The 70,264-nt window shown below is 52.7% G+C and overlaps 5 protein-coding genes across 8 annotated transcripts in view; 4 read left to right on the plus strand and 1 right to left on the minus strand.

Moving 5' to 3' along the window:
* Positions 1-22,265: 22,265 nt before the first annotated feature.
* LOC100284778 (uncharacterized) lies at positions 22,266-23,280 on the minus strand. The gene has a single exon (NM_001157673.2). The coding sequence runs from the start codon at positions 22,989-22,991 to the stop codon at positions 22,497-22,499; it is 495 nt and encodes a 164-aa protein (NP_001151145.1). The 5' UTR covers positions 22,992-23,280; the 3' UTR covers positions 22,266-22,496.
* Positions 23,281-28,445: 5,165 nt separating this feature from the next.
* LOC100281912 (uncharacterized) lies at positions 28,446-29,878 on the plus strand. The gene is made up of 3 exons (NM_001370559.1): positions 28,446-28,920; positions 29,014-29,177; positions 29,330-29,878. The coding sequence occupies exons 1-3, from the start codon at positions 28,667-28,669 to the stop codon at positions 29,518-29,520; spliced, it is 609 nt and encodes a 202-aa protein (NP_001357488.1). The 5' UTR covers positions 28,446-28,666; the 3' UTR covers positions 29,521-29,878.
* A 7,656-nt stretch (positions 29,879-37,534) lies between these two features.
* Positions 37,535-38,473, plus strand: LOC100283151 (uncharacterized). The gene has a single exon (NM_001156053.3). The coding sequence runs from the start codon at positions 37,683-37,685 to the stop codon at positions 38,226-38,228; it is 546 nt and encodes a 181-aa protein (NP_001149525.2). The 5' UTR covers positions 37,535-37,682; the 3' UTR covers positions 38,229-38,473.
* A 5,941-nt stretch (positions 38,474-44,414) lies between these two features.
* Positions 44,415-48,457, plus strand: LOC100275356 (uncharacterized). Of its 4 annotated transcripts, XM_008671227.3 has the most exons (4): positions 44,415-46,460; positions 47,208-47,645; positions 47,722-47,825; positions 48,066-48,457. In XM_008671227.3, the coding sequence occupies exon 1, from the start codon at positions 44,647-44,649 to the stop codon at positions 45,991-45,993; it is 1,347 nt and encodes a 448-aa protein (XP_008669449.1). In that variant the 5' UTR covers positions 44,415-44,646; the 3' UTR covers positions 45,994-46,460; positions 47,208-47,645; positions 47,722-47,825; positions 48,066-48,457.
* Positions 48,458-68,089: 19,632 nt separating this feature from the next.
* Positions 68,090-70,264, plus strand: part of LOC100283031 (uncharacterized) — a 3,429-nt gene continuing 1,254 nt past the window's right edge. Inside the window, exons 1-2 of the mRNA NM_001155933.2 lie at positions 68,090-68,588; positions 69,978-70,264. The exon at positions 69,978-70,264 is cut by the window's right edge and continues 1,254 nt beyond it. Of these exons, the coding sequence (NP_001149405.2) occupies positions 68,175-68,588; positions 69,978-70,264 (701 nt within the window). The 5' untranslated portion in view covers positions 68,090-68,174. The remainder of the gene's footprint in view (positions 68,589-69,977) is intronic.

The following is a 70,264-nucleotide window of genomic DNA, read 5'->3' on the forward strand; positions in this document are numbered from 1 at the left end:
TGGTCACCCTGAGTTAAGTAAGCGTGAGCATGTTGCACCGTTTTAAGTCGTTGCCGACTTAAGCCGATTGCTCCGTTAGCAGGGCATAGTGGTCACCCCGAGTTAAGTAAGCGTGAGCATGTTGCACCGTTTTAAGTCGTTGTCGACTTAAATCGATTGCTCCGTTAGCAGGGCATAGTGGTCACCCCGAGCTAAATAAGAATGCCAGTCAATCATGAACAAACTGAGTATTCTTGAAGCCTTTCTTTATTGATGACATATTTCCCACTTTACAGAGTACATTATCGTCCCGATAGCTTTTGAAATACAACTAGGGGTGAAACTTCCTGAGGTGCTCTATATTCCAGGAGTTCCCAATTTCTGTGCCGTCCATTTGAGTGAGGCGATATGGTCCCGGTCGAGTGACTTCTGCTACTATGAATGGTCCTTCCCATGGGGGCGACAACTTGTGTCGTCCCTCCCCCGTTAGAATTCGGCGGAGGACGAGATCTCCAACTGAAAAGGATTGTTGTCGCACGGCTTTGTCGTGATAGTGTCTTAGAGTTTGCTGGTATCGTGCTGATTGAATTACTATGTTCAGCCGTTCTTCTTCGAGTACATCAATGTCCTCCAGCCTAGTAGCTTCGGCTTCTGCTATGCTTTCGAAGATCAACCTCGGCGCCCCAAACTTGAGATCAGCGGGTAGCACCGCCTCTGACCCGTAGACCATGAAGAAAGGGGTGTTTCCATGCAGAGCTCGGCTAGCTTGGGTTCTTAGGCTCCAAACGACGTAGGGCAATTCCCTTATCCATTTTCCTGCGAACTTTTCTTTTTTATCGAAGACCTTTTTTCTCATTGCCTCCAATATCATCATGTTAGCTCGTTCAACCTGCCTGTTGGCTCTTAGGTGCGCTACTGAAGCATACTTGATCTGAATGCCTTTTTGCTCACAGAAATCGAAGAACTCTGAACTTGTGAAGTTGGATCCTAGGTCAGTTATGATGTTGTTCGGTATCCCGAACCTGAATATTATGTCTTGTATGAATTCCACGGCCTTGGCTGAGGTTAAAGAAGCAATGGGTTTGAACTCTATCCATTTAGTGAATTTGTCGATTGCTACCAGTACATGAGTGTATCCTCCTTGAGCTTTCTTGAAGGGTCCAATCATATCCAGTCCCCAGCATGCGAAGGGCCAAGTTATTGGTATGGTCTGCAATTGCTGTGCTGGTAGATGTTGTTGCTTTGACAAGTATTGGCAAGCTTCGCACCTCTGAACTAACTCGGCTGCGTCACTTTTCGCTGTTGGCCAATAGAATCCTGACCTGAAGACCTTCCCGACTAGCGTTTTGGATGCTGCGTGTATTCCACATTGCCCGGCGTGAACCTCCTCTAGAAGTCGCTTCCCAGTGGATGGGACAATGCACTTCATGAGGACGCCTGATGCATCCCTTCTGTATAATGTTTCCCCAATGAGTGTGTAGTGAGCTGACTGTCTAGCGATGCGCTCGGCTGCATTTTTGTCATCTGGTTCCTCTTCATTCTTTATATACCTGGTGATCGGCTTTCTCCAGTCATCAGAGTCTGATTCTGGTTGATTTACGATATTGCACTCTTCTGTCTGGTCCATTGAGATGTTCGGTTGTGGTATTTCTTGCACAAAGACTCCAGGTGGGACCTGAGTTCGACTGGACCCTAGCTTGGACAGTACATCGGCCGCCGTGTTCCGATCTCTTTCTACGTGATGAAATTCCAGACCTTCAAATTTATCTTCTAGTTTTCGGATGGCAGCACAGTACTTTCCCATTGAATCGCTTGAACAATCCCATTCTTTGTTTATCTGGCTTATGACCACCAACGAATCTCCATACACCATTAGTCTCTTGATGCCTAACGATATAGCGATGTTCAGTCCATGGATCAGAGTTTCGTACTCGGCTGCGTTGTTAGAGGCTGGAAATAGCAACTGGAGGGCATATTTGAGGTGCTCGCCTCCAGGTGCGGTGAAGAGAATTCCCGCGCCTGCTCCCTGCAGCCTCAGCGAGCCATCAAAATACATCCGCCATACTTCTGCAGTTTCAGGGTTGTCTGGTACTTGTTGTTCAGTCCATCCTGATACGAAGTCGACCAGCGCTTGAGTTTTGATGGCGGTGCGAGGTCGAAATTCGATGTCATGAGATCCCAGTTCATAGGCCCACTTGGCTATTCGGCCAATGGCTTCCTTATTGTGAAGGATATCCCCTATCGGAAAACCAGTGACTACTATGACTTTGTGGTCGTCAAAGTAGTGACTTAGCTTGCGGGCAGATAGAAGTACTGCATATAATAGCTTCTGAACTTGAGGATACTTTTTCTTTGAGGGACCCAGAACTTCACTGATGAAATAAATAGGATGTTGCACTGGGTAGGCATGTCCTTCTTCAGCTCGCTCGACTACCAACACGGTGCTTACCACGTGAGTCGTGCAAGAGATAAATAGCAACAGATCTTCAGCGGGTTGAGTCGACGTGGCTCGCCGTGGCGGCTTCAATACTGGCGGCGTTGTCAAGAATTTTTTCAGTGCATCTAGGGCTTCCTGTGCTTCTGAAGTCCACTGAAACTTGTCCACTTTCTTGAGTAGCTTGTAAAATGGTAAACCTTTTTCTCCTAGCCTGGATATAAATCTGCTCAGAGCTGCCATGCATCCGGTAAGTCGCTGAACCTTCTTTTGTGATCGCGGTGCCTCCATTTTCATGATAGCTTCAATCTTATCCGGATTAGCTTCAATTCCTCGGTGGCTGACAATAAATCCGAGTAGCTTTCCTGCTGGTACCCCAAAGGCACATTTTTCGGGATTAAGCTTCCATCGATATCGTCGCAGACTGTTGAAAACTAGTTGTAAGTCTTCGATGAAGTTTTCCGAGTTCTCCGTTTTGATTACCACATCATCTACGTAGGCTTCCACACGCTTGCCCCAGTGATCGGCTAAGCATGTTTGAATGGCTCTCTGATAAGTCGCTCCAGCATTTTTGAGGCCAAACGACATGGAGGTATAGCAGAAAGCACCGAATGGAGTGATGAACGCTGTTTTTTCCTCGTCTTCCTTTGCCAAACTAATCTGGTGGTATCCGGAATAGCAGTCTAAGAAAGACAGCACAGAACATCCAGCGGTGGAGTCTACCACTTGATCTATCCTAGGGAGCCCGAAGGGATCCTTTGGACAATGTTTGTTGAGATCTGTATAGTCGACGCACATGCGCCAATCCACTCTATTCTTTTTTAGTACAAGAATAGGGTTGGCTAACCACTCGAGATGTAACACCTCTCTAATGAACCCAGCCGCGACCAAGCGGGCCAGCTCAGCGTGAATGGCCTCTCTCTTGTCGGGCGTGAAACGACGTAGTTTTTGCCGGATTGGCCTTGCCTGGGGATAGACCTTCAGTTTGTGCTCGGCCAGTTCTCTCGGGACTCCCGGCATATCCGCAGGTTGCCACGTGAATACGTCTCGGTTATCTTGCAGAAACTAGACGAGCACGCCTTCCTATTTATCGTCCAGGCTGGAGCTGATGATGGCAGTCTTGTGCTCATCAGCGAACCCAAGGTTGATCTTTTTAGTTTCTTCAATCGGCCGCATAGAGGCCGCAGCTTGAGCTTCACTCGCTAGTGCGGCAAGGTCTTCCTCAGGCTTAGAGTTTGCCTGCGTTGAAGAAGTTGCCGACGGTTTGGTGGTGAGGGCCGCCTGGATGGCTACTCGGAAACACTCCGCGGCGCCTTGGAAGTCAGCGTGCACAGTTATGATTCCTTGCGGTCCCGGCATCTTCAATATCATGTACGTGTAATGCAGAATGGCCATGGATTTTGCTAATCCCGGCCTCCCGATGATGGCGTTGTACCCGCAGTCGAAGTTCGCCACTTCGAACCTCAGGAACTCGGTTCTGTAGTTCTCCGGAGTTCTGAAGGTGACGGGCATGTAGATGTGGCCCAGCGGGTATTCCCCTTCAGTCGACACGATGCCGAAGAAAGGAGTGTCTGACTCGTGGAGCTCTTTGAGGCGAACTCCCAAGCCTTGGAGTGTCCGAGGGAAGGTGACGTTGATGCTGCTCCCCCCGTCCACTAACACCTTCTTCACCCTGCTCTCTCGGATCACCGAATCGACGAGGAGCGAGTATTTGCCTGGGTGGTCGAAGTTGAGCCATTGATCTGCTCGAGTGAAGGTGATCGGGTGCTCCGACCATTGGTACGGAGCGGGAGGACCGGTGGTCGCCATCAATATCTGGCGATCGTTGAGCTTTTGTTGTCTTCTATTCTCCTGCGATCCGTGCCTGCCAAAGATGACGTTGACCTCCCTGTCAACGCGTGGGAAGGCTCCTCCTCCTCCCTCCTCCTGTCGTTGGGGTTGTCGTGGTTCTTCTGGTCCTCCCCGCGTAGTACCGCCAGTCGAGGCCGTCGTTGACTCGGTTCTGGTGGTCTGACTCCGAGCTGGGATGCCGTGATCCCTGTCGTACTCCTCCCGGTGGCGGATCTCGTTCTCATGTCGTCGTTCACGCGAAGCATTGATGGAGCTTCGCGCGTCTCGACGACTGTTGATGGTGTGTCGCAGATCGTTTGGCGGATGAGCGAGAGGTAGAAGATGGTTGGCAGCTTGGGTGAACAATCGTCGATAGCCCTCGGCGTCGGGAGTCCGAGGGAGTCCATCAGCTATCCGAGCTAGTACTCCTCCGACTTCACTCGGCGTGTTCATGGCTCGGGCGAAGTCAGGATTCAGGTTACGCCTGAAAAGTGGATTTTCCCGGCGTTGCCTCACATCCTGTTCGGCTTGTTCCTGAACTCGTTGGCGATCGCGTCGTCTGGAGTTCCTTCGTTCTCTGAAGACGCGTTCCTCCGGAGTTTCTCCTATCTCTGAGACCTCGTCCCACGAGACAGGCTGCTCTGGATCCCGCTCTCCGGCTTGGTGATGTCGCCGGATGTTTCGGCGCCGATTTCTTCGTCGGCGGGATTCTCGCTGAGGTGGTTCTTCTCAGGGCGCGGTCGGCTCGTCATCGGAGACGGGGGGCGACTCCACTCTCCCGATGAAAAGAACGCCGGGGTAGAATGGTGCGGCTGTCGTGGCGATCTTCTTTCCATTCTCCTTTGAGGGCGGAGGCACGGAAAGAACAACTTGCTTCCTCCTGGTCTCTTTCTTCCTTGCGATTCGTGGCCATTCTTTCGTCGGGGAAGTAGACAGTGAAGTTCTCCGGGTCAGCGGGCCCTCGGCCCCTGGCTTACTGAAGACGATCTTTTTTAGGAGCGCTGGAGGTTGCATTTTTTCTTTCCCTACTCCGATATTCTCGGAGTTCGTTGGAGGAGACTTCTTTTTTGGCGGATCCGCAATGCGATGTAGAGTTCCTTCTTCGTCTGCCACGGATGAGATTGTTCCAAAGCAGAACACAGACCCGGGGCGGAGGGTGATCTTGCTGTGGAAGGTGACGGCCATTAAGCTAGCTTAGATCGTCGACACACCCCCTACCTGGCGCGCCAGCTGTCGGTGTTTTGGGTCCGACCGCACACCCGGGGTTGCCCCTCAAGGTGTTTTAGGAGTAGGACGGTGTCGCCGACTGTAGCTAAATGGTTCGTGTCAGATGCACGAGGAACGATGGACAGTGTTTACAGGTTCGGGCCGCTTTGAGATGCGTAACACCCTACGTCCTGGCGTGTATGCGTTACGTAATGGGTTACAAAGGAGTTCCCTAAAACTAGAACGTAGAGAGCTGGGGTGGATGGCTGAGTAGTGAGATCGATCGTCTTGAACGGGTGCCCCCTAGGCCTTATATATTCGACCGTGAGGCAATACAAGCTGATATGATAACAATGTGCACCTAAAAGATAGTGAACTGTTTGAGCCTATCTTCCTATGATTTTGCCGACTTATCCTCGCCTGGTTCTGTTGTACGGGGCTCCAGCGCGGGAAAGTCGGATCTTCTGTTGTGGTCACTTGCTCGACGTTGTGGAGCCATCCGGGCTTGCACCGACCCGGCCTTACGTTGATCTGCTTTACTGAATGTTCCTCCCCAGGCCCATGAAGGAGTGACCTTACGATCTATTGGGCCCTTGGGCTTTTCGTGAGGTCTTTTATCCTTCTAGTGGACCCGAGGGATATCTGTCCCCCACACATGGCCAGGCGGGAGGCAACACCTCGACGGCTGTTGGACCAGGGCGAGTCGACGACCCCGGCACCCCTACAGGGGACATGTCGAGCGTTATCCTCGCACCTGAGACAACGACGGGTGTCGCTTCCCAACAAAACGCCAGCCCTAGGCGGACTGATGACGCCGGCACCCTTGCGAGGGACTTGTCGGGCATTAGTCTCGCACCTGAGATAACGGCACATTCCACCTCCGATGCAACTTCACCGTCGTTTACCAACCAACAGTCAACTTGGGACCGACTGACGGCCGTCTCAACCTCCGGACCCGCGGGTTCCGAGGAAGAGGACGACCCCGACGTCAGTTGGGATTTCTCCGGACTCCGTGATCCCGGCGCCATGCGTGACTTCATGTCCGCATGTGACCACTGCCTCTCCGGCTGCTCTGATGATGGTCACAGCCTTGACGACGAGGGTTGCGACCCAAGTCGCGAGTGCTTCCACATCGATCAGGAGGATCACGACGGAGAAAACCACCTCGGTATGCCAGAAAATGACGTCGCCTTTGCGCCTGCGTCTCGCGTTGAGATCCCGCGGGAGCTAGCTGTGGCCCAGGTCCCCACAGGGGGTTAGGGCTCACAGCTCGAGCAACTCCGCGAGATGCAGGCCAAGCTCGACGAAGAAGTGGGGCGACTTGTGCAGCTCCGGCAAAACCTTGAGCAAGAATGGACAGGTCGGGCGCTCGCCGGAGGAGCACGTCATCGGGCTCGGGACGTCCAGCGCCGCATTATTGACGATGCCAGGGCAATGCTGCCCCCGACCATCAACGGGGCCAGCCAGGACCTGGCTGCGGCAGCAATGTTGCTTCGGATAATGCCGGAGCCATCCACCACCGAAGGGCGACGTATCTAGGACGAACTCAAGAACCTCCTGGAAAACGCCGCAGCCCGACGAGCCGAGAGCTCCGCCTCCCGAAGGCGAGGGTGCCCCTCGGTGCATCACGTAGCATCCTCCCGACACACGCGCGAGGCCTCGGTCCACAACAAGCCTACAAGAGACGATTGGCCTACAGCCAGGGATCGCCTCGGTGACGATCAGCACCGTCGCGACCGTCGAGCCCGCCTCGAGGAAAAGGTGTGTCGAGGCTACCACCCCAAGCGCGGGGGACGCTACGACAGTGAGGAGGATCGAAGCCCCTCACCCGAACCACCAGGCCCGCGGGTCTTGAGCCGAGCCATACGACGAGCGCCGTTCCCGGCCCGGTTCCGGGCCCCGACTACCATCACCAAGTACTCGGGGCAGACGATGCCAGAGTTGTGGCTCGCGGATTACCGGCTAGCGTGCCAGTTGGGAGGGACAGACGACGACAACCTCATCATCCGCAACCTCCCCCTTTTCCTCTCTAACGCTGTCTGGGCCTGGCTGGAGCATCTGCCCCCTGCGCAGATCTTCGGCTGGGACGACCTAGTCAAGGCCTTCGCTGGAAATTTCCAAGGCACTTACGTGTGCCCTAGGAACTCATGGGATCTCCGAAGCTGCCGCCAGCAGCCAGGGAATCCCTGCGAGAGTACATCCGACGGTTTTCAAAGCAGTGCACCTAGTTGCCTAACATCACTGACTCAGACATCATCCGGGCATTCCTCGCCTGCACCACTTGCCGGGACCTGGTGAGCAAACTGGGGTGCAAGACACCCACCAAGGCAAGCGAATTGATGGACATAGCCACCAAGTTTGCCTCTGGTCAGGAGGCGGTCGAAGCCATCTTCCGGAAGGACAAGCAGCCTCAGGGAAGGCAGGAGGAAGACGACCCCGAGGCGTCCGGCCAGCGTGGCACGAAGAAGAAGACTAGGAAGAAGGCGCAAGCGAAGCGCAACACCGTTGACGCGAACCTCATCGCCGCTGCCGAGCACAGGAATCCTCGGAAGCCTCCCGGAGGGGCATACATGTTCGACAAGATGCTCAAGGAGTCGTGCCCCTATCACAGGGGTCCCATCAAGCATACCCTTGAAGAGTGTGATATGCTCCGGCGTTACTTCAATAAGGCTGGACCCTCGGCGGAGGACGGCAAGGACCCAGGCAACAACAAGAAGGGAGGCGACAAAGAAGAGGAGTTTCCGGAGGTCCACAACTGCTTCATGATCTACGGTGGACAGGTGGCGAACGCCTCGGCTCGACACCGCAAGCAGGAGCGCCGGGACGTCTGCTCGGTGAAGGTAGCAGCGCCAGTCTACCTAGATTGGTCCGACAAGCCCATCACCTTCGACCAAGGCGACCACCCTGACTACATGGCGAGCCCAGGAAGGTACCCGCTCGTCGTCGACCCAATCATCGGCAACGTTAGGCTCTCCAAGGTCCTCATGGACGGAGGCAGCAGCCTCAACATCATCTATGCCGAGACCATAGAGCTCTTGGGGGTTGATCGGTCCGAGATCCAGGCTAGTGCAGCACCCTTCCACGGGATTGCACCCGGAAAGCGTATCCTGCCCCTCGGACAGATTGACTTGCCCGTCTGCTTCGAAACTCCCTCCAACTTCCAAAAGGAAACCCTCACCTTTGAGGTAGTCGGGTTCTGAGGGACCTATCACGTGGTGCTGGGAAGACCGTGCTACGCCAAGTTCATGGCCATCCCCAACTACACTTACCTCAAGCTCAAGATGCCTGGCCCCAAGGGAGTCAACACCATCGGACCCACGTACCACCACGCTTACGAGTGCGACGTGGAATGCGTGGAGTACGGTGAAGCTCTCGCCGAGTTCGAAGCCCTCATCGCCGACCTGGATTGCCTCTCCAAAGAGGCGCCCGATGCGAAGCGGCACGCCGGCAACTTCGAGCCGGCCTAGGCAGTCAAGTCTGTCTCTCTCGACCCCAGCAACGACGCCAGCAAGAAAGTCAGGATCGGCTCCGAGCTAAACCCCAAATAGGAAGCAGTGCTCGTCGACTTTCTCCGCGCAAACGCTGAAGTTTTTGCGTGGAGTCCCTCGGACATGCCGGGCATACCGAGGGATGTCGCCTAGCACTCACTGGACATCCGAGCTGGAGCCTGACCCGTGAAACAGCACCTGCGCCGTTTTGATGAAGAAAAGCGCAGAGCCATAGGCAAGGAGGTCCACAAGCTAATGGCTGCAGGGTTCATCAAAGAGGTATTCCATCCCGAATGGTTAGCTAACCCTGTACTTGTAAAGAAAAAAGGTGGGAGGTGGAGGATGTGTGTGGACTACACTGGGCTAAATAAAGCATGCCCCAAGGTTCCCTACCCTCTGCCTCGCATCGATCAAATTGTGGACTCCACCGCTGGGTGCGAAACCCTGTCTTTCCTCGATGCCTACTCAGGCTATCACCAAATTAAGATGAAAGAGTCCGACTAGCTCGTGACTTCTTTCATCACACCTTTTGGCATGTATTGCTACACTACTATGCCATTTGGTTTGAGGAATGCAGGTGCAACCTACCAGAGGTGCATGAACCATGTATTCAGAGAGCACATCGGCAGAACGGTCGAGGCTTACATTGATGACATCGTTGTCTAAACAAGGAAAGCCTCTGACCTCCTCTCTGACCTTGAGGTAACATTCGGGTGCCTAAAAGCGAAGAGCGTAAAACTCAATCCTGAGAAGTGTGTCTTCGGAGTCCCCCGAGGCATGCTCCTAGGGTTCATCGTCTCTGAACGAGGCATCGAAGCCAACCCGGAGAAAATCGCGGCCATCACCAACATGGGGCCAATCAAAGATTTGAAAGAAGTACAAAGGGTCATGGGATGCCTTGCGGCTCTGAGCCGTTTCATCTCGCGCCTCGGCGAGAAAGGATTGCCCTTGTACCGCCTCTTAAGGAAGACCGAGCGCTTCACTTGGACTCCCGAGGCCGAGGAAGCCCTCGGAAACTTAAAGGCGCTCCTTACTAATGCGCCCATCTTGGTGCCCCCCGCTGCGGAAGAAGCCCTCTTGATTTACGTCGCCGCAACCACCCAGATGGTCAGCGCTGTGGTCATAGTCGAGAGACGAAAAGAAGGGCACGCACTGCTCGTCCAGAGGCCAGTCTACTTCATCAGCGAAGTGCTATCTGAGACCAAAACCCGCTACCCGCAAATCCAGAAGCTGTTGTACGCAGTGATTCTGACACGGTGGAAGCTGCGACACTACTTCGAGTCTCATCCGGTTACTGTGGTGTCATCTTTTCCCCTGGGAGAGATCATCCAGAGCCGAGATGCCTCGGGTAGGATAGCAAAATGGGCAGTGGAACTCATGGGCGAAACACTTTCATTCGCCCCTCGGAAGGCCATAAAATCCCAAGTCTTGGCCAACTTCCTGGCTGAATGGACTGACACCCAGTTGCCAACGGCCCCGATCCAGGCTAAACTTTGGACCATGTACTTCGACGGGTCGTTGATGAAAACCGGAGCAGGCGCGGGCTTGCTCTTCATCTCACCCCTCGGAGAACATGTGCGTTACGTACTGCGCCTCCATTTTCTGGCGTCAAACAACGTGGCCGAGTACGAGGCCTTGGTTAATGGACTGCGCATCGCCATCGAGCTAGGGGTTCGGCGCCTCGACGCTCGTGGCGACTCGCAGCTCGTTATTGACCAAGTCATGAAGAACTCTCACTGCCGCAATCGGAAAATGGAGGCCTACTGCGACGAAGTTTGACGCTTGGAAGATAAGTTCTACGGGCTAGAACTCAACCATGTTGCTCGACGGTACAACGAGACCGCGGATGAGCTGGCGAAAATAGCCTCGGGGCGAACAACGGTTCCCCCGAATGTCTTCTCCAGGGATATATATCAGCCATCCGTCAAAATCGACGATGCGCCCGAACCTGAGGAGACCTCGGCCCAGCCCGAGGTACCCCCGGCCGCCGAGGGCGAGGCCCTACGCGTCGAGGTGGAGCAGAATGGGGTCACACCGGTCCCAAACTGGCAGACCCCATACCTGGAATATCTCCTCCGAGGAGAGTTGCCCCTCGACAAGGCCGAAGCTCGGCGACTAGCTCGGCGCGCCAAGTCGTTCCTTTTGCTGGGTGGTGAAAAGGAGTTGTACCACCGCAGCCCCTCAGGCATTCTCTAATGATGCATATTCGTCGCCCAAGGACAGAATCTGTTGCAAGAAATACACTCGGGGGCTTGCGGTCACCATGCGGCGCCTCAGACCCCCGTGGGAAACGCCTTCCGACAAGGTTTTTACTGGCCGACCGCAGTGGCCGACGCCAATAGGATTGTACGCTCTTACCGAGGGTGTCAATTCTACGCAAGACAAACACACCTGCCTGCTCAGGCTCTGCAAACGATACCAATCACTTGGCCTTTTTCTGTGTGGGGTCTGGACCTTGTCGGTCCCTTGTAGAAGGCACCCGGGGGCTTCACGCACCTGCTGGTCGCCATCGACAAATTCTCCAAGTGGATCGAAGTCCGACCCTTAACCAGCATCAGTCTGAGCACGCGGTGGCGTTCTTTACAAATATCATCCACCGCTTTGGGATCCCAAACTCTATCATCACCGACAATGGCACGCAGTTCACCGGGAAAAGTTCCTAGACTTCTGCGAAGACCACCACATCCGTGTGGACTGGGCCGCCGTAGCTCACCCAATGACAAACGTGCAGGTGGAGCGCGCCAATTTCATGATTTTGCAGGGGCTAAAACCAAGGATCTACAACGACCTCAACAAGTTTGGTAAGCGATGGATAAAAGAGCTACCATTGGTGGTTTGGAGTCTGAGGACGACGCCGAGCCGGGCCACAGGTTTCTCGCCGTTTTTCCTAGTCTATGGGGCCGAGGCCATCTTACCCACAGACTTGGAATACGGTTCCCCGAGGGCAAAGGCTTACGACGACCGAAGCAACCAGGCCAGCCGAGAAGATTCATTGGACCAGCTATAAGAGGCTCGGGACGTGGCCTTGCTACACTCGGCACGGTATCAGCAGTCTCTGCGACGCTACCACGCTCGAAGGATTAGGCCCCGAGGTTTCCAGGTGGGAGATCTGGTGCTTCGGCTACGACAAGACGCCCGAGGGCGCCACAAGCTTACTCCTCCCTAGGAAGGGCCGTTCATCATCGCCAAAATTTTGAAGCCCGGGACATACAAGCTGGCCAACGATCAAGGCAAGGTCTACAGCAACGCTTGGAACATCGAACAACTACGTCGCTTTTACCCTTAAAATATTTCAAGTCGTTTATGTACCTCGGTCCCTTTACATGTACAAATGAAAAGTCTAGCTGTCAAGGGAGGATCGGCCTTGCCTCGGCAAAAACCGACCCTCCTTCGGGAGCTAGAAGGGGGGAACCCTCTTTGCGTCAAAATTTTCCTCGGAAAAGTCTTCTACCAAAATGTCTTTCGTGCCTTTCGACTATGTCGATAGCGGAATCCCAAAAACGAGCGACTAAGGCCTTGAACGGCAAGGCCGACCGAAGTGAGGGACTCCTACGCCTCCATGATACGGATACCTCACTCGTCACCTTCCATGAAAGGCGGCTCACGCTCGGATAAGTGATTCTGCTAACGAACAAGTCCTAACGCTCGGGTAGAAAGCGACTTTCGTACCATTTCGACTATATCGATAACAGAACCCTTAAAACGAGCGAGAGAAACCTTGAACAGAAAGGCCGACCGAGCCGAGGGACTCCTACGCCTCCGGGATACGGATACCTCACTCGTCACCTTCCACGAAGGGTAGCTCATGCTCGGATAAGTGACTCTGCTACTGAACAAGTCCTAATGCTCGAAACAAGAGGAAAGGAAACACAACTTTATAACCCGACAATGAAAATGTTTAGGCCTCAGCAGCCGCAAGAAACATACGCATACTTAAAACAAACTATCCCTGCAGGCTCAGACATCGGCAGGGGGAGGAGCAACACCCTCGGCGTCGTTTCCACCCTCGGCAGAATCTGGCCCGGCCTCAGACGGCGACACAGGCGGAAGGACCTCCACCTCAAAGGAGGAAGCCAGCACCGTGCTTGGGCCCTCGACAGCCGTGTCAAGCCTCTGGACCTCGGCTAAGGCAGCCTCCTTTTCGTCGGGTAAGCAGTACCCCTCGCTGACCCGCTCCAGATCCACGTCGTAGTGGGAAGCGAGCATGGCGAAGGCCCGCCTAACACCGTGGTGCAGCGCCCGCGGAGTCTGCTGCGCACATGGCCGCCCAAGGCCCGCAGGTGACTCTGGGGGGAGCTACCCGATGGGACGTTGACGAGGTCAAAGGCCCGGCAAAAGGCCGAGATAGCCTCGGACATGGCCACGCGGTCGGCCTCCTTTCGCTCAGCCGCCTGGGCAAGCGCCTTGTAGTTCTTGACGGACTGGTAAAGAGCCATCTCGAACCCTGCAAACAGCCGGACAATGTTCTTCAAACACGAGGAGAAGGACGAAGCTAAACCAAAGTCACAAAGCGGGCAAAACATACCTTCGGCCCGAACATGCTGCTGCGAGGCCTTAGCTTGGGCGGACCAAGCAGACCCGACGGCCATGGCCAGACCTTCCGCAAGGGTCCCGGCCCGAGCGGCCGCCTCAGGGTCTAGAAAAGGGGAACCCCCTCTACGCCAAAACTTTCCTCGGAAAAGGTTTTCTACCAAAACGACTTTCGTGCCTTTCGACTGCATCAATGGCGGAATCCTAAAAACGACAAGAGAGACCTTGAACGGTAAGGCCGACCGAGCCAAGCAACTCCTACGCCTCCGGGATACTGATACCTTACTCGTCACCTTCCGCGAAAGGTAACTCACGCTCGGATAAGTGATTCTGCTACCGACGAACAAGTCTTAATGCTCGAAATAAGAGGAAAGAAACACGGCTTTACACACAAATACCCAAATGTTCAAGCCTCGGCAGCCACGGAGAACAAACACACGTACTTGAGATAACTATGCTACGTAGATGTCGGCAGCACCCTCGACGGCTTTCCCGACCTACAGCAGATATCTCAGTACTTGGAGCAATTACATTTTGCTCTTACATTCCCTTACAAACGGGACCCAGCTCCATTCCCGCAGGAATGAACTACCTCCGCACCGGAAGGGCTACAAGATAACGAGCTCCAAGCGGCTCACCGGCGACCACTGCACCAGCAGCGACAACGACCTCCGCCTCAAGCGACTAGACAGCAGCAGTGATTGCCTCAGGGCAAACGCTACTGTGAAAAGGCCCTCGTACCAGTCCCCCATCCGAGGGGCGAGGACAAACCATTAAAGCCAAAGAGCCGGAGGTCCGACCGTAGGTAGCACTGACGGTTTCGTCGGTGGAGGCAACCACCTCGACGGTGGGAAGCCTCACCTATGGCAGCCACCACCTCAGCACCGACGATAGCGGCCACCTGCGCCCCAACGCCGCACCGGCGAATGGCGGCTGCCCCAGCATGCACAAGGAGGTCCTCGCTCCTGTCGTCGCCACGGGAGTGAGGACAGGACCGTCCAGGGATGCGGACATCGCCCCCGCGGCGTACGACGTCTTGTACGCTCCCCCCGGTGTGGCCGGCGGCGTAGGACGAACTGTGGACATGGGGGACCTACGCACGATGCGACTGTCGCCCGTGCGATGGATGGACTGCCGCACCCTGACCGGGCAGCAGGTGGCAGTTTGCCTCCTCCGCCAGGCTGGTGAACACCCTTCTCCCCTGAATGCTGAAGGAAGAAGCGGGTCGCCAGCCCCTACGGAAGACAAGGCCCCAGCTCGGCTTGCCCTTGCCCCCAGCATGGATGATGAACATCCTTGAAGCTGAGGGCGGTAGGGAGGCCACAGCCCGGCTCGCCCTTCCCCACCACGAGGCTGGTGGTCATCCTTCTGGATGACCATTGGTGGGGAAATGCAGTCGGGCTGCATGATGAAAATCCTTGAAGCCGAGCGATGACTAACGAGCGCCAACCCCCATGAGGTCGTGCTCCTCCAACAGCAGCAAGAAGAAGGCAAGACCACTGGCATTGCCACGGGCACGAGCTCTCTGGCGGTGAGGTCGCCAGAAAACACTGGCACACCTCATCTGGAGGCCCAGAAGGCGGAGGGGCGCGATGAAAACAAAAAGAGCAAGGCATGGTTAGTGCCTGGGAAATTGATCCCTTTTTATAGGCAGATCTCCCCACTTACGCCCTGAAACGTCGCGGGCAAAGTCTCCCTCGACATGCTCCAGGATTCTCGCCCTGCGACACGAGGGCTAGGTCCCACATGTCAAACAAACTGACCCTCAACGCGAAGATGGTGAACCGCTGCACACGAGGCATGCAACCGCCCCGCGGGTAAGCACTCCCTCATTCTCGCCAAATCCAGCGGTCGAAAGGGTGGGCCGCCGCGCCAGAAGCATGCAACCGCACCACGGTTGTACGCCCTTCCAGCTTCGTCGCAACTGGCGGTCCAACATGGAGGCCCAGGCCCACATGTCATGTGACCAACGCGCCGGTTACCGCGTGCAAAGAAATCGCACCGCCATTCGCGCCAATGTCGCATCTTCTCGGGTCTACAGAACCCATGCAGTGACTCGAGGAAGCCCCACGCGTGACCCAACAGTGCCCATTAAGTGCGACGATCACGGGTCAGTTAGCGACGGAGATAGGCGCGACAGTTGATATGACCAAAGGAGGACCGACAGTAATTGCAGCAATAGGCGTGTGGAAGCGGCGGTCCAATCACCTACAGGCTCGCATCCTCTTCTGAAGCGACAGGGGAGCCCTCTCCCACGGCATAAAGACGACACACCCATATTCCGTTCCTTGAACAACTCGCGCACACGCTACAGATGCCCCGCGAATCGCTCGTCCCATTGCATTGATTCCCTGGCAGGGCAAGCGACACCTCTGGCAAGCGAAGCGGGCACCGTTTCACCTCCGTCATGATGACCGCGTCAAAAAAGGTGCACCGCGTTATTTAAATCCATATCCTTTTCCTCTCTCTCTCTCTCATGCCACAGGGATCGGGAAGGGGAATATTTCGGAAAAGGATCCTTTTCAGCGAAGGAAACGGGCCCCGAGCTCTCCTACTGATCAGGGGTTCGAAGGATGCGCCCTGCGGGGTTCGGCAACCGCTCCAGAGCACTCGGGCTCCGAGCCCTTTACTGATCAGGGGTTTGAAGGCTGGCCCCTCGGAAGGGTTCGACAGCCGCCCTAGAGCACGCAGAGTCAGGGATGACCCTGGGTACGTCCGTTACATGGCCGAGGCTCGGGCTGCACTCTCGAGGTACCCTAGGACATTTCCGAGACCAGCGGGAACGATTTTGTAATGGAATCCCACCAGAGAGAGGCACCGAGACCTCAGACCCTATCAAATGGGCCCGGGTCCAGCAAATCACCTGCAGGTACTTTTGGAGCGCGCCTCTGGGCCACTAGCCGACCCTTATCAAACGGGGCTCGGGCGTCCACTCGGATTACCCGTTAGCAACTCACTAGAAACACCATGTTAGGTGCCCTCCGAGGGTAACATGGCGCTTTCCCCCCTTTCCTCCTTGCGGAAAGGCGACGAAGGGGCGTACAATAAAAGTCGAGACGGTCCTTGATCGTCCTCTCGCTCCGTGCAGAGGCTCGGGGGCTGCTCTCGCACCAGGCTACGGCCTAATTGTCGACCACGTCGACAAAACAGCTTAAAAACTCAGAGCCTGACCATGCACCTGGGCTGCGGCCGGGCCGCGTGAGGGAACAACAAGGCCGACCGAGGAATCGCAAAAAGAATTAAGACCTCGGAGGAGTCAAACCACTCCTCCGAGGCCTCGGGGGCTACACCCGATGGGTGCGCTCGCGCGCACTCATCGGAACAAAATATAACCGAGAAAGGCTGGTCCCCTTGCAAAAAATCCGGCATAACCTCCAAGCGAGTGCCTACACTCCCTTCGAGGCTCGGGGGCTACTGTCGGGTTCCGTAATTAAGGGTACCCCCAACACTCCTAAACGCGGCTGGAAAATGTCTTCAGAACAAACCGTAAAGACTGATAAGCACGGTTTAAGTCAAGGCCTCATCTGCCAAGGGACGCGATCTCACCCCGCCCGAGCCTGACCTTGGGCAGGAACAGTAGTCCCGGGCGGATTCACGCCTCGCCCAAGGGCCTCCACAGACGGTGGGCGCACCCTCGGCTCGCCCGATGCCAAGTTTGGGCAAACTTTGTCATGCAGCGACCTCGACCGAATCGCCTTACCCACCGACCGTATCGCATGCACATTTAATGCGGGGATCACCTGACACCTTATCCTAAAACGCGCGCCTCAGTCGGCAAGGTCGAAGTGATCGCAGTCACTTTGCCCCATCACTGACCGTTCTGACAGGAAAACAGCACTGTTCGCCTTGCTCCGGCAACTGTGCCAGCCACCAGGGAAAGACTAACAACAGTCACAGCCTTTCCCAAGTTCGGCCTCTGGCGCAACAGGGAGCTCCGCCTCGGCCTCAGCTTCGGTCTCGGGAGGTCTCCGCCTCGACCGACCCCAACCTCGGCCTCAGCCTCGGCCTCGGGAGAAGGACTCCGCCTCGCTCGACCTCGGCCTCAGGAGAAGGACTCCGCCTCGCCCGACCTCGGCCTCGGACCGACTACGCTACAGGGGATACATCATTACCCTACCTCTAGCTAGCCGCCTCAGGCTACGAAGGAACAAGACCGGAGTCACATCTAGATTACTCCTGCCACAGGTAATGATGGTTCCCCGCATGCGTCCATGACGTCAACAATCCACAAGCTCTCTACGGAAGCAAGGAAACGTCTGCAGGATCCATGCCGCACCGCCAGCTGCGCTTCTACAGGACTTAAACACTTCTCCGCCGGCCACGTTAGCACATAGCTACACCCCCATTGTACAGCTGGACCATCTCCTTGTATCTATAAAAGGGGATGTCTAGGGCCTTCCGGAGGAGGCGGGAGACGGAAAAGAGGGAGAGAGAGAAGGGAAGAACGCGGGCAGCAAGAGCAACGGAGACGGACTCACCGAAACGTTGAGCTCCACTCCGCAACGCTAGACCCCCCTAGGAGGCCTAGGGCCCGTTCCCTCTCTCGCTCAACTTGTAACCCCTACTGCAAGCACCCCCGGTGCAAGATAACATAAGCCTCATTCCCCCTCTTGTGTTCCATCTTGCATCAACCCATCTGGACAGGGGCACGCGGCACAAAATTCACTAGTCGGTCCGGTTGAGGGTCCCCCGGGTCCGAAACACCGACAAGGGTATTTTTATATTATGTTAAGGAGAAACATTTTTAGGTGTAGTTAGAAAACTTTTTTTACTTCAATCCACAACACTTGTTTGAACATGGAATGTTTTTTCTTCATGAATCTATAGCACTTCTCACCAAAATTAGAAAAATATACACATGGATAGAAGTAAAAAAATTACCTAAGGATGGAACAATTGTTCTTGGAACCATGGATATTGTTTCGCTCCATAACAAATATAGAATCAGTAGAAAATATTCTAGATAAGCTATGGATGACTAGTGAAAATTACTAGTATTTTAAATCACATGAAACGAATTGAGTGTTTCTAATTGTTAGCGTCCAAGAAAAGACATACTTCCGAATGCTGACAAAACGCCTCCATGACTTTGTTAGCAGAAAACGAATCCACAGGGAACCTCGCCTCAACGCTAGGCAGGCATTTTCAGGTTCCTCTACTCAGGGGAAGCCTCGTGCTGTCTAGGACTCGATGCTCTATGAGCTGAGGGTTGCATCGGAACCTCCGACACTCCTCGAAATGTCCCCGAAGCATGACATCCTCGGGAGGCATGGACTGGTGAGGACGTGGCACATTTAGTATATGATTCAAATACCTTAAAATTCTCTTTGTTGTTTCCAAATTAATTTCTCTTGGTGATGGTTAAAATTTTGCACACATGGATACACTAAACACCATATCCGACCTTGATGTGGTTACATAGAGTATGCTTCAAATCATTGAGCATTATAACTTGTGATCTACCATATCACCACTTGTATCTAAGTTCAAATAATCATAGTGCTCATAAGTGTGTATTCGTTTTGCTTCATCCGTTCTAAACTTTTTCAACGCATCCTTCATATACTTTTCCTGACTTACAAACGTGTCATTCTTCACTTGTTTGATTTGTAGCTAGAGAAAGTAGCTTAGCTCACCAATCATTGACTTTTCAAACTTACGAGCCATCACCTCTCCAAATTATTCACAAATTTATTGATATGTTGATCCAAAAAAATGATACCATGAACATATATTTGGTATAGAAACAAACCATTCCTAATTCTTTTTGGGTAAGGGTGTTGTGTAAACCTTGTCCATCTTGAATCCCTTTAAGAGTACAAAGTCCATTAGTCTCTCATATCATGCTCTATATGTTTACTTTAATCTAGAGATTGTCTTCTCGAGCTTGTACACATATTTGATCTTCTTACAATCTTCAAAACCAAAGGATTGCTCAATACTGGAGTTGGTACGTGAACGATATTATGATTCAAATGCGGTAATACCTTAGTGTCGTAGCTCACGATGCCGAGATCGGTGCCATTGATTTTGGTACCAATCTCACCGTCCAGCTCTAATTTAATGTGCGCCGAGCTCAAGTGCGGTTTTAGTCGAGTGTAAACGTAAAATGTTGATAGGCTAAAAAAACGGAACTCGGTGTTGGTTTGTTTCATACCTCGTGACGGTACTACGTTCGATGAGGAGCGAGGGGCGAGACCTGCTGGCTGGCCTGGGTTCGTTCATCACACGGAGCAGGGCACCTATTTTATGGCTTTATTTGGATCACAAGTAGCTCGCCGTCTTATGTGTTCCTTTCCTTCTCGATGCGCACTGGATCGGAGGTGATACGTCGCTGTTCTTTTCTAACAAACAGACTATGTTCGGCCTATCTGTTGCCACTTGAAATTTGTAAGTACGTTGCACGTACTTATAGGTGGGAAAACGTAAGGCCTTGTTCGGTTAATCCCGTTACCTATGGATTGGATGGGATTGGAAAAAATCGTGAAGAAATTTGACTTGCTTGGGATTTAAATTCACTCAATCCCACTCAATCCATATGGATTGAGAGCTAACCGAACAAGCCCTAATGTGGCCAGAGGCCAGAAGCTCAGACTCAAGTTGACACCTGTAAAATAAGGATGGGTAGGTATTGAGGGGGTGTTTGGTTACACCCCCGCTAAAATTTAGCCCCTGTCCAATCGAATGTTTGAACCTCCGTTCCGGGTATTAAATGTAGTCGGATTATAAAACTAATTTGTCAGCCGAAGATTAAAAGACGAGACGAATCTAGTCCAGTTGGTTGGGTCTATATTTCATACTCCTATTTAAAAGTCAAACGCTTGATGTGACCCAGGCTAAACTTTAGCGGGAGCAACCAAACACCCCCTGAACCATAATCTACTGCTACCAGTCTACTCCCACGTTCTGTTGGTAATATGAAACGACAAGTGCTGGAGTAGCCTGTCCGACCAGCGACAGCTATACTGGCATACTGCTACAGTACGTATACAGTAGCCCTGTCCGCTGCCGGCTGCCCCCAAGTTGCAAGACGCACGACGATCCCCCAGCTGCCGCGTGCGCCTTCTCCCTCGGTGCCGCCGGGGCTCACACGAAGCTCGCCTGGCAACTAACCCCCCAGCAACCAGCATTAGGGTGCACACGCTTTCCTTTCTCCTCCGAGGAGGCAACAGGCAAGGCAAAGGCATGCAGTGAGCCTGAGGCGAACCAAAAGCAGTGGAGAGGGCACCACTTTACTCGTGTCACGTTCGCTCGCTCGCTCGCTCGCTCGCGCCGGCGCCTCCCATTGGCTAGTTCCTCCGCCCGGCCATCCCCGTGCCGCGTCGCGAGCGAGATCCGACGAGGCGACGACGATGGGCGGGCAGCGGGCTCACGCGGAACGCGCCGCGCGGCTTAACAAAACAATCTTTTTCGCCTTTGCCGTTCTCGTTCGTCGTTGTGCGTGGTGCCCACCCCCGGAACCGATCCAAAATTTATTAGCCGTGCTGCGGGGCTGTAGTGTACGCGCGCCGTGCCGCGTGAGGGCATGGTGAGATAGATGCGACGGCCGACGAGACGCGCCGTGCCGTGCGTCGTGGCACGCGCCGGCCTGGGTTTTCTTGCTGGCCCGGATGGAGCGGATGGCTCCCTGCGCTGCGTCACGCGTTGCGTGCGCGTCCAACGCCTAACAGTTAGGCAGGCGTCATGGGATCTGAGTATGTGCGGGGTGCCGACTGCCGAGCGATCAGGCGGGCTGGCTGGCTGGCTGGCTCTCTTTGGCTTCCGTCCCATGGACGACGCACGTTTAACACGTTGTGATGTTACGAGTATCATCAGTTATAGTTAGTTAGACGTATTGTCCCGATTGATTTGGCCCATCTCGTTCTCGTCGAGTTAGCTCATGGAACGGCTCACTACACTAACGAACAGGGGCACTAGTATTTTCCGGTTCAAAGAACAAAATGCAAACCATGATTTTTAGGATTCCACGGAGTATTTGTTTGTGTTATTTTTGGACCACACAGAGGGCAATTGCCTAGAGCTTATTTCCCCTTTTCAGCCATGTCCTATCTCCCACTTTTGTAAGACTTTTATAAAATTTATGTAGATTATATAGAATATACATATATGTCATAAAAAGCATTTATTATAATAAATATAAAACATATATCTTATGTTGCTAACCTTTATACCTATTTTGACACTAATGGTAAAAGATAGAAATATTTGATTTAGAAGAAAAAGAACTAATACAGTAATGTGAAAAAAAAAACAAAGGGAATATCTCTTTATTGAGTATTATCAATGTCAGGATGAGCAAATTGCTATCCACAGAAAGGTTGAACAAGTTATCTAGAAATGTATGTAACGTGAGCTCCGCGACGCCGCCGTACGCCAGCGGAACAACGACGACGACGAGCATCATCGAAATCGTAATATCGCGGTACCGACGACACACACAAAATGTCCGGTTTCTGTCTCATCCAGTCATGTACGATCCACTGGTCACCACAGTACACAACACAACAAAATTTCCTTAAATCAAATCCATACCTCACACCACGTGTTTAACAGTAGAATTCGATAAAAAAAAAAAGAAACAGATAGCGGAACAGCTCTCACACCTACAGTAGTGTATAGATAGATATATGTGTGAAACAAGCATAGCAATGAATACAACTAAATAAGTGATAACAAAAATTTTAGAGTTTAATGGCTTTTCATTCCCCAAGCAACAAGGACAACAAACCTGACGCCAAAAATAAATGATAAATAAAGCATATGAACAACACACACCGCTGAACATCTCCTGTCGCTGAGGTTCACATGTCTGGTTAGATTAGAATAGATAGATGATACACCACCACCACCACCACCAACGAAGGATACGAACGAATAGTACGTGCTGTCGCTCTCCGACGGAGCACGCATATGATAGTAGGTAGGGGTAATTACGTAGGTAGCACAAGCATAAGTAAATTGCTGCTACAGTACAAGCCTACAACGCCTCCAATGGCCGGGTCGACAGACACGAACCACGTCCGGCGATCTCAGCGGCCGTGCATGGAGCACAGGCTGCCGAGCGCGAGCCAAGAAGAGGAATGCTCCTCGCTCGCCGCCGCCATCTTGCCCTTCTTGGGCTCGGGCGTCTCGTCGTCCTCGTAGAAGGAGGACCTGTCCTTGCGCTTGGCGAGGAAGCGCCGCAGCGAGGCCTTCCTGGCGATGGGCATGTCCACAAGCGCCTGCTCCGGCGGCGGCTGCGGCCCCTGCTGCGCGGCCGCGGCGGCGAGGCGGATCAGCTCGGCCGCCTTCTCGGGCGGGCAGGCGTCCAGCAGCACCACCACCCTCCCGCCGTAGAGGATGGTCAGCTGCTGCGGCGAGCCGGCGATCATCTCCTGGGCTGCGGCGGGTCCGGCTCCGGCTCCGGCTCCGGCCTGCGCATGCTTCGTCAGGAACGGCGCGCCGCCGTTCCTGACGTGCTGGCTGAGCACGCCGCACGCGACGGCGAAACGGCGGGTGATGCTGTCCGTGGGCATGGCAGCCATCGGCAACGTGCTCACGGCAGGCCGCCGGTCGGCGTGGGGGGGCTCGATGTTCCTGGGCTGCGCACGCACGAGACGTGACTCGACGATGGAATGATGGATGGACCCCCTGGAGGTTGTGGAGATGTGGAGACGGTTCTATATACTTACTACTCCAGTGAGTAGTGCGACACGAGGTGGAGGAGCAGTGCTAGCCTGCTAGGCGACTAGGCGAGAGTGCGAGACGCGACGCGAGCAGAGGGAGAGAGGCCCCGGGCCTCTGGTCCTGACTGCTGAGCGAGAGGGAAAACGTGTCCACCGAAGGTAAGGTGGGGGCGGGCGAGGAGGGAAACGGGCGCGTCTGAAAAAAAGGCACTTTACGGTTGCGGGAGCAACTGCCTTCCCCTTCACGGAAAGAACCTCGCTCGCGCACGCAGTAGGCCACCAGTGCGTCCGTTTCTTTTCTTTTTGTTCTTTCTATTTCTGTTTCTGTTCTCTACCTGGGCGCGCGGCGAGCTGGACTGCTGGAGGAACGGAGGTACAGGTACGAGTACGGGTACGGTGGGGCGGACGATCGAGACGCGGTTCGTTCATACCGCGGTCGCGTCGTGCCGGGTAACTGTCCATTCGCAACGCCGTACCGGGAGTCAAGTGGAAAGCATGCACTCTCTCTCTCTCTACATCTCTTGTTGTCCTCTCTCTCCATGATCTGCCAATTGCCTGCCTCCTCCTGTCCTCCATCCCATCGTCCCGTGATGTGTGACGTGCAACTGCAAGTTCAGGTTTGCCAGAAACGTGCGCTCTCCCCATAGCAGGAGCTCGTGGAGGCCCCCCGCCTAATCCCCAGCGCAGCACGGCCTAACCGTCCTACCTACTCATGGCAATCCGTTTCTGGTTTTCTGGTTTCAGGTGCGGACAAGAAGCAGGAAGCGTGGCGCAACTAGCTGCTGCGCTGCATGCCTCGAGGGCGTGAACCGAACTCATGCCATGCGTGTACCCCCCCCCCCCCCCCCCCCCCCCCGGCGGTAGCCTGTGCTTGTAGCCCGTTGCCGAACCGGAGCCGGCCGGAAGATATACGGCACCACACGTACGGCCGGGGAGCACCAAAAGCCAGGCGGCAAAGCGAGACACGGCCGGGCGACAGCGACACGCGACGCAATTACGCAACCGTGACCTCGGCGGGACCACGGCCGGCCGCGTCGGTTCCGTTGGGTGGGGCGGTGGGCGATCCGCCGCGCGCGCACGATTTCCCCGGCCGCCGCCGTATATTTGTTTTGTTTTGTTTTGTTTTACACAAAACAGGCTGATGGACGCGGCAGCGGCAAAAGGCGAACAACGACGACAAGCCGCAAGCGGCTCCGGCACCGGAGGTAGGAGATCGTGTAGTAGCATCCTTTATACGATGCGAGTAATAATCTAATCTAATAGTACTAGTCTACTACTGACCGAGTTGTTGCTGCATACGTATCCAAATAATGCATTATACACTACAGTGCAAGGCGTGCACGCACGCGGGCGGGCGGGCGGGCGATTGACGTACTAATCAAACCAGGACCATTTGATTTTCTCGTCCACGGGTCTAGCTAGCGTTTCTTCCTTCCAACTACCGAGAGCAGAACGTCTCGTCTCCCGGTCCCGGGGAACTTTCTCCCGCAAGTTCATGGTTACCTGGTGACATGTAGTACTATTCAGGCTCCGTGACAGGAAGCAGGGGGTCCACAGACTCCAGCCACTTAGGGCCTGTTTGTTTACCCCCATGGATTATATAATCTGGATTATTTTTGGAGGATTATATAATCTGGATTATATAATCTGATTAGTCCTGTTTGTTTACCCAGATTATTTGAGTTGTTAATAGGATTCTTTTGTATGAGGAAGACAAGAATGCCCTCTATATTTGTACTAGGTTGAAACTCATATATATATAAAAAATAATTTAATTGACATTGGCAAATATTGCATTAGCAATATTATCACAGAAGGCATTCATGTCACCTTCTTCATCCCCAAATTGACTAGTCTAGGCGCAAAAACGATTCGGTGAATTATAATGGCAATGATGGATAATTTCTAGGAAACTTGAAAGGGTAGTGGGGAAGTGGGAAAAAATAATCTGAAATAAGCACCTCCTCACTTGCTTATGGATTATCATAATCCAAGGGGTTAGATTATATAATCTGGGCAAATAAGCTGGACTGTTTGTTTGCCTCTTAGGATTATTTAATCCAGATTATATAATCTGGGGAACAGACCCTTAAGCGTCGTGCTCTCTGTTCGACTGCAGTTTGCATTGTAGATAGAGTTTTTTTTTTCTACAAATACTTGTCACGCAGCGCCTCTGAAACGAGGGTAGAAATCATGCAAGAACCAACGTGTCGGAAAAAACGAGAGGGAACAAATATTTGTCCAAGGAGGAACAGAACAAAAAAACAACAACAATGAATAACTCGGTAGACAGTAACTACATATATTTTTCTGGGACTGGGCATGGTTGTTATTCATTGGGCTTTTTCGTGGTAACTTCCCACGCGCCGACTGCCATTGCCAGCGTGCAGTTGCTTCGCCAAAACCCAAAAGTACATACAGTGGCAGTAGTCAGTAGTGGTTGTACTATTGTAGGCCCACCGCCTTTTGCAGTAAGGTTCTATCTTGCTGTCATCGATGAAATGTGGTTTCAAAAGCCGCCGGTGTGGGAAGCAAAGCGTGATTAGCTTTTCCAACAAGCGACTAACAAGCACGCTCTGTACGATAATCACCACAAAAATATGACTTGTACTGGTTACGTTCACTAGAAACTTCAGTTCCATTCGATCACCTGTCCAATGTCACTTTCTACCCAAATCAGAAATCACGGCAGTCGCCTAATAAGAAAAGCATCGCATAGTGGGCGCTTCGACGCGCGCTGTTAGGCCATGTTTGGTAATTCAGACACTAGACTAAAAAACTAAAGTTTAATCACACCACTTTAGTCGCCATGTTCGCTTCATTAGACTACAAGGTGACTAAACTTTAGTCACCCCAAAAACCAAACGAGACCTTAGTAAAGTATTGATGTTTCCTTACTCTCTAATACCTATTAAGACGATAGTGAGGAGGTTTCGTGTGGCACGTCTATCGGGCCGGACTGGCACACGCCCCAATTTAATTGTGTCGGACCGGTCACGACATTATTAGGCCTTGTTCGGTTAATCCCGTTACTCATGGATTGTATGGATTAGAAAAAAAATTAAGAAGTTTGATTTACTTGGGATTTAGACCCACCCAATCCCACTCAATCCACATAGATTGAGAGCTAACCGAACAAGCCCTTACTTGGGCGTGCCTTGAGCTGGTCCGCTAGACACGATCTATTTGACCATCTATAATTTTTATATCGACGCCCCCTCCACGCCATCGTCGGCTGCAAGCCCCGCACATCTCGCGCCCGCGCTAAACGCCCACCATCCTTGCTTCCACCACTCCAGCCATCGCCTACGCCTACCCCGCCTGTTGTCCCTGCCTCCCTGGCCCCCTGTCCTGCCACGACAGACCCCCATTGGTCCCCTCCCTCACCTTCGTCACTTGCCTCCTCCTCGAAGCTCGCGCCTCTGACAAGGATCTCGAGGGGCTCGTGGGCGTCGTCGAGGTGCTCAAGACTCCATCTAGGGTCACGCCGCTTATCCGCACACGCGCTACTTCCACGAGGTGGACATGGAGATGATGCACGACCTGATCTAGGTCAATGTCGAGGGCATCATGCGGGGTCACACACGTTGTGGTCCTAGGCATTGTCGAGGTTCAAGAGCAAGTGCGACACCATTGCCAATATCGACTCAAGTGCCACCTTAGACATGCCTTCCTATTTGCTCTATTCTATCTACGCCGCCACCAAAGCCATAATACTAATAAGAGTTTTCCTGGCATCTCTCTAGCTAAATTGATAAGGGCTTGCTCGTTTGAGACGGAATTCATCCCAGAATTGTTCCAGTTGATCAAACCCTATCTAAATTAGACAAATAATCTAGCTAGAAATGGTTATGCGTGACCATTCCTTATGAACCGAACAAGCGCTAATGGTATAGGTAGGTATACCGTAAAATCAGAAAAAGCTACATGTATTCGACCACGGCTATGCATTTTAAGGACATGAAACCCAGGTGCCCTGACAGTATAGAATGGCAGTGCACAATTTCATTACTATGGATCCACTTCACAAGTAAATTAGAAAAATCCACGTATCAAACTTCCTTGAGTTTGTCCTTCTTGTATGTATGATCCAAATTTGCAATAAAGATAGTAAAGCAAGATGGTACATCGATTGAAGACTTGTCTCGTCTATCCTACACCAAACATGTCACGCTATCAAACTTTACACATATCGGCCAAGCATTAAAAAAGAAACATCAGCTCATTGTTCTTTTAGAATTTTAACATATATCTTATCATAATATGTTTATTAACTTCATAGCAACGCACACACATTTACCTAGTAAGCGTATATAATGTTATAAATAGGCTAGACCACGTGAAGTCCCGAACTAGCTAAATGCTAGTAGGCTGCCAGAAATGCTCGTGCATTTGTATAGTGGGCGTTCGATATGCACGCACGAGCGTATTGTTGCTTCCTTAATAAGCGTAATATAATAATCCGAACTAAATATTTGGCCGCCAGAAAATTCACGCAAAGAGAGAGATAGGAAAAGGATTAGGCCGGACTACTAGAAGGAACAGTTTGCGTCAGCCAGTAGCAACGGAGACTTGCTATTTCCAACCCCCACCTAATAAACTTTGGAGTTTGGAATGTAGTACTACTACGTAGTTTCGCATGTGTTGTTGAACACATGCATATGCCTCGTACCCGCACAGGCACAGCCACGAATCGGTCTGTGCTACGACAAGGATTGGACTAGGACTAGTAGCGGACACACGGGCTAGCGGCCAAGTAGCCCAGCATGTGCGCCGTGCGCGACGGAATTAGCCGGAAACCGAGCAGAAACCCCCACGCGCACGCTTCTTTCCCGCACCCCTCGGCAGCCCCCCACTACTGGCTCGGTCCACGCCACGCGCACGGCGCGCACCGCCCACGCCCAGCAGGCCAGCAGTCCGCTCCACCGCTCCCGATCGAGACCTAGCACCGCCGCCAGTTCGCCAACCAACGCCCACTCCCACACGCGCCTGCCTGCCTCCATGCATGATCCCAGAAATGAAGAGGAAGCCAGCCCCGCCCAGCCAAGACCACCGCGCGCGCCCGGGTGCAGAGCAGAGACGTGCCGGCATCTCTCCGCGCCCCGTCGCGTCACCCGCTCGCCTTTCACGTGCCGCAATGCTTTCCCCTCACCGCCCGGTGCCCGCGCAAGCCACGAAATTAGCAAGGGCTGCCCTATCTATCTATCCGGCCATCTACCTTGTCTCTCGACGCTCGAGTGTCAATCACCACCGCTCCAGCTACGCACAGCTATAAAACCAGGGGCAGCCAAACATGGTACTGCTATACCGCATGACCGCACCTCGTATCGTCGTCTAGCTCCGTTTCGTTTCCGGGAAGCAACCAACCTTCGTTCCCGGGCAGCCGACGACCCTTGCGCCGTCTTCGTCTGTCAAGAGTACAGTTTGACGCGAGCAGCTGCCGGTTCCTTCTCTCGTGCGCCTTTGCTAGCTTGGGATCGATCAAAGCCGGTGAGCGACCGAGCGAGCGAGTGAGGATCGGAACATCTGCCATCATGGCCTCCGAGCATGCGCAGCTGTCTGCCAAGGCCGCCGCCGGCAGCAGGTTCGCGGTGACGTACGGCCTGCTGAGGCAGTACATGAAGGAGCAGGGCGGCAGCGGCGCCACCAGGAGCCTCGCGCCGGCCGTGGGCGTGGGCCTCATGCCGGAAGCCGACGCTGCTGCGGCGGCGGAGGCGACCGAGGAGAGGACCACCGTGCTGGAGCTCTTCCCGCAGCAGGCTGGCACGCTCAAAGACGAGCAGCAAAGGTGTGTTAACTCGCCGTTGCCTTCAGTCAGTGCCTCACCGTGCGCGTGTGAACTTCTGATCGCGGATCTCTCCGTCGTCCGTCGTCCCCTTAGGAAGAGGAAGGAGCGTGCTGACGGGAGAGCGCCGCTGACCATCTTCTACGGCGGCAAGATGGTGGTCTTCGACGACTTCCCCGCCGAGAAGGCCGAGGAGCTGATGCAGCTCGCCGGCTCCGGCAACGCCGCCCAGGACGCGCTGGGACAGCCCAGCCTCACAGGTACGAACACGAACGACTCAACGCATATACGTACGCTGTCCAGAGCTCACACGGGCAGCCTGCAGAGGCCCATGTAGTAGCGTCCAGCAGCCGTTCATACAGCGGAGATGATAACGACAGCATTCATTTGTCCCTTGCACGCGTTTCTTCAGACATGCCCCTCGCGAGGAAGGTGTCGCTAAAGAGGTTCCTGGAGAAGAGGAAGAACCGGCTCACCGCGGCAGATCCATACCCAGCAGCGGCGGCGACGGCGGCGGCAAGCGAGTCGTCGACTAAGCCTCCGGCAGTGAAAGACGAGGGCGCGCCGTGGGTCGGCGTGAACTCGGCGCTCAGCCTCAGCTGAACAATCTCATCGACGGCAGCCTGCCTACCTATCGCTATAGGGAAAAACTAGCTATTTCCCGGCCGTAAAAATATGTACGTGTTTGGCCCCCCTTGACATTTACACCAGTAAAATGGCTGCTTCAGTTCAGGGGAATTATTAGCTGGGTAGCTAATTACCATGATCGGTTTATTTAGTTGTCTGTTTGAGAATTCTTTGGCCAGAACGAAGAAGAATTCTTTTTTTCTTCCTTGCTGGTATTCATCATATCTGCGAGGATACGAACTGATTAATTAGACCTAGTCGAACTCATATATATACATAGTGTGTAAATTCAAATAAGATGATGGAACAGGTTATATGCAATTCTTTCGCTTCATTGATTCAGTCTCGTGTCAGATGAATTCATGGATTGTTTATTTCCACTCTCCTTTTGTTTTCTGTCACCGGGCGGTGAAACTGAAATATATCGCTAGCACTCCTCCGTGTATCATGTATGTCCCTGACAAAAAAAACTTGGTGTGTACGAAACCAAACTGTGTGAACAATTTTCCAGACAAAACAAAGAAACAACTGATGAACCATATAGCAACGGCCGGCCGTACGTCATTATTGCTAAAGACGCGCGCGAGCTCGATCAGACGTGTTAGACTTTCGGTGAGAAGGAGATTTGGTTCGCACCAGAAGATAAACCTTTCATGTGCTGCGGTGGTAGGAGCAACAGGCAGGAAGCGGAGGGAGTAGGAAAGGAAGCCGCGGCCCGCGGGGGGGAGCACACGGAGGAAGGAAAGAAGAAACGTGCATGCATGGGTGTGTAGTGCAGTCGTTACACGTCGTCGTCATGGAGACCTTTTAGTAGTAGGGGTTGGGACGACGCCTATGCTTACCGTTTCAAACCTCGCTCCGACAAAACTTGGAGACACGGCGAATTACGTGGTGGACTGGTGGTACGCATCGGTCGTCGGCGTCGTGGCACGTTTCAGAAACTCGTCGGTGGGACCGGACGGAAAGGTAGTAGCGGCAGCAAGTACGTAGTAGTAGTTACTACTCTATGGCCCTGTTTGGCACAGCTTATTTTCAGCTTCTTCACAAATTTAAGCTAAAGTTCTGCCAAACAGGCAGCTTCTGCAGCAGCTTATCAGTTCAGCTGCTTCTCAAAATGAACTAAAAGCAGCCAACAAGCAGAAGCTGCTTTTTACCAGCTTATCAGATAAGCTGCTTTTTCAACAAGCAGCAGCTGTCCCAAACAGGGCCTATAAAGCGTGACGCAAACGGGCGTCGGCATTCATCCACGTCTGCTGAAAAAATATCGTGCGCAAGATGATCCATCAACGGACGACGTTGCCTCTCAGTTTGCCCATGAATCGTATTCATCCGATGCAATTTGAACGGCCTCCCTTTCTCGAAGCGTTGGTCTCTGCGTCTAGAGCCTTCCAGTTACAAAGCGGCCATAGGATCAATTTTTAACGGATACAAAGTAGCTGGCCTTTCAGCGACTCGACATGTCTCGATTTTTCTAGAAGCCGAAGCGACTCGACATGCTTTCCAAGAATCCAAAGGAGCCATGACCTGCTTGAGTCCAGAGTCCAGACTCCAGAGTCCCCCGCGTAGGCAGAGAGCCACGGCGGCGGTAGCGGTGGCTCGGCTGCTTATCCCACGCACCCCGGGGCAACGAAGGTTGGTGACTGCTCGCATGGAATAAGGCAGCCCACTTGACGCGCTTCGGGATGGTTAGCCATCAAGCTGCCGGTGGCTGAATCGCCTCCGACGAGGACCAGTACATTCGCACCAAGCGCAGTGCAGAGGAGGCTAAGGCCAAGGCACGCGTGGAATCGGAAGCGGGTGCTGCTGCATCAACAACCTCCTCGACCACCGTACTGTCGATCAATTCACACTGATCTTCATCACCGTCTACGATGAAACCAGCTATTAACTGACGATCAATGGCCCTGTTTGTTTCGGCTTCTGGCAGCTTTTGGCCACCAAAAGCTGCTGCAGACTGCCAAACGCTCAGCTTTTCAGCTAGCTTCTATAAAATTCGTTGGGGGCAAAAACCATCCAAAATCAACATAAACACATAATCGGTTGAGTCGTTGTAATAGTAGGAATCCGTCACTTTCTAGATCCTGAGCCCTATAAACAACTTTATCTTACTCCACACGTAATCGTAATAATACTCAGATTCTCCCCACAGCCAGATTCTCCTCATAGCCGGATTTTCAGAAAAGCTGGTCAGAAAAAAGCTGAACCAAACATACCCTGTCAGGTTCAATGATGTGTCCTCCTCTATTTTTTTTTCTTTTACAACAGAATATACCACAACCTGTGTGTAAGGGTTGCCTTACTTTTAGTTTTACCGGATCAGTATTTCGTCTACAATTTCTCCGAGGACCCAAGTACACCCACTCGCAAATGTCCTGCATAGAGACCTTAGGCCGAGCAATATGCTGCCGAGGCCCGAGTGCTGAATGCCAAATGCGATTTGAAAATCGAGGACTTTGGGTTGGCAAGGACCACGACTGAAACTGACTTCATGATGGACTAAGTCGTGTGGTACAGAGTACTTTAATTCAAGCTCAACTGCTTCTTCGGTAGGCTGCATCTTCGGTGAAATGGTCATAAGAGAGCCCTCCTTTTCTGGGAAGAATTATGTTAATCAGCTGAGGCTGATAACCGAGGTATAGATGATAGAGTTGACAGTCCAAGGTTTTGCTTTCATTGTCCCCGACACCTCTTGGAACAACATCTGAAGGACAACCTAATTACATATACATAGATTGTACATATGCTAGCATATGTAATTAAATATATGCACACTGATCCTATATTATGAATACACATACATGTTCACTATATATACACACAAAGAAAAACACATGGTCAACGTGCCATCTTCATCACTCGGTAAATCAGGGAACCGTAACATAAGATCAATATTGTTCCTTGACGAACGTGATGGTCCAGAGAGAAAGACACATTACCTAATTATATTTTTGTTTCCAGTAGTTAGTCACTAACACTATTTACTATCGACACAACACATAGCGGCCAGGTATGGCTATTTTTGGCGTATGTGCGGATGTAGATAAATGGCCTTAGAATGATTTATTTTGTATTCACTCATGCAGCCACCGTTTCTTGTATACAAGCAACTAAACAGATGCTTAGTAAAAGTCGCGATGATTCAGGATGAAATGATACGGATAACCAATCAAGTGGATACAGACTGAAAAAAAGAACACTACTCATCGAAAGATAGGACAATGAACTCCATGAATATTAAACATGATTGTAAAAAACACATGTTTCTTTAGTGCCAATCTATATTTTGTGGCCTTACACCGATATTTTTTTGTCTCAATAAATTTCTCGGTGTGTACCTTGAGAAACTCATTGTAAACTTTTTTTTGAGCACATAATTATTTTGTGGCAACTAAGATCAATATTTTTGAACGTTCGATACATGTATATATATCTACTTGATTATCTGTAAATAGCGTCATGGTAATATAAGATTTAGATTGCTCATAATGCTACATTTGTATACTAAACTGTTATACTTCTAATAATTGTCTATTTAGATAATTTTGTGTATCACATATAATTTGTTGTTTCTATATGCCTAAATTAATACTCTTTCAACCATGTAAATGCAACGGTCAAAGACTCGCGCATGGCGCGAGCGAGTTACTAGTAGAAGACAAAAGACACGGGGGAGCAAGTTGTGTTGGATCGTTTTTTAATAGTACATTAAAAAAAGGAATTAACAAAGACATGGGGTTCCAACTAACTATACACGCAGGACGGCAGGACCAAATTAAATTAACAAACCAAACGAGCCCACGTCAAGCTAGCTGTAGCTAGCGGGTGGCGCAAGAAAGGCGAGATTTTTTTTTTTTTTTGCTTAATATGTCTGGTCGTGCGGTGCCTCTGATTCTTTATACTGTTCCCCCCCGTTTCACAAGTCGCCCGATTATTATGCGGTCGCCGTCGCGATGCATATCTTTATCCCAGCACGTTGCTGCGCACATGTGACGGAAATTAATGTAGTCTCTGGCGCGTACGTGTCGCCAGCCCCGCGCGGCATCTTTCTTCACGCCACGCGACGGGTTGGGCAGGTGGGCGGTGCGGCGCGGTGCGGCACGGCACGTCGCTGTCCTGCTCCCCGTCTCCGCGAAACGTGTTTGCGCACATGACGCATCTCGACTGACACCGGCAGTCCGGCACCACCACACACACACACACCACAGGAGTCTCGTTTCAAAGATGGCAGGCCGGCAGCAGTACAGGTTTGGGCACGGGCGGACTAATCGGAATCATCGTTCCGCCGCCTCAACCGCAATTAGCCGGATTATATGATACGATACGATGCGCGTAGGTAGACATAATACGCGGACCAGAAAATCGGGCAGCGAACGAGAGCGGGAATAAAGGCCTGTGCGGTATGGGCGTGACGCCCCCGATATCTTTCTCGTGAACCATCAGAAGGCCACAGGGGAAAGGCGTGCACGCAGTTGCCGCAGGTCCCCCACAGTCCACACATGTGGGTGGAGCTCGTACGGGTCCCCTTTTCAGTTTTTTGTTGTTGATGTGAATATGTGATCTTGTTGCGTCGGCTGTTTGGTTTAGATTTTTTTCTTTTCAACTTCTTTGATAAGAATCGGACTATGAATAGAATCTAGTTGAAGAACATACGGAGTACGATAAACTTGTACATGGAGTTCTGGATCTAGAAAACGATTTCTGCTATCGACTTTATCAATTATATATTCATGTTGATATTTGGATGGTTTTTACCGAAACGACTTTTATATAAACAAGCTGAAAAGTTAAGAATTTGATAGTCCACAACAGCTTTTAACGTCAGAAGATCAAAAAAAACCTGAAACAAACGGGGTCGACCTAACGGGCATGCAGCTAGCGTATTGAGCGCTTGTTTTCGTGTTGTTTTTTATTGAGGAAGGAAACATGGTTCTGGTTCCATGGATGGAGCAGCACTAGTAGGACGGCGAGGGTGGTTCTGGACCATCTTGTCTTCTGGATGTGGGCAGTGGGCTGGCTACCGGAAAGAATACATGCTGGGTTGTGCATGTTCAACTCTGTCGTATTAAGATGATGTTCATCCTCTGCTGGGCCGATCGAGAGCGGAAGGAGCTGCAGAACATGACTCGATCAAGACACGTCGAATGGATCATGTTGCGAACGCATTGCCAAACATGGCCTTGGTCGTCGACGGTGCAGCCTCCGATCCCTGGACATCAATTCTCGGGTTATTGGTTATGGACTAACGTATCTATCATAATAATCGGTTACCAGTACGTTACGACGGCTCACGATAATACCCACATAAATTATCTAAAAAAAAGATCTCAAGATTTTTTATTAGTTGTTTTCATTCTTCGTATAATATTTTTTTATGAACGCACGAGTATCATAGGCAGCAAATCAAAGACCCACATCCCTCATCTTCCTTACTTCTAAGGTTTCGTATAGCATAAGGGGAAGAGAAGAAGCGGACATACATGTTCTTTGCCGAAGAAGGACACGACGAAGACCTGGACATCTGTAGGCGAAATATATAGTATATCGCTAGATATATAGGGAGAGAGCACGCAAGCGGATAAAGAAGCTCAGCCGGAGCAGCTCCAAACCAAGAGACACCCGCACCAGGCGTCAGTCCGAGAAGGGCGAGAGAATGCGCGCGTCTTCCCAGCCTTGGACCCGCCGAAGCGACACAACACCACCACTATCTCTGTAGCATATGCCGACTGCTGTCACGCTACATGCCTTAATTGTCCAATATCTCAGACTTGGACTCATCGCTAAGATAACCTAAGCGTGGCAGGCGCCACCATGTCCTCCTCGACGGCACACACGGAGAAAGGCCAGGAGCATGACCGACTCGCCCTGTACCCGCGTCGACGACAATATATAATGACGGAGGCCAACTTTGGTTGGTTAATCCGATCGGTTCATCGATGGTCAGCAAGTATGATGGTTCTAATGATGATCCTGCACGTATTTCGTGTGTGCATCGGTCGGCTCGCGACTCAAACCGTGGGCGAGGTAGCAGGTTGGGGTGGAAGAACCGGACGAAGGCAGGGAAGACGAACAGGACGTCCGACGACGACAAAAACGATGTTGCGCGCATGATGTGAAATGTCCTCATGGATGTACAATAGCCACTGCGCGAGTCGGTGTCGGGGCTGGTGTCTGACGAATACGGGGAGGAGGCGCTTGCTCCTACGCCCTCTGTCAAGAATGAGGTGGCACGGAGGTGAAGGCATGAGAGGAGAGAGAAAAGAAATAGAATGGCGAACAAGGTGGTGGCAACTAAGGCGAGGACCATCATTATCGTACAGAGATATGGATGGTTAAATGGGTCGTGTCTGGCGAGCCGACTTGAGACACGACCCTTTTAATAGTGCCTGGGCAAACCTGGCACGAGCGCCATGCGGTGCTTGGGCCATAGCCTCGGGCCATAGTGCTGGTTCGGCCCGGCACGATTATTTTTTATTTCACAAAAAAATCATGTATACATATGTACAATTTATATTCAATATTATAAGCATTTGAGCATGATGTTCTACTGGTTAGATAGTTTTGCCTAGTGTCTTCTACCCTCCTTCCATCATGGTGTAGGTTCAATTCCCACGTCCTGCACCGCTTTTTAATATTTCACGTTGAGTTGATTTGAAGGAAATGTAATGTATGGATTTTTTTGTAAAAAGATGACGCAGGACGACCGTTGAAATAGGTGCTTTAAGTATATTAGAGATTAGAGATTTAGGAGGTGTTTGAATGCACTAAAGTTAATAGTTAGTTGTTTAAAAATTAGTAGTAAAATTAGCTAGATAACAAATAGCTATCTAACTATTAACTAATTTATAAAAAATAACTAATATCTGAAGTATTAGTTAAGGTGTTTGGATGTCTCAACTAATTTTAGACACTAAATATTAGCTCCAGTGCATCCAAACACTTACTTAACCTAGATAATATGCAGGTAGAGAATTATGATTAGGTGCGTAAAATAGGCAACAATCGAAATGTGTAGGAGAAATAGTCAAACGTTCCCGCATACCAACAACATTAGTAATACGCTCACTCGTTCTCAAGGTTTTTAGGTCGACTCTAGTCATGAACAATGATAAAAAGTGACTAATTATGATAAGTTATGGAGTTTGAAAATTGAATAGTTCCATTGATTCCATAGAAGAATACTAGGAAGAGAACACAGGATAATAAACCAACACAGTTCACTCTCCTTATATTTTGAATCTGATCCTCGATATACCGTGCCATTATAACTGGTAGTAGGCTGGTACTTTAGCATAGTACTACACTCGTTCTCGAATATTTGTCAGTCGCTAGTTTATTTTTAAACTAAAACACGATAAATAAAAAAGAATGGAGAAAATAACATACATTCAAAGTAAGAAGAACTAAATCCAAAAATGACATATAAATTATCGCAAATCTGTGATATGCCTTCCACATTATCATAGCATTATCAAAGATAGATCTTGATTTTAGAAAATAATAAAATTATTTTTATATTTTTCTGAGCTAAGATAAAATTATTATGAATTTATAAAGATAAGTTTAGATTTAATATATTTTTTTTGAAAATACCAAATTTATTAAAGACGGTAAAATTACGAATAAAAACAGTAATTTTCAAAAATAGTCAAAAGAAATTCAAACTATTTTCGATTCCGATTTTTCTTACCGATTCAATTTAAACCTAAATTCCTATTTAAAGCTATTTTTCATAAATTTTTTTAAAACAATACCTGATGTCCAAAAAATACCGTTTCCGTTTTCACCCGCTGACCCCACCCACCCAACCTGCTCTCTTCCGTCGCCGTCGCCCACAAGAATCACGTGTTTTTCGTGCCCAGCACCACGCCACCACCGCGTCTCACGTCTCCCCCACCCGCCGGTGGGAAAAAAAAAAACCGATGCCGCCCTCTCCGCTCCATCAAATCAATTGCCTTGCCCAGGTTGCCCATTGCCCTTGCCCCGCCCCCATCCCGCTATAAAAGACAAGGCTCCCCGCGACGCCCCCATCCATTCCCACAGCACCAAGCAAGAGCAAAGAGCAACACAAGCCAAGGCAGCAAACGACCCGCGGCGACGCAAGAAGAGAAGCCAGCAGTCGTCTGGATCCATCGATTGACATGGCCATGGCGGCGGCAGCGGAGGGCAAGAGCCGGAGGTTCGCGCTGGCCTGCGGGGTGCTGAGCCAGTACGTGAAGGCCGAGCAGCAGATGGCGGCCGCCGGGGCCCCTGCCCCGCGCGCCCCGGCCACGACGCTGAGCCTCATGCCCGGCGCGGACGTCGGCGCCGAGCAGGAGCAGGCCGCCGCGAGGGGGCAGGAGACGGCCGGGTCCGCCTCCACGGCGGCGCCGCTCACCATCTTCTACGGCGGCAGGGTGGTCGTGTTCGACGACTTCCCGGCGGAGAAGGCGGCCGAGGTCATGCGCCTCGCAGCTGGCGCCGAGCGCCCGGCGGCCCCGGCCCCGGCGCCGGCGCCGCGCGACGACCTGCCCATCGCCCGGAAGGCGTCGCTGCAGCGGTTCCTGGCCAAGCGCAAGGACCGCCTCGTGGAGCGCGCCCCCTACGCCCGCCCGTCCCCATCCGAGGAGGCGGAGAAGGCGAAGCCGGCCTCCTCGTGGCTCGGGCTCGGCGGCACGGACGCCGAGCGCCTCAACATCGCGCTGTGATTTGGATCTCGCTTGCTACCCACCTGGATCGACCGGGGGCGATTTGATTGGCTGGGTTCCTGGCTTCCTTTGGGTCTGCTGGATTGGGGTTGGTGTGGAGATCGGAGACGGAGGATTGTAGAAACGTATTCTTGTTTTTTTTCTCTCTCCCTTACGAGAGAGTTTGGCTGTTAATTGATTCGATAATAGAAAGATGGAGGATGTACAATTCGTGTCTTTCCTTCGTTCTGAATGTCTATTTTCCCTGCAAAAATCGTGGCTGAATTCATACAAAACTCGATGCCAGCAGCAACTTCTCCACGCTTGACCATGAGAGAGGAGAGAGAGAAATATTGACGACTTCCAGAAAAGATAGAAAACTGAAAATCCGAAACGGAGCTCCAATCACAGCCTCAAAATCGCATCGGTATAGTCCTCCAACAAGCAAAGCTAGGAATAGTCTATTGCCCAAGAATTCAAAAAAGTGGTCCAAACGGCCACCACGAAAACGTGCCTACAAAACCGCGTAGTACTATAAACCCCACCCCCACTACGCGGCAACACCTTTTGGTGGAGCGGCACCAGCCACCGCAGTCCGCACCGCACCGCCCCGTCTCTCTCGCGCGCGTGTGGAATGGATTATGATAATACTCAACCGTCGCTTGCGCTGGTGATTATCGCCGGGCAAGCGCAAGTGGGGCCGGCACCCACGGAAAGAATCCACAGGCCGACCGAGCTAGCTAGTAGGCGACGGGAACCTTCGCGCTCCCAGGTGGCCAGGTCCCAACCGCTGCCGGCCAGGCCTGCCGCTGCAACTTGCACGCCCCCTGCTAATATTCAAACCGAACCGTGCTCGTCGTGTCCGTCCGTCCGTCGCGTCGCGTCGCGTCGCTTTCTCCGGCCACGCGCGTGCGTTCCCGTGTGGCAGCCCCCGCGACGTGCCCAACACGCCCGCCTTTGAAACGGGAGCGGTCAGGGTGCCCCCGGTCCGGTACAGTTGTACGCCTCCGACTCGAAAGGCTCTAGTACCCGGGGCGGGGATCGGATGCGCACGATTCTGTCACGTTCCCGACAGCAACTCGCACGCGGCATGTTGGGTTTAGGGTGCCGAAATATCTCCGTGTTTATCCGGGCTACCATTGTCTTACAGGTTGTCGCTCGCCGCTTGATGGCGATCTCTCGTGATCCTTACGCTAACAGCTTGTTTACCATAGTTCTACTTTCTCAGGCTCAGCCAAACACTTTCAGACCCATTATCAATGGAGCTAATTTGATAGAGTAAACGATCCATCAAATATACAATTAGAGAAGTTTTTAATAAAACTATACGCCATGACATCAGTTGCGCATAAAAAATAAACTGTTCTCCTTTTCTCTGTCCATCTCCTCATCGATTCATTCGTATCGGTTCACCCACACTGCCATTCACCGGTGGCCATGTCCACCCGCAGTCGTCGCACGCCAATTAGAACGAAGCAAAGAACGATAAAATGCATCAGCGACTCTCGAATTTGACCTCTCTTTCAGTTGCATCACCAAACACTGGTAGAAAAAAAGTTACCGCCAGTAGAAATGATTTGAAACGATTTTTTGAGGTTTTTGAATGAACTCATACGAAAAAACGTCGAAATAAAAGTCATAGATCTCTAAAATTATTTTTCTTCGTAGTTGATAACGTTTTCATTTGAAATCATTTTAAAATTGATTGATGTTTTTTTTTGTAAATGATTAAGAATGGCAATATGCTAATTTGTGTGTAACTGTGTAGCTAGATCCAAGGGCCACTTTAAAAAGCACAACCTTAAAACTAAAATATGACATTCAAGTCTTACAATTTTCACGAAATGAATCAAGATTTGCTGGAAAGAACTTAGTTTGGCAATCATTTAGACTATATGGAATATTATAAGAAGATTTACACATGGACCATGCTTAAAAGTTGGACCCACTTACATGTGTAGTGCGGGGTGGGGTGTTCCTAGGAACTCATTCCAACCCACTCGCGCAAAACCCGTCCAATTTAGTTCTAAGACCCATTCCTACCCGCTAAACAATACCATATCAATACCCACCTATAAACTCGTTACAATCCAACCCATTAGCAGGTCTATCTGTGACTTAAGTGATATATCATGCCAAAGACAGATACTACGTTTACCCTTCTTTTTTTCCCGTGGTGGATATGAATTACTAGTAGGTACCTGCACGATCACAAGTCATGATTGGACGGACGTTGGCGACCAGGCAAAGGTATCATCGCCCATCATCAGGGTACAAAAACACAGAGAAGTACTGGCAGCTACGTTTTAGAGGTCAAACGGGACAAATGATGATGCAGATCTCGTGTAGCAAATCCGCACAACCAGACACTGACGAAGCGGAAAGCGCCTTCAATTACGCAGCGCGGCGGCGTGCGACACAAGCAGAGTCAAAAGCGGCGCCGTGGTTTTGATTTTATTTATCATGTGTTACTAGGATCGTAGCGTGCGTAGACTAGCCTTAGCCACCTGCGTTATGTTATGTCTGTCGGCACTCAACTCGTACAGTGCGTAGATCACCGCAAAGTCAAAAGGTTGTCTGAAACTCTGAACACTAACCATAACAAAAGCCATCTGACCTGCCCTGCCCTGCCGAAGCAAGTCAACTTGGGAGAGTAGGAATGGGAGGGGACTTGCTAGGGCCTAGGGCGGTTTTGGCAGTTTCGGCCAGGTGAGAGAGACTCGGAGGAAACCAAACATGTGCTCGTGCTCGGCTCGGCCTCTTATCTCTTCCTGGTGGGTTCCGTAGCGTAGTGTTTCAGCATACACGGGTTTGTCAGGAGAACACGCTCGCCGAACAGTCCAGACTAGTCGTTCGTTGTGTTGTTCTTGTTCCAACAAAGATTGCGTCCACTCCACTGGCATGCAGTGCAGGTATGCGCACACATTTGTCTTCCCTGCCTCTGGCTGCAACTGCCACGATCCTAAGCTGTTCGCTTTAAATTAAAATCAATTATTTAAACTATTGTAGCGGTAGTTTATGGAGACAAATGTCATCTCTGGAACACGGCAATTTTAGAAGAGTTATATAGTAATTTTATAGGAATCAGTTCATTTTCGCAGAAAAAAACACAGAAACCCAGAAAATTTTCCGCATTCCAAAATAAACAGTAGAAACCATTTCGCATTAAGCCTTTGCCTGCAACTACGACGATCCTATGTTGTTCTCTTTGAATTAAAGCTAATTGTTTGGACTACTACAACTGTAATTTATGAGGACAAAGACCTCCTTTAAAATACGAGAATTTCAGAAGAATTATATAGGAATTTATAGAAATCAATTTATTTTCACATAAAACACAGAAAACGAGAAAATTTCCCGCATTCTAAAACAAACAGTAGAAACGTTTGAGATTAAAGCCAACGAACACCACTACTAAGTGCGTAGAATACCAACCAGCACTAGCCATATTAGGGACGTAGTTACTATATAATAAAGCGGGACACAAAAGTGCTCTCCCATACGTCCACGCGGGCAGAAAAAAGCCCATGCACACGATGCTTCTTCAATGAACGCGAATGCTTCTCAGTTTGCCAGTGTTGTACACGCGCCTGGAGAGTTCCAGCTAGATGTAATATGTACACTATACGGCGAGCGAGGAAGACACCGCATATTTCTTTTCTAGAGCCAACGTTCGATCTTTTTCTTAGGATGAGGATTTCGCTTGGATTCTTTTTTACCGATATGCAACGTACTCATCAGCGCTTTCTGGAACCAGCAGTACAAAAATATATTGGACGAGATGTTCGCCCGCGCGGGTGAGGTATCCACCGAGCTCGCGGTCGACCTGCGCGTTGTCGGAACCCGTCGTCAACGTCGGTGTCTCTACAGGCGCATTCCTCTTCTTCGTCGATATATATTAGGCAGCATCGACGCATTGCGTGCTGCTCGCAATAGCACAGACAGGGCTCGACATGGGCGATGCATTCTCTTCATTCACTTGCACACAACAGGTATTGAATATTGATGGATATGAAGATCTATTTTCTTATTGGAGCCTCGAGATAGCACATGTCTGGACGTATGGTATAGGATTTGGTTTCTGCACAGATTTGATGTTCTCGGCAGTTCCTTCTCTCGTGTTGTTGCAGCTGGATGTGACTATGTGAACGACTCTACAAAAGTTGCATACCATGTGCTCGATAGAATGTCGATGAGGTATCCCGTACAGGAAGCCAGTCCTAATTCCTATGCAGCAGGACAATCCGATGAAATTGCTTTTAAGAAAAGGTATGCGATGTAATATACTGACTGCCATATGTACAGTAAGTGTAAACATGTTCAACTCCTATCAACTAGCATTCTATTCCCAGACCTTTGGCAACATTAAAGGTGAACAACCCTATATAATTGATTTCCATTTTAATAACTATAATTTAGATAAAACTAATTAAGTTTATATATTTATATATATAATACATTTGTATATTATCTTAAATCACATGAGAGAGATAGTTATATACTACATTCATGTTATAACGAACCAAATAGAATAAACTATATACTTGCACAATTATATACTACATAGAATAAACTATATACTTGCACAATTATACAACTGAATAATTTTTTATTTCAACATGACCTTGACATGTGATGATTTTTCTAAGCGTTGCAACTTTTTTTTTGCTACGCCAGCTAAATAAAATTAATTTTTAAGTTGTCTTAAGTCAACTGAATAAAGAAAGAGCCCCAAGATTTATAATACTAAATTAGTATCATTAGATAATTATAATATATTAATTTGGTATCATATTTTTTTCATAAAAAACAATTAAATCTAATAATAGTTTAATTAATTCTAAAAATTTATTTATTGAGCAACGGAGAAAATGTCTATAACGGTATAACCTTGATACAATATCAAAAGGAGAAAAATATTCTTCTAAATTTTGATTTTGTACTCTCTTCCCGGTCTGTCACTCTCTTCACTTCTCTAAGCATAATGGTTTTAGGAGGAGTATGTATGTGGTAAATTATCAATAAGATAAAAAATTGTTATTGATCTATTGTCAAATTCATGACTTGATCTTGCGAATGGTGCCCCATACAAGTTTATTTACTTGGCTTTAATCCGTACCGGCTTCAACTACTTCTATAATATTTTTGTCTCTATAGATTCCAGTTGCAGCACTCCAAACATTCAAACTTTAATCCGAAGCGAATAGCCCAAAGCTAGCAATGATACGAGTGATTTCAAAATGTATTAAATTATGTAGTATAAATTTTACGTTCTCTTACAACATACAAACATATTTTACTATTTTAAATCAAAGCTTCAACATGTTATTAACAACTTTGTTGATGAACCCCAAATCCCAACTAGTTTGGCTCCTAAGTACTCCCTCCGTCCTAAAATAGTTCTCGTTTTAGCTATTGGTTTTTATGTCTATAATCAAATGGACGATTGTGAATCTAGACACATATATAAAACACATAGATCAAGAAATGTACGAATCCACTAATCATTATCTTTACTATATTAAAGCACCAGTTTCTCTGGTTTCACGGTGTCCACTGTCATCATGCTCTCCCATGTTTAAAAATTGTAAAAATTCTAAAATTATACACAAAAGAGGATTTGAACCATGGTTATTTAAACCTTATATTCACACCCACCTAACCAACATGACATACAAGTCTTTGTGTTTTATATTTTATAGTTCGCTCCCACCGAACAGTCCGTATGAACAAGGTGGATACTTTGAGTGTGTTTGGTTTGGCTTTTGACTTTAGCTTTTGCCTCCTAAAAGCTAAAAGCCAACCAAAGGGCTGGATCCAGGAAGCAATTTTTTTGCTAAAAGCCGACTTTCTCACAGTGCAAAACTGAAAGCACCCCTGGACCTGTTTTAAGTGGCTTTCGGATGAAACTGTGAAAACATATATCGAAGAATTTTTAACGACTATTAGTGGTTTACACTAAACGTTTTTTAGCTTTTTAATAGCTCACAGCCTACAACAGCTTCTTCCACATTTCACAATCTATAACATTTTTTTTCACAACCACAACGCAACCGAACAGACTTCGTAGACTCGTAGTTCCCTAAAACTGACTACTAGAATCAATTCGATCGAAACAGGGCCTTATCGTGGGCTTCACAGTCCTGACGGCAAATATCAAGATGAGCCCATCAAATACAGTAGAGATTATGGGCTCTAATTTATACCTGACCACAGCGTCTTCCTCTGTGGTCAAGCACGGCCCTTTTACATTTCTCTTTCCTCCTCCTCCCGCCCGGCGGCCCCGCGCCGCCGCTTTGTTCTCCTCTTCTCGCCGCCGTTCAGCGGCGCGACTAGCCTCGTGCTCTTTGCCCCTCTAGGTTGTTCGTGTTACAATAGCTTTGTTACTGCTCCTGTTTCGGCCCTCCTGTTTTAGAAGTTCCTGGCCGCCTCACACGCCATGCACGCAGCATGTTCGCGCAATTGCTTGAGCGACCTGCTTCACTGCCAGAGGCATTGGCGATGCCGATGCCCGTACCAGCTCTCTCCGGCACGAGGCATGACGCGTGGCCGCAGTGTGAAGGACCGGAGCAAGAAGAAGCGCGTCCACGCGCTCGAGGTAGCCACCGAGCGCTGGAAGGTTCTCTCCAAAGTGCTCGCCGTCGTCGACGCGCTCAAGAAGGAGGATGAGCACGTCACCCCGCTCAAGCGCCTCGAGATCCTGCGGCCGCAGCTCGGCCTCGTCAAGCCGCACAAGGTGGCCCACTTCGTGCGTCGCTCGCCGCACCTGTTCGAGGTCTGCCGCGACAGCCGCGGCGTCATGTGGGCAGGCCTCTCGCCGCAGGCAGAGGCGCTCGTCGAGGAGGAAGCGCGCCTGCTAGAGGATCACTCCCCTGTGGCCGTGCAGTACGTCACCAGGATGCTCATGATGTCCGTGGACCGGCGGCTGCCGGTCGACAAGATCGCCCACTTCCGGCGCGACATGGGACTTCCTCATGACTTTCGAACACGGTGGGTGCACATGTTTCCGGAGCATTTCAGGCTGGTCAGATTGGAGGATGGTGAGTATTTGGAGCTCATCTCTTGGGACCCAACCTGGGCAGTCACTGAGCTTGAGAAGAAGGCGTCTGTGTCGACTGGCGATGCCATTGCCAGTTCGCCAGGAGAGCTGTCGCTTCCGTTTCCAATGAAATTCCCACCAAATTTCACTACTTACTACAGATTTCGAGGAAAAGCTCATCATTATGTGAAAATGGGCAATACCGATCAGTTTCAGAAGGTCACCTACCTGTCCCCTTATGCAGAGGCAAAGGGATTGACTCCTGGATCGCCAGAGTTTGATAAGAGGGCTGTTGCAGTGATGCATGAGATACTGAGCTTCATGCTGGAAAAGAGGCTGGTGACTGATCACCTTACACATTTCCGTCGTGAGTTTGTAATGCCACAGAAGCTTATGAGGTTACTATTGAAGCATTATGGCATCTTTTATGTTTCTGAGAGGGGAAAGAGGTTGAGTGTGTTCTTAACTGAGGCATATGATGGGAACGAACTGATAGAGAAGTGTCCGTTGGTGCGGTGGAGGGAAAAACTCCTTCAACTTACTGGTTACAGAGGGAGATTGAAGAATCTTGGTAAAGTCGACGTGTGTTCTGATTCAGATGAGTACTTATTAGGCCATGATGATGATGATGATGTATTGGATGTTGAAAGTGAAAATCCAGATGACATCTTAGATGACTGTTCTATTTCAGATGATTCTGAGATGGATTTAGGGGATGCAGATGCAGATGAATTTTGCAGAGACTGAGTTGGTGGCATGTGTGTAGCAGAAAAGAACAAAAAAAAAAGTTGTGTTAAGTTTGTTATGAAAACAAAGTTCAGCAATAACTGTTTGTGACTTTAAGCTCAGGATATAATTGTGTACTATACTCTAGCTGCTGTCATCTATGGAGTTCCAAGTAACACTTGAGGCGGACTGTATTCTTCTCTCGTCAGTTGTATTTGGACTTTCAAATATTAGTCAAAGCTCAAACAGATCACAATGATTTGAAATGGCACGCTTGAATATTGCTTATACCAGATCAGTGTCCTGTGATGTGTTCTTTAGAAAAAATGATGGGACAAAACATGCAACTGCTATACTCAAGTTATGATTTATCGAAGATATCTTCATTTAAACAGTCATAGGTTTCCTTTAAGAACTCATAAGGCAGGAGCCAGGAGGTGATGAATTAGAAGTTCAGATGTGTACATGTCTACCTCAGTGTGCCAATGGTAATCTTTGTATACAAGCAATTTTGCAGTATGGATGAAGAAATCGTTTGCAACAATTTGTCAATTGGAGTTCTTCTGCACTCTCCTTTTGTTTTAACTTTGCTGTGCAAAATAAGATACACTGACCTTGATAATTACCCGAATAACTAAGAAATGTACTGCTGGTGACATATCGTAAAAAAAACTAAAAGTCTATATAGGATATGACAACATTCTCTTTGTACATCGATATGCCAAGGTTGTGTTGTATCTTGATGATTAGATTTGTCGCTCTCGTTGTAGAGCTCTTCCAACAATTGTTTTTAAAATGCAACAATTGTTTTTAAAATGCTTCATTTAACTTATGGTCTGCACGTTCTGGACTTCTGGTTATTGACTCCGCTATACCTTTTTAGCCCCTCTCTGTTTATTCTGCTCTTGTTATGTATAGACATCCTAGACTGCTGCTAGGTCTAATGTCCTAGCTGTTTTGTGTGGTGAAAGTGGGAGCTGTTATTTTGTGGTAGACTGCTGCTAGGTCTAATGTCCTGGTGAGATAACTATTCAACACAATCCTTTGCTGCATCTTAAATTACTGCGCTATTGCTTACTATGTATCATGTATGTCATGTTAGGTTGAAAGCAACGAACTAGGCGTAGCATGTGTTGTGTTTATTTATACCAATACTTTGCAATATTCTTCGCCAAAATTTCTTCTTCGTACTCTTTCTTTTTGTCTTTTAATAACAGGACATTATCTCGCTTCAGCATTCACTGGCCGCTCCGTCGAGAAGATCGGCCACCTTCGCTGCAAACATGCTCACATGGCGATCAGAGGCGCGGCTTAATGCAACCACATGGGAGCGAGACACGCCCCCATTTACTTCATCCTGGGTCGTTGCCACCATGAATGTTGTTCCTGCTCTACAGATCTCCCAGCCCACCCATCCATCCATCCTCTACTCCCCGTTTCCTGTTTATGCTTATTCGGACGGGTGCCACCACCATGTTCCTCATTTAAGGCTCCACACGGCAACGCGTCCTGATTCTCTCGAAGGACCTAACAATGGCGGTGCTGCTGGAAGTTCGCCGGACTGACAAAATTGCATTCCCATTGGCATGCTTCCGGATATTCTCTCGCCGTCCAGACTTCCGGAATTTATGGGTTATGGGCGATGGAACGGAGGATCCTCCTCTCCTCATCCTGTAGATCTATATTCCCGATCTGAATTCATTGTACGTTTGGTTTTTTTTCTTTCTAAAAGATGATTTTGATGTGCAGAGAAAAGGGGTTATCCATGCCGGTTGTCTGGATCAATCCGACGCCTGGACCATCGGACCGGAATACCTCTCCAGCTGAAACCGTTGCGACAGTGCCATTAAGAGGTAGGGTGGAATCGCGATGTGTCAATTTAGGGGAGGAGGCTGGAAGTAGTTGCTGGAATCCAATTGGCATTAATCCCATCTCTATCACTGTACTTGTTTACATGGAAAAAGTATATTTGCATCTCACTGGAGGGAAACGAAGGCATTCACTTATTCAGCAGTTTCTTATGCTGGTGTCATGAAGCCAGTGTTATCCTCCTCTCGTGATCGTGACCTATATCTTCTTCTTTTTCCCGTCAGATACGACTACGAGAACGGAACGCTACTGGGATGGAAGCCAAAGATTGCGAGTGATGCCGCGGACTGACGAACCCTCAACCAACTGGTTGTATCGTATGGATGTCCGAGACTCCGAGTGCGAGAGGATGAACGTCACTAGCAGAGTGGTTAACCCTCGCGGACTGTGGTCAAGCTGTCGCTTTTGCTGCCGCTGTCCACTCTGCCTGTCAGGCGCGCTATGAGCCTGAGTGAGGTCTTCGCTGGCTGGCTCGCGGTTCACATGTGGCCAGCAGATCGTTCGTGTCACTGTGTAAAACACTGTTATATCCTTGTTTTCATACGCTACAATCATTGTTTATTTTTCTAATAATGTAATTTACTTCTTATATAAAATACATGATTTAGGACTTTAACCGATAGAGCGCAATTTGTTTTTAATGTCTTCAAAATTTCTAAATGATGTATTATTTTAAATTTTTAGCACTATTTTGAGTTATTTTGTTTGGAGACCATCGAATTTTTCCGTTCATACCTTTTTGGGATACCTGTCAAGAGATTTCGGGCGATGCATGCATCTGGATGTCACCGCACAATTTCAATGTGTTGGGCACCAAAATGAGCGGACGGTCCGGCCCTTGGGCCCGGACGGTCCGCGTGTCCCGAGATTAGATCAACTCGGATATTTATCCTTATCTCGTGCGTGGTTATCCATCTAATCACGTGGGAGTTTGTTGCTATCTCTTAGGAAAAGGTCCAGACCTCCTCCCCTATAAATATAAAGGGGTACGGCCGATTGAGAACTCCCGAACACATTCCAATCGAACCAATTACCTTATTTACTTTTCCTGCCCTAAGAGTAGATGTAGCATAGTTCTAGTTGTAGCCTTCCGCATATCCACCTCCACCCCTATTCGACTCTACGTCGTCTAGATCCGTCTTGGGTGGCCTGCCGATCCCAAGACGACACTAGGATCTCACCCCTCCCGGGGGGCAAGATCTAGCTATCCATCCAAGACCTCTTCCTCGATTTGATCTCTTAATTCCTAGGCGACTCCACGTCGTCTGGGGACGCCCCGGGTGACCTGTCGACCCGGAGCACCTTAAGATCTTTTCCCCCAGGGGACGAGATCTAGATTCCAGCAAGGAGGAGGAAGACGACCCTGTCGCCAGGTCGCGGACCGTCCGGCCCAGAGCTGCGGACCGTCCGGTGTGACGCAGGGAAGACACCGCTCCTGCGCCCAGGTCGCGGACCGTCCGGCCCAAGGCCGCGGACCGTCCGCGCCTGACCAGAGGGCACCGCCACGGTTCTTGTTGAGTGTTTGGCGCTCCAAAAAGGCGTCAACATACTTTTGGCGACTCCGCTGGGGATTAGGTGTCTAGACCTGCTAAAAATCGGCCCATAGATGGCCGGTTCTAAGGATCACACCAAGATCTCCACCACCAACATCATCAAGCCGGCCATGGAGGCGCTCCCGGCTGATGACCAAATGCCCTTTGAAGACCTCGTAATGCGCGATAAGAAGGAGGTGATGCGGCAATGGAACGAACAACGCGACAAGGAAGAGGCGGAACTGCTGCATAAACTCTCCGAACGGCGCAAGGAGGCGGCGGACAAGTACTTGTCACACTTCACGATAGATCGCCACCAGAAGATCATCCGTCAAGGGGAGATCGATATGGAATCTCTCCTACCTCCACTTCATGGTCCCGCTGTAAGTACTCCAGATCTATCTCTTACGACTTTCATGGATCAACGAGGAGATCAGTTAAAGCAATATGTAGATGAATCTATTAAAATGCATTTACGTGCATACGAGAAATCAGCTGCTCCTAACTTTCCATCGCGAGAGTCTAATACAGTGCCACCCGCGTCAAACACATCGGCTATAAATGGGTCACCCTTGACCTAGCCATCATATGGTATGCCGATGCACGCTTTCGTGCCACCATCACAGCCACAACCACTAGGCACGCGGCAAGTACTGGACACGGCCGGACCGTCCGAACATCATCTCAGACAGTCCGGGTATACCGCGGACCGTCCGGCGTATTTCGCCGGACCGTCCGACCAGATGCAGGCCCGCACACAAAACACTCAGGTCGCACCGTACATGGCCGGACCATCAGGATACAACCCTGAACACTTCGGCCCCATCACGGACCGTCCGGTGCATCACGCCGGACCGTCCGGATATGTTGCGGACCGTCCGCCATCTTACGCAAAAGTATGTTGACGCCTTTTTGGAGCGCCAAACACTCAACAAGAACCGTGGCGGTGCCCTCTGGTCAGGCGCGGACGGTCCGCGGCCTTGGGCCGGACGGTCCGCGACCTGGGCGCAGGAGCGGTGTCTTCCCTGCGTCACACCGGACGGTCCGCAGCTCTGGGCCGGACGGTCCACGACCTGGCGACAGGGTCGTCTTCCTCCTCCTTGCTGGAATCTAGATCTCGTCCCCTGGGGGAAAAGATCTTAAGGTGCTCCGGGTCGACAGGTCACCCGGGGCGTCCCCAGACGACGTGGAGTCGCCTAGGAATTAAGAGATCAAATCGAGGAAGAGGTCTTGGATGGACAGCTAGATCTTGCCCCCCGGGAGGGGTGAGATCCTAGGGTCGTCTTGGGATCGGCAGGCCACCCAAGACGGATCTAGACGACGTAGAGTCGAATAGGGGTGGAGGTGGATATGCGGAAGGCTACAACTAGAACTATGCTACATCTACTCCTAGGGCAGGAAAAGTAAATAAGGTAATTGGTTCGATTGGAATGTGTTCGGGGGTTCTCAATCGGCCGTACCCCTTTATATTTATAGGGGAGGAGGTCTGGACCTTTTCCTAAGAGATAGCAACAAACTCCCACGTGATTAGATGGATAACCACGCACGGGATAAGGATAAATATCCGAGTTGATCTAATCTCGGGACACGCGGACCGTCCGGGCCCAAGGGCCGGACCGTCCGCTCATTTTGGTGCCCAACATATGCCCCCCTGCCTTTTGGTGGAGCTTGGCGAACCAAAAGCATCAATGAAAACTTCGGAAATAATTGACCTCATGAGCTTTTGTTCCCGACGTAAGGACTTAGCTCGATGCAAGTCATCGGCTCTTGCGATCAGATAATATAAATAATTGATGGAACTTTAATGCACAGAGGCTGTTTCGGATCGCATCCTCTTCGGCCATGTCTACCTGATCAATCTGTCAATAGGCAAAAACTTGTGGTGCCCCCCAGCCCAAATAAGCAAACGGATTGGACCAGTAATACGAATTCATCGCCGTACCACCCCACACATGAGCAGGACAACACATCGGCGATGGATAGAACGGGACGCACCATGCTATCCCTGGAGGAGGATGACAAGGCGATCTTGGTTGTGCTACCTTTTGGATCCGTTTAGTCGGCTTTTGCTTTCGCACAGACCGCCCTTTTGACTTCGTCTGCTTTATTGGCCGGTTGTGTGGAACGGCCTTCTTCGTATATTTGGCAAGCAACTGACCAAAAGTAGGGCCGACTCTACTGAGTCGTCCAGACGTCTTAATAGTCTTTTGTTTCCTAACACTTGTTTTGGAACCTTGTGGTCCGGTGGTCTGAGGTTGCTGCTTCTGACTGTCTGCGGACTGTCCGACCATTATAGCCGGACCGTCTGCTACTGTCTCGGACTGTTCGGCCTTAGTACCCGGATCGTCTGGCGTACACAGGACAGGTGACCGTGATCGGGTGTCCGATCGTGCTTGCCCCCCGGTGCCTCCGGTCTTTCTTTTGTCCGGAGTCTTCCGAGTAACCATTATGCGTGACATATTTGGTGTACGGGAATCACCAATGACGATATTTTTATCTTTGCTTTTATCGGCCGCACAGGGCCGAACTATGACTCTTTTGCTTGTCGGCTCTAATGTGGTGGCAGGGACAGGTGGCCTGTCAATCCTCACCTCCTTTTGAAACCTCAACCGGCCTTCGTTTATAGCCGATTGTATTTGCCGACGAAAGACAGCACAATCATTGGTGTTATGAAGAAAGGAGCCATGCCATTTACAATATATACGCCCTTTTAATTCTTCAACCGGAGGAATTATATGTGATAGTTTAATATTACCATGTTTAAGCAACTCATCAAATATTTTATCACACTTAGTAATATTAAATGTGAACTTAACCTTTTCCTTTTGTGTCGAGTGCGGGTGAGAGCAAACAGAAGGTTTGGCCTTAGTGGGCCAAAGAAGCTCAGGGACATGTGACTTTTTTGGTTTTTGGAGCTTGGGTGGCCGGTTATATTTATGTCGGCCTTCCACACTAGGCGGATCATAGGCGACTTCTGGTGCTCCGGACGGTCCGACCTGCACAGTCGGACGGTCTGCGGGTGGATCGGACGGTCCGGTACTATCCTCGGACAGTCCGGTCACGTCAGGCAACACCTGTGACCCTTGTGGTGGGCTCTGTGTAACTCCGGACTGTCCGGCGTAGGGTGCCGGACGGTCCGACAGAGGGCCGGACGGTCCGCAATTGTGTGCGGACGGTCCGGCCGTGCCCAGGGTTGACTCACCATTTAGCAAAGATGGTGATGACGGTCGTCCTAGATATGAGTCCATCGGCATACCAGAATATGGCTGGGGAAACCCATTTGCCGCCGATGTGTTTGGCGCAATTGTTTCATCGCCTAATTTATGTGATAAAAAATTAGGCATGTGAGTTTTTCCTAATGCATGTGTCATCCTCTCTATATCCTCCGTGATACTTTTAATCCGATTATCAAAAGAAATTTTAATAGATGGAATATCATCGGCTGACCTGGCATCACCTATTGTGGGGAGCTGTTGCAGCACGGCTAACATATACTCGGCGTTTATCTCCCTCTCTTGGACGGTCTTCTGGTGGCAGTCTACCTTGAAGTGCGAGAGGTACCACTTGTCCGCCACCTTGAGCACCTGATCCTTTTGTCGGTGGGCCTCCTCGTCTATTTTCTTCATGTCATCTGTCGGCGTTTCGAGACAGGGGGGTCCCTAAGCCGACGAGTGAGTGTGCTGCGTGCCCCAGCCCAGATGGGTCGAGCGCGTGGGCGAGCGCGGAGGGGGGAGAGGCGAGGCGGCCGGAGCCGAGCGTGAGAGAGGTGGAAGTCCCGCGGCCTTCGTGTTCGTCCCGCGCCCAGGTCGGGTGCGCTTGCAGTAGGGGGGTTACAAGCGTCCACGCGGGTGAGGGAAGCGAGCGGCCCCAAGAGAGCGCCTGTCCCGTCCTCGGTCCCGCGCGGCCAACCTTCTCTGAGAAGGCCCTGGTCCTTCCTTTTATAGTTGTAAGGAGAGGATCCAGGTGTACAATGGGGATGTAGCAGAGTGCTACGTGTCTAGCGGGGGGAGAGCTAGCGCCCTAGGTACATGCCGATGTGGCAGCCGGAGAGATCTGGGCATCCTGCTGGCGTGATGTCGTGGCTATTGGAGGTGCGGCGGAGCCTGATGGAGGGACAGCTGTTGGAGCGGTCGAGTCCCTGCTGACGTTGTTCTGCTGCCGTAAGAGAGCTGGGGGCCACCGTCGTCATAGAGCTCGTGGAGCGCCATCATTGCCCCTCTGGCGGAGCTGGCCGGACGAGACGCCGGTCTTGTTCTCCGTGACCCGAGTCGATTCGGGGTAGGATGATGATGACGTTTCCTGTCGACGTGGCGGTCTGTGCTCTAGGCAGGGCGACGTGGGGTTTCCTCCGAAGCCGAGGTTGAGTCTTGCCTTCAGTTGCCGTGGCCGAGCCCGAGCCAGGGGGTCGGGCGAGGCGGAAGTCGTCCGGCCGAGGCCAGGGCGGAGTCCGAGCCCTGAGGTCGGGCGAGGCGGAGTTTCGTCGTCTTCCGGGTCTTAGCCCGAGTCCGAGCCCTGGGGTCGGGCGGAGTGGAGTTCGCCGTCTTCCGGATCTTAGCCCGAGTCCGAGCCCTGGGGTCGGGCGGAGCGGAGTTCGCCGTCTTCCGGGTCTTAGCCCGAGTCCGAGCCCTGGGGTCGGGCGGAGCGGAGTTCGCCGTCTTCCGGGTCTTAGCCCGAGTCCGAGCCTTGGGGTCGGGCGGAGCGGAGTTCGTCGTCTTCCGGGTCTTAGCCCGAGTCCGAGCCCTGGGGTCGGGCGGAGCGGAGTTCGCCGTGGCGCCTTTGGCGAGGCCTAATTGCCTGTCAGACTCACTCTGTCGAGTGGCACTGCAGTCGGAGTGGCGCAGGCGGCGCTGTCCTTCTGTCAGACTGGCCAGTGGAGCGGTGGAGTGACGGCGGTCACCTCGGCTCTGCCGGGGGCGCGTGTCAGGATAGAGGTGTCAGGCCACCTTTGCGTTAAATGCCCCTGCAATTTGGTCAGTCGGTGCGGTGATTTAGTCAAGGTTGCTTCTGAGCGAAGCCAAGGCCTTGGGCGAGCCGGTGATGTGTCCGCCATAAAAAGGGGGCCTCGGGCGAGACGGAAGTCTCTCGAGGTCGGCTGCCTTCGGCCGAGGCTAGGCTCGGGTGAAGCGTGATCGAGTCACTCGTGCGGACTGATCCCTGACTTAATCGCGCCCATCAGGCCTTTGCAGCTTTATGCTGATGGGGGTTACCAGCTGAGAATTAGGCGTCTTGAGGGTACCCCTAATTATGGTCCCCGACAGTAGCCCCCGAGCCTCGAAGGGAGTGTTAGCACTCGCTTGGAGGCTTTCGTCGCACTTTTTTGCAAGGGGACCAGCCTTTCTCGGTTGCATTTTGTTCCGGTGGGTGCGCGCGAGCGCACCCGCCGGGTGTAGCCCCCGAGGCCTCGGAGGAGTGGTTACACTCCTTCGAGGTCTTAATGCTTCGCTTAACGCTTCGGCTGGTCTGGTCGTTCCCTCATGCGAACTGGCCGTAGCCCGGGTGCACGGTCGGGGCCCAAGCTCTCGGGCTGGTATGTTGACGCTGTCAACGATTTGGCCGGAGCCGGTTTTTGCGAGAGCAGCCCCCGAGCCTCTGCACAGGGCGAGAGGACGATCAGGGACAGACTCGGCTTTTTACATACGCCCCTACGTCGCCTTTCCGCAAGGAGGAGGGGGGGAGTGCGCCATGTTACCCTCGATGGGCACCGAACATGGTGCCTCCGGTGAGCTGCAAGCGGGTAATCCGAGTGGACGTCCGTGCCCCGTTCGTTGGGGGTCAGCTAGGGGCCCAGAGGCACGCCCAAAAGTACCTGCGGGTGACTTGCCGGACCCGGTCCCCTGGCGACGGGGTCCGAGGGCTCGATGCCTCCCTCCGATGGGATTCCGTTACAAGATCGTTCCCGCTGGTCTCGGATATGTCCTAGGGTACCTCGGGAGCGCAGCCCGAGCCTCGGTTATGTATCGAACGTACCCCTGGTCATCCCTCGCTCGGTGTCTGAGGCGACTGTGAACCCTTCGGGGGCCAGCCTTCGAACCCCTGATCAGTAATGGGCGCGGAGCCCGAGTAGCCTGAGGCGGCCATGGAGCCCTTCGGAGGGCTGGCCTTCGAACCCCTGACCAGTAGTGGGTGTCGGGCCCACGCGATCTGAGGCGGCTGTTGAACCTTCGGGGGGCCAGCCTTCGAACCCCTGATCAGTAATGGGGGGCACGGAGCCCGGTTCCTTCGCGGAGAAGGACCCCTCTCGGGGTATCCCCCTTCCCCGGTCCCTATTGCAAGAGATAGAGAAAGAGGAAAACGGAAAAGGATACGAAATCAGACGACGTGGCGTACCTTTTCTGACGCGGTTATTAAGGCGAGGGTGAAGCGTCGCGCGCTCCTCCTGCCAGAAGCGCCGCGTGTCCCGCCGCGGAGTTAATGCGACGGGGCGAGTGGTTGGCGGGGCGGCCGCTACGCGTGTGCGATCCGTTCGAGGAACGGGTCACGGGTGCACCGTCTTCACGCCGTGAGAGGAAGCTCTCTTGCTGTCTCAGGATGGGACGTGAGCCTGGCTGACGACGCGACCGCTGCGCCCGCCCGCCTGCCACCGCCATTACTGCCGGCCCACTTTCGGTCGCTTTGACCGACGCGCCAGTCTGGCGCTGTTGGGTCGCCTCGAGTCGTGGCATAGGCTTCGCAACCGAAGAGGCGCGATGGTGGCACAAGTGGCGGTGCGGTTGCTTGCATGCAGCAACTGGCGTGCCGGTTGCTCGACGCGTGGGCCTGGGTTTCAGGCTGGCGTGTCAGAAGTTGGAGAAGCGCGTCCATCTAGCGCGGTTGCATGCCGCCTGCATGGCTGCTCGCCCCTTCTGCCCGTTGGTCTGGGCGAAAATGGGGGTCGCCTGTAACCGCTGGACGGTCGTGCGCACCATGCGCGGCGGTTTGGCTTCTTCTGCCCTGAGCCGGCTTGTATGACATGCGGGACCCAGCCCCCGAGTCGCAGGGGAGGGCCTTGGAGCGTGTCGGAGAAGACTCGGCCCGCGGCGCTTGGGGGCGCACGTAGGGGGAGTTGCCTTTAAAAGGAGGGAGGCTCCCTTCGTAAGGCAACCATGTCTTCTTCCTCCCTTAAGCGCCGGGTCTTCCCGTCTTCCAAGCCCCCGGATGGGGGATATCCGCCGCCTTTCCGCCTCCTCGTTGGAGGAACGCGACTCCATGGGAGTTGGTACCTCTCAGCCATCGTTTGGCTTCAAGGATTTTCATCACGCAGCCCGGTCGCACCCCCTCACCGGCGGTCACCCGAGATGGCGACCTCCAGCTTGATGGTGGGGGAAAGCGAGCCGGGCTGCGGCCTCTGCCCCTTCCTCAGCCTCAAGGATTTTCATCACCAAGGCTGGGGAGGGGAGAGTGCCGAGTTGGGGTCGGCCCCTGCGTGGGCGGTGGCCCGCTCCTTCACTCAGTGATGGGGGGAGAAGCGGGCATTGCCCGTGGCGTCCGGCAGCTGCAGCGTGCCTGGTCTCCAGCCGCGAGTGGCTTCGGGGCCCCTTGCGGCGTCGGCGTCTGCCACGGCAGCCGGAAGAGGTTCTTCCGCCGGCGCGGCGGCCGGGACCGGCCACGGGCTGACCTCCAACTTCTACGGCCTTCTGCCCGTCCTTGCCTCACGAGTTTTGGCACGGGCGGGGGCCTCCTGACAGCGGCATCCACCCTGAGGTCAGCGTTGCCGCTGTTCGGCCCCCCGGAGCAGAAGTCGCCGTCGTCGCCACTGCTGGAGCAGGTGACGGCGCGCCGTCCGTCGGTCTTCTGTGGCTCCGCAGGCCTTCCCCATGGAGTGGGGTCGTTCGTACCTGCGGAGGGGGGAACCGGAGTTCCGTTGGTAGTGGCATCTCGTATGCCAGTGAGTTCGTTCATTGTGGCTGTCGAGGCCTGAACGTGTATGTAATTTTGGCACGGAGCCGTGTTTTTTCCTCATTTCCGAGCACTAAGTCTCGCCTGCTTTATTATCTGAACCGCTTTACCAAGCATGAGTTGCCCCGTGTCAAGGTGACGGGTGAGGTATCCGTACCCCGGAGGCGTAGGAATCCCTCGGCCCGTTCGGCCTTGACACGTGAGGCTCCTCTAGCTTAGTTGAAGGGACCCCTCAGCCGCCCTTTGGTGGATCGAGGCCGGGGGTAGCGATATCAGTATGAACAGAGGCGGAGTTGGCTCGAGAATGGGGAACCTGGTTGGCCGGAGCCTAGCCGTGTCGCCCGTCAGCGGTGCCGACGCCCAAGTCGGCCAGTCGAGGCCTCGGATCGGGCTAGCGCCCTTGGAAGCCGGTTGCCCGAGGCCCCAGGGGTAACCGGTTGAGCCGCCTGCTCGGGCCGGATTCCCGGAGGAGCCCCTGGACCTCGGCGCCGCCCGAGGCTGGGTCGGGCTTTGTTGTAGACGTCGTCGATGCCGAGGGTGCTACGGCTCCCTTCGGCGTGAAGACCCGAGCCTGCAGGATCAGATCGTCTTGTAGCGTGTGTTTTCTGCGGCCGCCGAGGCCAGAAGAACACGCCCTCGCCGCGCTTGCGAAGCTGCGTCCTTTTTTCCTCTTGTTTCGAGCATCTGGACTCTGTCGGTAATAGGGATGTTTGTGTAAAAGTTGCTTTTCGCGGAAGGGACGAGTGAGGTATCCGTATCCCAGAGGCGTGGGAATCCCTCGGCTCGGTCGGCCTTGCCGCTTACGCGTACTTTCACCCGTCCATGAGGCCCTGTCCCCGATTTAGTCGAGAAAGCTTGAAGGACTGCTTCGGCAGGAGAGCTTCCGAACGTGATGACTCGTTCGGTCCACGGAGTCGCTTTATCCGAGCGCAAGTTACTTATCGCAGAAGGGGACGAGTGAGGTATCCGTATCCCGGAGGCGTAGGAGTCCCTCGGCTCGGTCAGCCTTGGCTGCTTACGTGTACCTCGTCGTTTCCAGGATCCGCTTTCCAAAGTAGTCAAGAAGCACGGAAGAAATCCTGCTAAAAAGAGGTCCTTTTTCGAGGAAAAAATTCGACGCAGAGGGGGGGGGGTCTCCCCCCTTTTAGCCCCCGAGGGAGGGTCGGGCCTTGCCGAGGCTAGGCCGACCCTTCCTTGACAACTAAACTTTGCGTAGGTGCGAGGTATATGAACAACTTGAAAACATCTTAAGGGTAGAAGCGACGTAGCTGTTTGATGTTCCAAGCGTTGCTGTAGATCTCGCCTTGATTGTTGGCCAGCTTGTATGTTCCGGGCTTCAGAACTTTGGCGATGACGAACGGCCCTTCCCAGGGGGGCGTGAGCTTGTGCCTCCCTCGGGCGTCTTGTCGCAGCCGAAGCACCAGGTCGCCCACCTGGAGTTCTCGGGACCGGACCCCTCGGGCGTGGTAACGTCGCAGGGACTGTTGGTACCGCGCCGAGTGTAGTAAGGCCCTGTCCCGAGCTTCCTCCAACTGGTCCAGCGATTCCTCTCGGCTGGCTTGGTTGCTTTGCTCGGTGTAGGCCCTCGCCCTTGGGGAGCCGAATTCCAGGTCAGCGGGCAGGATAGCTTCAGCCCCGTAGACCAGGAAAAACGGCGTGAAGCCCGTGGCACGACTCGGCGTCGTCCTTAGGCTCCAGACCACCGAGGGGAGTTCCTTCATCCATCGCCTGCCGAACTGGTTGAGGTCGTTGTAGATCCGAGGCTTGAGCCCCTGTAGAATCATGCCGTTGGCACGCTCTACTTGCCCATTCGACATGGGATGAGCCACGGCGGCCCAGTCCACCCGGATATGATGATCCTCGCAAAAATCCAAGAATTTTTTGCCGGTGAACTGGGTGCCGTTGTCGGTGATGATGGAGTTCGGGACCCCGAAGCGATGGATGATGTTGGTGAAGAATGCCACCGCCTGCTCGGACCTGACGCTGTTCAGAGGTCGGACCTCGATCCACTTGGAGAATTTGTCGATGGCGACCAGCAGGTGCGTGTAGCCCCCGGGCGCCTTCTGCAAGGGACCGACGAGGTCCAGACCCCATACAGCGAAGGGCCAGGTGATGGGTATTGTCTGCAGAGCCTGAGCGGGCAGGTGTGTCCGCTTCGCATAGAATTGGCACCCTTCGCAGGTGCGGACAATTCTAGTGGCGTCAGCCACCGCCGTTGGCCAGTAGAAGCCTTGCCGGAAAGCATTTCCAACAAGGGCTCGGGGTGCTGCGTGGTGGCCGCGATCTTCTCCGGGTTGGCCTCGATGCCTCGCTCAGAGACGATGAACCCTAGGAGCATGCCTCGGGGCACCCCGAAGACACACTTCTCAGGATTAAGCTTGACTCCTTTCGCCTTGAGACACCGGAATGTCACTTCAAGGTCGGAGAGGAGGTTGGGAGCCTTCCGTGTCTTGACTACGATGTCATCGACGTAGGCCTCGACTGTGCGACCGATGTGTTCGCCGAACACATGGTTCATGCACCGCTGGTACGTCGCGCCTGCATTCCTCAGGCCGAACGGCATGGTGACGTAGCAGTACATGCCGAACGGCATGATGAAAGAAGTCGCGAGCTGGTCGGACTCTTTCATCCGGATCTGGTGATACCCCGAGTAGGCATCGAGGAAGGACAGGGTTTCGCACCCAGCAGTGGAATCCACGATTTGGTCGATGCGAGGCAGAGGGTAGGGAACCTTCGGACATGCTTTGTTGAGACCAGTGTTGTCGACACACATCCGCCATTTCCCCCCTTTCTTCCTCACAAGCACAGGGTTGGCAAGCCATTCGGGATGGGATACCTCTTTGATGAACCCTGCCGCCATTAGCTTGTGGATCTCTTCGCCAATCGCTCTGCGCTTCTCCTCGTCGAATCGGCGCAGAGGCTGCCTGACGGGTCGGGCTCCGGCCCGAATATCCAGCGAGTGCTCGGCGACATCCCTCGGTATGCCGGGCATGTCCGAGGGACTCCACGCAAAGACGTCGGCGTTTGCGCGGAGAAAGTCGACGAGCACTGCTTCCTATTTGGGGTCGAGCCCGGAACCGATCCGGATCTGCTTGGTGGTGTCGCCGCTGGGGTCGAGGGGGACGGCCTTGACCGTCTCCGCTGGCTCGAAGTTGCCGGCATGGCGCTTCACGTCTGGGACCTCCTTGGAGAGGTTCTCCAGGTCGGCGATGAGGGCCTCGGACTCGGCGAGGGCCTCGGCGTACTCCACGCACTCCACGTCGCATTCGAACGCGTGTTTGTACATGGGGCCGACGGTGATGACCCCGTTGGGGCCTGGCATCTTGAGCTTCAGGTAGGTGTAGTTGGGGACGGCCATGAACTTCGCGTAGCATGGCCTCCCTAACACGGCGTGGTAGGTTCCTCGGAACCCGACCACTTCGAACGTGAGGGTCTCCCTTCGGAAGTTGGAGGGTGTCCCGAAGCAGACTGGGAGGTCGAGTCGCCCGAGGGGCTGGACGCGCTTCCCAGGGATGATCCCGTGGAAGGGCGCAGCGCCTGCTCGGACGGAGGACGGATCGACGCGCAGGAGCTTGAGGGTCTCGGCGTAGATGATGTTGAGGCAGCTGCCCCCGTCCATCAGGACCTTGGTGAGCCTGACATCGCCGACAACGGGGTCGACGACGAGCGGGTATTTCCCCGGGCTCGGCACATGGTCGGGGTGGTCGGCTCGGTCGAAAGTGATGGGCTTGTCGGACCAGTCTAGGTAGACTGGCGCCGCCACCTTCACCGAGCAGACCTCCCGGCGCTCTTGCTTGCGGTGCCGAGCCGAGGTGTTCGCCGCATGCCCTCCATAGATCATGAAGCAGTCGCGGACCTCGGGGAACCCCCCTGCTGGGTGTTCTTCGTTCTTGTCGTCGTCGTGGGCCCTGCCACCCTCGGCGGGTGGCCCGGCCCTGTGGAAATGACGCCGAAGCATAACGCACTCCTCGAGGGTGTGCTTGACGGGCCCCTGATGGTAGGGGCACGGCTCCTTGAGCATCTTGTCGAAGAGGTTTGCACCTCCGGGGGGCTTCCGAGGGTTCTTATACTCGGCGGCGGCGACAAGGTCCGCGTCTGCGGCGTCGCGTTTCGATTGCGACTTCTTCTTGCCTTTCTTCTTGGCGCCGCGCGGAGCAGACGTCTCGGGAGCTTCTTCCGACGGGCGGCCCTGGGGCTGCTTGTCCTTTCGGAAGATAGCCTCGACCGCCTCCTGGCCGGAGGCGAACTTGGTGGCGATGTCCATCAGCTCGCTCGCCCTGGTGGGGGTTTTGCGACCCAGCTTGCTCACCAGGTCGCGGCAAGTGGTGCCGGCGAGGAACGCGCCGATGACATCCGAGTCGGTGATGTTGGGCAGCTCGGTGCGCTGCTTCGAGAATCGCCGGATGTAGTCCCGGAGCGACTCCCCCGGCTGTTGCCGGCAGCTTCGAAGGTCCCAGGAATTCCCGGGGCGCACGTATGTGCCCTGGAAATTGCCAGCGAAGGCTTGGACCAAGTCGTCCCAGTTGGAAATCTGCCCCGGAGGCAGGTGCTCCAACCAGGCACGAGCAGTGTCAGAGAGGAACAGGGGGAGGTTGCGGATGATGAGGTTGTCGTCGTCCGTTCCACCCAGTTGGCAGGCAAGGCGGTAGTCCGCGAGCCACAGCTCCGGTCTCGTTTCCCCCGAGTACTTTACGATAGTAGTCGGGGGTCGGAACCGGGTCGGGAATGGCGTCCGTCGGATGGCCCGACTGAAAGCCTGCGGACCGGGTGGTTCGGGCGAAGGACTCCGATCCTCCCCGCTGTCGTAACGTCCCCCACGCCTGGGGTGGTAGCCTCGGCGCACCCTTTCGTCGAGGTGAGCCCGACGGTCGCGCCGATGGTGCTCGTTGCCGAGGTGGCCCGGGGCCGCAGGTGCGGTGTTGCGCGTGCGCCCGGTGTAGACCGAGGCTTCCCGCATGAATCGGGAAGTCGCGGCATGAGGTTCCGAGGGATATCCTTGCCTTCGGGATGCAGTGCTCTCGGCCCGCCGGGCCGCGGCGCCTTCCAGGAGATTCTTGAGTTCTCCCTGGATCCGCCGACCCTCGGTGGTTGACGGCTCCGGCATCGCGCGGATGAGCATTGCTGCGGTTGCCAGGTTCTGACCGACCCCGCTGGATGTGGGCGGCGGCCTGTTCCTGACGTCGTTGGCGACGCGGTGCTGGAGACCTTGGGGCAGATGACGTATTTCTCCGGCCAGGGGTTGGCCCACCCATGCCTGTCCGACGTCCCGACGGATCGGCTCAAGCGCTCCCGTTCCCTCGTTGAGCCTGGCCTGCGCCTCGCGGACTTGCTCGAGTTGTGGGTCGTAACCCCCCGCCGGAGCGGGGACCACAGCTAGCTCCCGTGGGATGTCAGCGCGAGGCACCGGCCTAGGGAGATCACCATCTTCTGGCATGCCAAGATGGTTGCCTTCGGTGGGATTCCCTAGCTCGATGTGGAAACATTCGCGGCTTGGGCTGCAGCTCTCGTCGCCAAGGCTGCGGCTTCCATCGGAACAGTCGGACAGACAGTAGTCACATGCGGCCATGAAGTCCCGCACGGCACTGGGGTTGCCAAGTCCGGAGAAATCCCAACCGATGCTGGGGTCGTCATCTTCCTCGGACCCAGAGGGCCCGTGGGTCGAGACGTCCGTCAGTCGGTCCCAAGGCGATCGCATACAGAACCTCAGTGGGGTTGCACTCGCCTCAATGAGGGCGCCCGCCAAAACGAGGTCGTTTGGCGGGTTGAGGCCGAGTCGAAATGACGCAAGATGGGAGTCAGTCGTTACCTTTTGGTCGACGAGGAGCGACGTAGTCACATCGGGGACTGGTTGCGCCGTCATCTCTGGTTCGAGGGCGACGTCCTGCAGGCTTTCCGCGAGCGCGCCGGCGTCGTCTTCTTGCTCGGGGTCATCGTGCCGCGGGGGGACGGCGCTTGCCTCCGTCTTGAACGCGAGGTCGATGTCCGGCGTGCCTTCCGTCGGGGCGTCGGGGGCGTCGATTCGCTCGACGGCCGGCGAAGCGTGGCCTCCCGTCTGGCCTTGACGGCTCCGCCTTCCCCTCCGTTGGCGGGGGAGAGAACGGAGCGAGCCCGAATATAGCTCTTCCACCACGCGGGGAAGACGTCGTCGATTCCGCCGCCGGCGGGCGGGTTGTCGGCCGCCATTGTCGTGGTCGCACGGCGGTGGAAGAAGTATCATGTCGTAGCTGCCGTCGAAGGACATGAACTCGAGAGCCCCGAAACGAAGCACCGTCCCGGGACGGAGAGGTTGCTGGAGACTGCCCATCTGGAGCTTGACGGGGAGCTATTCGTCAGCACGCAGCGTGCCCCTACCTGGCGCGCCAACTGTCGGCGTTTCGAGACAGGGGGTCCCTAAGCCGACGAGTGAGTGTGCTGCGTGCCCCAGCCCAGATGGGTCGAGCGCGTGGGCGAGCGCGGAGGGGGGAGAGGCGAGGCGGCCGGAGCCGAGCGTGAGAGAGGTGGAAGTCCCGCGGCCTTCGTGTTCGTCCCGCGCCCAGGTCGGGTGCGCTTGCAGTAGGGGGGTTACAAGCGTCCACGCGGGTGAGGGAAGCGAGCGGCCCCAAGAGAGCGCCTGTCCCGTCCTCGGTCCCGCGCGGCCAACCTTCTCTGAGAAGGCCCTGGTCCTTCCTTTTATAGTTGTAAGGAGAGGATCCAGGTGTACAATGGGGATGTAGCAGAGTGCTACGTGTCTAGCGGGGAGAGAGCTAGCGCCCTAGGTACATGCCGATGTGGCAGCCGGAGAGATCTGGGCATCCTGCTGGCGTGATGTCGTGGCTATTGGAGGTGCGGCGGAGCCTGATGGAGGGACAGCTGTTGGAGCGGTCGAGTCCCTGCTGACGTTGTCCTGCTGCCGTAAGAGAGCTGGGGGCCGCCGTCGTCATAGAGCTCGTGGAGCGCCATCATTGCCCCTCTGGCGGAGCTGGCCGGACGAGACGCCGGTCTTGTTCTCCGTGACCCGAGTCGATTCGGGGTAGGATGATGATGACGTTTCCTGTCGACGTGGCGGTCTGTGCTCTAGGCAGGGCGACGTGGGGTTTCCTCCGAAGCCGAGGTTGAGTCTTGCCTTCAGTTGCCGTGGCCGAGCCCGAGCCAGGGGGTCGGGCGAGGCGGAAGTCGTCCGGCCGAGGCCAGGGCGGAGTCCGAGCCCTGAGGTCGGGCGAGGCGGAGTTTCGTCGTCTTCCGGGTCTTAGCCCGAGTCCGAGCCCTGGGGTCGGGCGGAGTGGAGTTCGCCGTCTTCCGGATCTTAGCCCGAGTCCGAGCCCTGGGGTCGGGCGGAGCGGAGTTCGCCTTCTTCCGGGTCTTAGCCCGAGTCCGAGCCCTGGGGTCGGGCGGAGCGGAGTTCGCCGTCTTCCGGGTCTTAGCCCGAGTCCGAGCCTTGGGGTCGGGCGGAGCGGAGTTCGTCGTCTTCCGGGTCTTAGCCCGAGTCCGAGCCCTGGGGTCGGGCGGAGCGGAGTTCGCCGTGGCGCCTTTGGCGAGGCCTAATTGCCTGTCAGACTCACTCTGTCGAGTGGCACTGCAGTCGGAGTGGCGCAGGCGGCGCTGTCCTTCTGTCAGACTGGCCAGTGGAGCGGTGGAGTGACGGCGGTCACCTCGGCTCTGCCGGGGGCGCGTGTCAGGATAGAGGTGTCAGGCCACCTTTGCGTTAAATGCCCCTGCAATTTGGTCAGTCGGTGCGGTGATTTAGTCAAGGTTGCTTCTGAGCGAAGCCAAGGCCTTGGGCGAGCCGGTGATGTGTCCGCCATAAAAAGGGGGCCTCGGGCGAGACGGAAGTCTCTCGAGGTCGGCTGCCTTCGGCCGAGGCTAGGCTCGGGTGAAGCGTGATCGAGTCACTCGTGCGGACTGATCCCTGACTTAATCGCGCCCATCAGGCCTTTGCAGCTTTATGCTGATGGGGGTTACCAGCTGAGAATTAGGCGTCTTGAGGGTACCCCTAATTATGGTCCCCGACATCATCTTCTAATTTTTTATGCTCAGCGGCCGATAAATTAGTCAGCCTTGTGTTGCTGTTTGGAGAAGCACTGTTGAGATCTTTAGAATCGGCCATGTAAGCCTAATTTTGTAGATCTGCAACTTCTTCCCCAGCGGAGTCGCCAAAAGTATGTTGACACCTTTTTGGAGGCGCCAATTACTCAAGAGAACCAGCGGCAGTGCTCTCTGGTCAGGCACGGACGGTCCGCGGCACAGGGCCGGACGGTCCGCGACCTGGCGCGAGGCGGCGGTGCTCTCTGGTCAGGCGCGGACGGTCCGCGGCACAGGGCCGGACGGTCCGCGACCTGGTGCAGGAGCCCGGGTTCCCTGCCTGACGTCCGGACGGTCCGCGCCCTGAGGCCGGACGGTCCGCGCGTGCGCAGGGGCGGCGGAAGATCGCCGGCGGCGCCTGGATCTCGCTCCCGGGAGGGACCCCGTCGGGGAGGAGAGATCCTAGGAGTTGTCTAGGCTCGGGCCGGCCGACCTAGACTACTCTAATCGACGTAGAGTCGAGGAGAGACAGAGAATTTGGGGATTGGAATACTAAACTAGGGCTAAACTAGAACTAGACTAGAACTACTCCTAATTGTGCTGAAAATAAATGCGAGATAGAAGTTGTATTGGTTCGATTGTTGGGGGTTTAATCGGCCGTAGCCCTTCATCTATATAAAGGGGGAGGTCTGGATCCGCTTCCAACTGATTTCCGAGTTAATCCCGCGGTTTTAGGTAACAAATCCCGCGAGAAACTAGGAACCCTAACTGACTCTGCGCACGCGCGGACCGTCCGCGCCACCACCGCGGACGGTCCGGACCGCGGACCGTCCGGCCTCCGGGCCGGACCGTCCGCACGGTCATTTTTGGGTTCGAACACAATGCTAGGATAAAATCCCCCCAACCAGTTTGGCTCATCATCCGGCTGCTGAGCCACCATAGAATCAGCCTCCTCTCTTGTATTGTATCTACCGCCTCGGCACAGGGAATCGGAATGAATGAGGTGGGCAGCAGCTGTGGCTGAGACTAGCAGACAGACAGGGCCAATTCATTTCACCCTCGAGAGGTTAGGTGCAGGCGCTAGAGGCAGCATGATGCGCTGTTGCAAGCACCGTCTCGTCTCCACCGGCATTTACCCCCCTCGCGGTGTTTGATTTAAGGTCTAAGGTGGAGACACTCGATTTTTTAATCACGTCGCTAAAAAAAATTGCTTCGGTATTTATCTTGCTCCCCGCGCGATTCTCATCTAAACATCATAGAAAATATGGTCACTACTTCGATCCCTTCCTGTACGTTTAACTAAATACATCCTATGTCCACGCGGATGTGCACTTGTGGTTTGGGGCTTCTGATTATCTCCAAGCATAGTATACGATCTGGGGATAGAGGGATACAACATGCAAAGTTGGGCGAGACTGTCTTCATACTGTATAGTATTTGAAAAAACAAGAGACAATAAAATGACAACAAGTATGTTCTCCAACAAGTAATTAATGCACCTCTAGATTTTTTTTTAAAAAAAACAAGGTTAGAATTTATAGTATAAAAGTTGTTTTGAGACAATCATTACACTGACAATAGGAATTCAGATAGGATGTCAGACGACGAAGATTAAATAACTCTCGTCAGCTTAGTTACCGTTGCCAGCAGGTTTTTTTTTGGATTCTTGTTGTGACTTTAAAAATAGAGAAAATGAAAAATAATAAATAGAGTTAAGTAATCTTAGATGCATTTATTTTAGGACAGTCCTACATTTTTTCTATTCCTATATTTTACCAATCCTATATTTCAAAAAAAAACATTAGTCATTAGTGATGGAGGCAACACAAGCCGGTAGGAAGGCTCATTTTTCTCCCTTCTCCTTTCTTGTCATTTTTCTCTAATAGAATGGGTGCTTATTTCTCTGTATTATTTTTCCCCGTTCCTTATCTTCTAACCTCTACCTCTTTATCAAATAGAGTTTTATGGATGTATGGGGTCTGGAGCCACCAGCCCCTTGATATCGGCCCTGCACGTTCACACACAACAAAGAGTGGAAGACCATGCAGTTAAGGCCGACTCCAGCAGCTCAACCAAAGTTTATCCATATAAGCACTGTATTACATTATTTTGTACTGTAGACTGTATAGTTCGTAGAGTGGTGTTTGAATATAAGTATATATGTGTAAGCTGTTGTATATAGTCTAAGACTTGTTTTAGTTGATGGCCGCAAAACGTTGCTCGGCCCAGGCAGCAATGCCAGTCGTCCGCCTGGGGTTGGATGCGTGTGCCTGGCAATCACTCGGTTCGTATTAAAATCAATTGTTGGAATATGTAACTGCAATTTATAGATAAAAAACAATTCGTTTCGGATTAAATCCTAAACCCACATGGCCACATGCATATCAGTACGTACCTTGATCAGACAGTCGGCGAACATGCAAAAAAAACCTATTGCCGTTCATCGGGGACAACATGTCAGTCCCACATAAAATAAAGATACTCTACATGCATGGAGGAAGGCAAAGGCATGAAGACGAGCGGTCCAGCCAGCAGCAGCTGCGGCTGTCATTTCCTGTCTGCGTGGGTGCCTGGGTGGGATTGGGAGTTTGGGACTGTGGCAACAATAGCAGCAGCCGGGCGGGAGCTCCCGCCTCCCGCTTCCCCCCCTCCATCAGATGATCAGATCAGTCCGTCCCTGCCCATCTGCCCTGCTCTCTAATGGCATTAACTGCCGCCCACCCACCCGCCATCTCCTCCCCTACCCAGCTGCACGCTCCTCTTCTCCTGCTAGCAGTACTGCTATATATCAATAATACTAGCTGGACCCTTTCCACTCCCCTCACCTCTCACTACCACCACCACTGCCCCGGATCCATACCAGCTGCAGCAGCAGCGCGCGCGAGCTAGCTTCGGTCGGTCGATAGATCGATCGATCGCTCGGCCATCATGGCGCGGGAGGAGCAGGCGCTGCTGTCGACGGAGATCGTGAACCGCGGCGTGGAGCCGTCGGGCCCGGACGCCGGCTCGCCGGCCTTCTCGGTGCGCGTGCGCCGCCGCCTGCCGGACTTCCTGCAGTCGGTGAACCTCAAGTACGTGCGCCTCGGGTACCACTACCTCATCAGCCACGGCGTGTACCTGGCCACCATCCCCGTCATCGTGCTGGTGTGCGGCGCCGAGCTGGGCAGCCTCAGCCGCGACGAGCTGTGGCGCAAGGTGTGGGGGGAGGCCACCTACGACCTCGCCACCGTGCTCGCCTTCCTCGCCGTCCTCGCCTTCACCATCTCCGTCTACATCATGTCCAGGCCCAGGCCCGTGTACCTCATCGACTTCGCATGCTACAAGCCGGCCGACGAGCTCAAGGTGCGTGCGTGCATGCATAGATACAGCATGCGTACTACTCCTGTCCATCACTAGCTTAGCTACATATGATTTGCGTGCAATATATTTATATAGTCATATGCTGCTAGCTAGATGTAGTAATAACTAAACATGCTTCAGGCCTATTTAATTTCTTCCTTAGCCTGACTTACTTTCTTTGATTGTTTATATATTCTCTCCGTTTCATTTTAGTTGTCGCTGGATAGTGCAAAATTGAACTATCCAGCGACAATTAAAAAGAAACGAAGGAAGTATAAATTATAAGCTCCTAGCCTCCTACTGCTACTGCTTACTTTGCCACACATTTGATAGTCATGGCGCTCACACGCAAGTACATGCATGTACAAGGAAGGCATGTCACATCTGATCTACCTTCCTGGGATAGATGTATGTTCTTCCATGCCATCAAAACTGGTATAGAAAAGTAAAATAAGATTGTATGTCGCAATCCTTTCTATATCACTAACACTCCTGTTTGAAGGGTGAAAAACTGCATCCTAATGATATAGAAGGTATTGAAATATTTAGAATGACAAATAAAATACTAGGCAAAGTTGCAGGGACATACAAAGATGGGTAATAAGAAAGGGGTAGCAGTGGAAGGGTGAATTAAAACATGGGTATATGAACTCATTTATACACAGCTAGCAGCCATGTGATGTGGCCTGTCACATCGGTGGACGTACAATCTACACGCTCTATACCCGTACCTGCACTGGTAGAGTACCATTGCAGGGCCGTGCTGGGCCTTTAATATGGTCACAGCATTGGCCAGCTGCCACCACTTGAAGGCCCATAAATGTTGCAGACAGTGGCATCCATATAAACACTACACCGACAGAGCACATCCACATGCCCGAAAAACCCTACTCTCTGATGAATCTAAAATCCTTCCAACCTCCCGATCCATCAACATAATCGGTCATTATCAGCATGTAATGTGCCTGAAAGACTTTTTAGAAGTCAGCGCTAAGTTTGCAGGCTCTCATCCCATGCATTAGATGAGCGTTGGGCCTCTGGGCCCACAGCTATGAATGGGCCGGCCGGGGCAGGTACGGTACGATATGATAGAAAACGGTTTCCGTTGGGTTGAGGTCACAGGTCACCACACCCATCACAAACGGTTGGGCGCTCGGTCCATCGGCCCAGCAATCAATGAGCCGTGTGTTCCAAAGGGTGTAGCCTGATGATGTGGTTGTGCTTGCTGCTTCTCGCAGCCTCGGAACACGTACAGGGAAGAAGAGATTGTGTTTTGGTTGGGAACAGAATGCATGGATGGATCAGCAGCTGCAGACGATGATGCAGTACTATATGTAATCATGCGATTCTGATGTGACGCGATGCTGGTGTGTGCACGTGCACTGCACGCAGGTGTCCAAGGCGGAGTTCATCGACCTGGCGCGCAAGTCCGGCAAGTTCGACGAGGACAGCCTGGCGTTCCAGTCGCGTCTGCTGGCCAAGTCCGGCATCGGCGACGAGTCGTACATGCCGCGCTGCGTGTTCGAGCCCAACGCCAGCTGCGCCACCATGAAGGAGGGCCGCGCCGAGGCGTCCACGGCCATGTTCGCGGCGCTGGACGAGCTGTTCGACAAGTGCCGCGTCCGGCCCAAGGACGTGGGCGTGCTGGTGGTCAACTGCAGCCTCTTCAACCCGACGCC

This window comes from Zea mays, chromosome 1 (genome assembly GCF_902167145.1).
Source record: "Zea mays cultivar B73 chromosome 1, Zm-B73-REFERENCE-NAM-5.0, whole genome shotgun sequence".
In the NCBI taxonomy this organism is placed as follows: domain Eukaryota; kingdom Viridiplantae; phylum Streptophyta; class Magnoliopsida; order Poales; family Poaceae; genus Zea; species Zea mays.

Coding starts and splice junctions, on each gene's coding strand:
- LOC100284778 (NM_001157673.2), bottom strand. CDS start 22,991: ATGGCTGCCATGCCCACGGACAGCATCACCCGCCGTTTCGCCGTCGCG.
- LOC100281912 (NM_001370559.1), top strand. CDS start 28,667: ATGGCCTCCGAGCATGCGCAGCTGTCTGCCAAGGCCGCCGCCGGCAGC. Junction 28,921..29,013: donor CTCAAAGACGAGCAGCAAAG/GTGTGTTAACTC, acceptor TCGTCCCCTTAG/GAAGAGGAAGGAGCGTGCTG. Junction 29,178..29,329: donor GGGACAGCCCAGCCTCACAG/GTACGAACACGA, acceptor GCGTTTCTTCAG/ACATGCCCCTCGCGAGGAAG.
- LOC100283151 (NM_001156053.3), top strand. CDS start 37,683: ATGGCCATGGCGGCGGCAGCGGAGGGCAAGAGCCGGAGGTTCGCGCTG.
- LOC100275356 (XM_035965382.1), top strand. CDS start 44,647: ATGCACGCAGCATGTTCGCGCAATTGCTTGAGCGACCTGCTTCACTGC.